At 34.8% G+C, this 72089-nt stretch overlaps 1 protein-coding gene across 4 annotated transcripts; it reads right to left on the reverse strand.

Annotated features, from left to right (window-relative positions):
• Positions 1-12766: 12766 nt before the first annotated feature.
• On the reverse strand, positions 12767-33904 carry CD36 (CD36 molecule (CD36 blood group); the record flags this gene model as incomplete). 4 transcript variants are annotated; one of them, XM_084229486.1, is made up of 12 exons in its annotated part: positions 12767-12931; positions 13766-13820; positions 14082-14155; positions 15216-15334; positions 16374-16561; positions 17920-17989; positions 21675-21721; positions 23538-23629; positions 24691-24870; positions 25322-25469; positions 29444-29502; positions 33785-33904. In XM_084229486.1, 12 exons carry the CDS (start codon positions 33902-33904, stop codon positions 12767-12769), a joined length of 1317 nt encoding a protein of 438 aa, XP_084085612.1. The 4 variants fall into 4 exon arrangements, with proteins under 4 accessions (XP_084085612.1, XP_084085611.1, XP_084085614.1 ...); XM_084229485.1 differs by having other exon boundaries at positions 29444-29604; XM_084229488.1 differs by lacking the exon at positions 24691-24870 and having other exon boundaries at positions 29444-29604.
• Between the last annotated feature and the right edge of the window lie 38185 nt (positions 33905-72089).

A 72089-nucleotide genomic window follows, 5' to 3' on the forward strand; every position in this document is an offset into this window, starting at 1 on the left:
ATTTCTTCTGATGCAGTCTCAGACCATTGTTTATTTCTAAGAATTTGTTCATCTTTCCAGGTTATTCAACTTACTAGTATACAAATGTTTACCGTAATCTCTTCTGATCCACTGAACTTCTAAGGTGTCTCTTGTAACTTCTCTTTCATTTCTGATTTTATTTCTGAGATTTCTGCATTTTCCCCCCTTGTGAACCTAACTAGAAGTTTCTCTATTTCCTTGATCAATTTTTTGTGGCTGTTTTTCTCTTTGATTTCGATACTAGACTTTCTTTCAACATTTTTTGTAAGGGAGGTCTTGTGCTTACAAACTCCGTTAGCTTCTGTTTGAAAAGACCTTTATTTCTCATATCTAAAGGAGAATACTACCCAACAGAGGATTCTTAGCTGGGTATTTTTATCTTTAAATATATTGATGATATCATTCCTTGTCTATAGTGTTTTCTAAGAGAAGTTAGATATATGCCTGGTCAAGTTTCCTGCTTCTTTCCCCGAGGACGCTTCAGTATTCTTTGTCTTGAACTCTTGGAAGTTTCACTGTATATCTTGTTGTAGGTCTCATTACCTTTAGGTAACCAGGTATTTTTTTTCAATCTTCAGGATTTGCTTATTTGGTTCCTTCTCCAGGATTAGGAAGTTTTCCTGGTATTTCTTTGATTAAGTTCTATAATCCTGTCCTCTCTCTTCCCCTTCTGAAATATCCGTTATTCCTACATTGCCCTTTCTCAGAGTCCAATTTTCTTGAAGTGTCTTTTTTTTTTTTTGTATTTCTCCTACCTGTATTCTTTTTCCATTACCATTTCAAAATCACTGATTCAACCTTACATTTGATATATTCTACTTTCGTAGCAGGCCCCAGAATTTTTCACCCCTTTGTTGATCTTTTTATGTCTCATCTGTCATTTTCTTATTTAAAGCTTTAATTTCTATCTTTGGTTTGCATTAATTTTTACTTTTCAATGCATTCATTTGTTTTTGTGTTTTCTTGTATGTCTTTAATCTGTTTTCCTATGTTTTTCCCATTTCTTTGAATTTATTATGGCAACTTTGAATTTTATATCTTTGAATTTTTAACTTTGAATTTTTATATCTTATAGGAAGTAAAGTTCTTCTGTGTCTTTGTCGTTGGATCTAGAATTTGTTTTCTCTGTGTAGTAAAAGATTCCTTAAGGACACAAGGTGCCTTGTATTGTATTTTTAGTCTGCCCTTATTACTATTTTAAGGATGCAAAACTTCCATTTTTACAGCAGCTGGCTCATTAGCATTTCCTACAATGGGCTTGGAGTATGCTGAGTGAAGTTGTATGTTGGGGAGAACTGATGTGTAACTGCTTTGCCAGGAGTAGGTGAGGGGCTTGTTGGGGGGGTTCCAGGCACTGGTGAAATGGTGTGCCAGGGCAGTGCATGCTTGCAGTGCTGCTGATAGCCCTCCTCTCTGGGGTCCCAGCCCCATCTCCTCAGTGCGTGAGCAGGGCTCCCAGTGCCAGCTCTCAGGATCAGTTCCTGGGCATGGGGGAGGGGCTGCCATCACTTGGCACACTGCTGCCTTGTTTTGCAAGCATCTTCCCTCAGCTGAGGATGTGCCTCCGCACCAGTCAGTTCTCCCCTCCCTAGAGCCAGCAGCCAAGCGCAGGAGCACAGATGTGCCCTGAGTGTCTCCTCTTGCCTCAGTCTCTAGGCACCTTCCTGCACTGCATTTTGCTGCATAGAGATGAATTTCCTCAGTGTCTCTTCCATCATGGTCAGTGCTGGTCTCTGGTGTATGGAGTTGCTCTAGCTTCTCCCCAAATCCTGAGATCTCTCTCTGGGCCCACTGCCCCTCTGGACTGCTTTCACCCTACTCCTAGGAGCAAAGCAGGGAATCTCCTCCACCACAGCTATCTTCCTTGAATCTCTGGATTACACTTTATTTATTTTTAAGATTTTATTTATTTTTGCATAGAACTGGGGTACAGGCTAGAGGTATAGGGGGTGAGAGGATTCAACAGAGACAGAGCGGGGAGCAGAACAGGTGGATTTACTAAAAGACACTGCTGAGGGGAGCAGTGGACAAAACAGGAGAGGTCTGCTGCACCATGTGGGTAGCTCCCTGGCTGCGGATTGAACTCAGTCTGTGTGGTGAACCTTTGTGATGGTAGCACTGAGACTTAACCCCTAAGCAACTGAGGAGATTCCTCTGGATTACATTTTAAATAGGGTGATTATGCTGGGTGATTTTATTTTTAAGCAAAAAAAAAAAAAAAAGTCAATGTGTTAGGGAAAAAGCTATTGCCCCATGAATTACTCATAGCCCCATGAAGAAAGAGCAACATAGATGTGTTGTGGAGTGTGCCTCACAGGCTGGTCAAGCTGGTCAGTGAGTCTAGAACTGAGTGGTGCAGGGAGAGTGGAATAGGGACTAAGGTCAGAGTTAGTGGTTGTCCCAGTCACCTGGAATCTTGAGAGGTCTTTTATGAACTTCGGCTTCTATTCTGAACCAAGGTTTTACTCAGAGGAGTGACACTGATGAACATGTGAACAGGGACTACTGAGTTGGGAATAGAGTGGGGAAATAGATAGGAGATTGGCAACAATGAAAGCATTCTTTCCCTTTAGGAAGGGCTATGGTTGTGTTGCCCACTTACTATAATACTGCAATTGCAACAGCAAATCGATTTTTAAAAATTTTTTTAACATTTTTTTTAAAGATTGATTTATTTATACAAGAACTGGGGGATAGGCCAGAGTTGTGGGAGGGTGAGAGAATTCACCAGTGACAGAGCAGGGAGCAGATCAGGCAGACATACTGAAGACACTCTGAGGGGAGCAGTGGGCGAGGCAGGAGAGATCTGTCCCGCCATGTGGGTTTCTCCCTGGCTGGCCAGGAATCGAACCCAGGCTGCAGAAGCTGCGGGCAGCTTCACAGCACAGCGCTCAACCCGCTGCGCCACTGGGAAGGCCCAGCAAATGAATTTTTGACACTTGTTTCAATTTATCTAAAGACAAGAAATATTTTAGCATAGTTATATGCTCAGGTGGAAGACTTAGCCTTAGATAAAATAATCACAGTTCCTATACTGATATGGAAATAAAGAGTTTAAATGGATGTACATAAAAAATAACCATTTTGGGTAACTAAAAAGCAACTGAGAAACTTTTGACAAGGGGCTGATTTGTGAGTTAGAGAGTGACGATATGGCTGGCTGCCTAAGCAAGACTTGGTAGAATAAAAACTGTCCCTCAGTCTCCAACCAACAAATAATAGGGATGTGATCAGCATAGCCAAGGTTGGCAACTTTTCAGAAACCCACTTTACATGTCTTTACACTTTGCTATGGATACTCTCAATATTGAGAAGTCTTTTCCTTACTTGATCTTGATATTTGCATTGTAATAAAGTTACTAACACCTGTTCCTATAAATTACCTTCCCTTCTTTAACTTGCTAAGTCTATGTAAAGTATTCTACCACTTATTCTGAAGTTGCTCAATTGAATAACTGCCTAAAAATATTAGTACCCAGGTTTTGATGATCTTGCCACTTTTAGTTTGGGGGCTTTCATTTTAAATCACTTTGCCTGTATGGAATATCATAATTTGTATGAGATTCTGTGTCCACTCGGAGGTTACATGGGCTTTTATTTGTACCCTAGTTTGCGTGGGCTCTGGATGCCCTGCATTTATATTTGAGATTTATATTTGAGATGTCGACTTTAGGTGGCAGCGAGTACCTATGTAGAGTGAAAGGAAGATTCAAAATAAACAAGCTGCCTACAGCTCCATTTTTAGTCACCTACTAGGTGATCATCTAATTTAAGATAACCTTGTTCTTTTCCAGGGAAGCACTAATGTTAATGATAAAAGTAGAATGCTAAGAGTGCCTCTGGAAGAAGGAAAATGATCTAGAAATTTGAAAGCAGTTTCAAGTCTGTAAATGTGTTTTCCTTCTACTTACCCAGCTTTTTCTAATCTAAATAGAGATCCTAAATTTTGATACTACTGATGCAACCTGTCCTAAAAGATATATACCTTATACTGAGACACTAGGAAAGATAGTCAATATTCCATAATCTTTCAGTCCACTTCAATTCATTTTAAAAAACAATCTCCCAGTTTGTTGCAACTCTTGGTAGCATTTAGTAACAAAAGACAAAATTAATTTCTATAGATAAATGAAAGATAGGAGATATCACTGGTAGAGGGGAGATCTTAGGGTCTTCAGAAGCCAGTTTAAAAAAATCAGTGACTCTTCCTGCTTCATTCTGTTTTGATCCTTTGAAATGTTAAAAGTTTTAGAAGGAGTAATTAATTTATTATGAACTTAATCAGGTGTTTTTCAGTGTAAATGCAAATCTGGAAGTGGGATTTGATGCAAAGGAAAGAGAGGACGCTTAAATATATGGGACACTACTAGAAATTGGGAGTGGGGTATTACTGGAGAGAATTCATAGGGGTACATATTCACCTCCTTCAAAATGAGGATTCCTTCAAAATGCAGCCTTCTGTGCATTACCTTGTGTCATACTTTCCAGCAAATAGACTAGGTCACAACCTTTGTTGAGGAATATGCTACAAACTTTTGTTTCAACCAGCTACCAATCTGACAGTCCCCTTGTATTTCCTTTTCACATATGGATATCATGAATGTGTTCATGTGGTGCCTGCTGTAACTGGAGATTTGAATCCTTTTCCATGTAAACTCTAACTGTAGTGATTAATTTGCATCTTAAAATAAGTTTTATTGTTGGGAAACACTTTGCAGGTATGAATCTATGCCCTTGCTGGGAATATAAAGGGTCTATTAGGTTGTTGCTGAGTCTGAACCACTGGTGCTGTGGCAGTTCCAAGAAAGTAGGAAAAAATCTACAGACAGGATCCTAGAAGGGTGGAGGGAAGTGTAAGAGGACAAATGTGACACTATCTGCCTTCTGTCACGGGGATTTTAAATGTGACTTCAACGTTTCCTGTTTTTCTCTCATGAGAGCCAAGTGAGCTTTAATTCAGAGGGAGTAAGAGACTTTGTGATACCCAGTATAAAATCAGTTAAATGTTTTATTTGAAGTAGAGAAATTTGCACTTGCCCAGAGAAGCCAAATATGGATGTTAGCAAGTATCAGTGAGAAGTGAAGATTCCTGCAGCTTCAGGGCCCTGAGGGGAACTACCAGAAAGGATTAATTAAGGATGGCCTGCGAAATGTGAGGTCTCCAGCACCCTCAGTCAGTCAAATGGGGAGGGGGAAGACTTTGAAATGATAACAGTAATCAAAAAGCACTTGTGTAGTGTTTTATAGTTTACAAAGCAATTTTCTATTCAACCTTACAGACCTCCAATTTAGATAGTCTTACCCATAAATTATAGATGATAATAAAGTACTATGAGATTCAGAGAGGTTAGATAACTTAATTTTGAACATAGAGGAATTATATTAAAACTAGGATCCAAATCTTTTTATCCTTTCTCATGGTAAATACCTTTGCTTGTTTAACCATTGGTATACTGTTAAACTAACTGTAGGAAGAATTTCATATGAAATATATCTATGCATGTTATATTAGTGATAGGGCATGTATTAATAAATTGAAAATCATGTCAAAACTTGAGGCCCAGTCTTTCAGTAATGAAGTAATTGCTTTCCATTTAATTTTCCATAATTAAGCCTATATTTAGGATTAAAAGGTTTTGTCTGCCATCTAGTGGAATTATGACAAACCACATGCAGAAACAAATTCTTCCCTGGAGTAGGTTATCTAATCCATTTGTTTCTGAAATTTTAATCAATGTCTTCATTATCACCTCATACTTCAAAAGCTTTTTTATGTGCAGATTATTTCTTATCTCAAAAAGCAGTATTATGTCATCTTGATTATTGAACAACCTAGTTCTGGACGGCCATATTTGACTTCCTAAACAATTATATTTTTCTTCTGAATCTCCATGTATTCCTCCACTAACTGAAGTAAAATTCTTTTGGCTATAAATTTCCATGGCTCTCTATTACATCTTAATGGTAAAAATCTTTAGCTTATTAATGGTACTTTTCTCATACCTAACTTCTCCCTACTCTTACTCAGATCCTTGCTTTACTGTTGAGAGAATCATTGCATCTACATAATTACTTATTTGGAGAGACTATTTTAAAATTGAGTTATTATAGACAATCTCATCTTCAAGACATCACTGTGAGACCTTTAGACAGGTGTGATCCTATTTGCCAATGATTAAGCAGGAACAGAAATAGCTGATCTCACAAAGGCAGGCAGATTAGGAAATGAATTAAAATTCAAGTCTGTGTGACTTTCCACAGAGAAGCTGCACTAGGATCAGCTGGGAGCTTTTGAGGAATGCAGAACCTCAGGCTCCATCTACTTTATTCTATCATGCTGATTCTTTATACAGGTCCTTGAAAAACTTATAATTTGCTATAATATAAAATTTTAATGAGAAACAATCTTATGATTTGGAATGTTCGGCACATAATAGATGCTTACTAAGTATTTGCTGATGAAATTTTGCTGGGGCCACTAGTTTTTCAAAATGTATTGTTCACAAAATTCAGTTATGTTTGAACAGTTGTTATTTGAAGAACCTAATAGATTTTATTAATGACTGCACCTGATTGTAGGGACTGAGATACAGGGAGAGGAAAAAATGCTTAGGGCCACCACTATCTTTTTCCACAGTGAATAATGTATTTTTAAGAGCAAAATTTCATGCTATTAAGATTGATATCTCTCAATTATCATGATAAAGTAGTATAAATACTGTGGGAAGGTGAATAGTTTGCCAGAGAATAATAAAGTATTGAATATAACGGAAGATTAAATCATTAGTAAGATATCTGACATGTAAGACAGATTTTCAGGAAAAGTTAGGGCAGGGAATTAAAGGAACATTCAGTATTCACTGAAAATGATAATAGTTCAGGAATGTGCAATATGGTCTAGAAAGTTAAAATTATGGCCATTATAGTGATCAGATGATTACGGAAAGCAGGTCAATGAAAATCAAAGAATAGGACAGATAACTATTTCAAATATTGAGTCTTTAATGTGTACCTCTTTTAGTCCTAGACACTATATTCATGCATAGATTAAATGGGTGGTGATCTTAGTGATTAGTATTCCAAATCATAAGATTGTTTCTCAGCAAAATGGCAGCATCCAACATTGCTTCTTAAAAAAAAAAAAAAAAGTGTGCTTTGCATTCATTAGTAATTATTCCTAAGGAAAAGGAATCATGGTCGTAAAACATGGGAAAACACTGAAGAGTAATTTTTCCTCTTGGAGATTTATAGCGCATAAAAGTCTTGAGAAGCCTTCCAAGAAGAAAGCAATTGAATAAACATTAAAATTATCCAATAGTTTGCTTTTTGAATTACTTTAAATAGAAATTTGTTTTTCATCTCAATATAAGGCTATATTGGTATATAGGAAATGGCCTTGATGCAATAGTATCTTCCAAGCATACTACCAGGTGCTATCCCAGAGAATTTCAGAGAACTTTAGATCAAATAACATACTTCAATTATCACTAAAAACTCGAGAAGTTAGGGGAAATAGATGGGAGCAGTTTACAAACTTTGTGCAAAATGGAAGCCCCACACTCCCTGAATCTCGAGGTTTATAATTTTCATATGTCCTGTCTCTCTGTGTTGCATTGGCCTGCCTTCTTGATGGTGAGGTGGTAAGGGCATTAAAGCCAGAGTAAAACTAGAGTGGGGTCTGAGTATATAGGACCATTATTTTAAAATGTTTGGTCAGATTTCTATGGGGAAATATGTACCATAACATACATTGATATTTCAAACAAGTTCTAGAAAATAGAACATTTTCAGAAGCCTGCTACATGGTCTGACAAAAGGTGAAGATATCTAAGACTTTTGCATAATTTATTTCTATTTATAAAATGGTTCCTCAGAAGCTGCAAATAACTAAATTCTCTAATAGTTAGGAGTTGGAATTTATCAAAAAAACTCACCATTTATTCCCTATCTTTCTCTGTCATTGTAGGCCCGTATTTCCATAAAGTCCACAGTTCTCAATCTTGTAGACGGAAGATAGGGTAAGACCAGGGCACAGGTGTCGAATTGGCATTTAGAACCTAGACAGTTCCAAGCAGCACAGCTCTCAATTGTACACTCACCTTATTCACTCATCAATTATGAAGACACTCATTGTCCACTACAAATAAAATTTCAGGTTTATAATCAATTCCCTTGTTCCTGCTCCCTATTCAAATTCAGATATCCAGCAAGCAAGCAATCTAACCTGGTATTGTTCCCAGAGTAAAGGTCTGTAACTATTACAGCTAATATTATATTCCTTATGATATAATTTATGTAATATATAATTCTGGATTCTGAGCAAGCTCTTTTTTCTGGTGGATTATTTCCATTTCAGGTAAATTTTAGGGAATATTTCCAATTTTAAATATCTTCAGTTTTAAATATGTTCCCTTCCCTTGACCTATCTGCTACTTTGTCATGAACATTGCCAAGCAGATAAAATCACACACTCTAGAAAATCCAGCGGGTATAAAGTTAGTACCACTTCTCTCTTTATGCTGATGTAGCTTTATTACTGTCAGAAAAAAAAATTTGTAAGCTCGATAGGACAAATACAAAAAACTTCATGGGCTATTTATAGTAGTATTTTAAAGTCTGGTGGGTCTCATCTTCGTATACTTGTAATATCTTTTATTTCTTAAGGTTTTCTGTTAGTAAATCAAACCAACCAGCAATAGGTCAGATGGAACAGTTAGTTACACAGTCCAATTTGAATGACTGATCAGGACTTTTCAAATTTGTGTTTATGAAGTACTTAGGGATCTTGGTAATCTGAAGATTCTGGTTCAGTAGCTTTGGGACAGGAACCTGGACTCTGCATGTTTAGTAAGTTCCCAGGTGACACTGAAGTTACTGGTTCAGGTTTTAAACAACTAAAGAAACAAGATTTTAAGATACTTGTTTGTCTTAGCTGTGTCAGTTCTCCTTCATGTATGTGTAGAATGGAACATTTGTGAAATATATGAGAAAAGTTGACCAGCATCTGAGAACTGGGAAAATAATAGGAATAAGTAACCCATGAATAGACAATAATAACTAATGTAAAATTTCAGTAGCAACATCAAACAACAACGAAGTCACATGCATTCAAAAATTAAACAAATACAAAGTGATTTGTCTAATAATGGAAGCATTTATTTTCACAAATATTTAAAAATGCAGTTAACTTTGAATCACAAAGGAAGGGGAAAGCAGTGTTCCTCCATGTATTTGATAGAATTATAAAACACTCATTTTCAATTCATTAGGTCAGCTCAATGCAAATACAGAAAAAACAATCATAGAAAATCTCTAGGCATATGCAAAATAAAAAAATATTGATCATTTAAGTTAAAAATCCATTTAGAATGACAGGCCAGAAAAGGGTAAAGAGAGCACAACTACAATTTCACATTGGACTTCAGAGACTCAGAACTGTCATTTGAAACACTCCTAAAACTCCAGTAGAAAGGTGCTTATAATACAATGGGGTTAAAAGATTGATACAAATATCCAGCACTTTACAAATCATCAGCACTTTGATAGAGTAAATTATCAGGGATAACCAATCTGTCCATAGCTGCATATTTTCCTGAAATGATTGTCCTTTGCCATTTTTTTTCCTGAAAACTAGAAACTACATAAATTGTTTTTTCTGCATTCACTTATCAGCAACAATAAACATTACTCCATGTTCAAATTTCTGTAGATGCTCTAACTTATATTAACCTCTTTCAGATGCTATAGTTCTCAACCTGAAGTTAGAGACAAGTACTATAGTTTTTTGGTGGTTAAACATTTTGGAATGAAAAATGTGCTTCCATCAAAGACTGCAGCTTCTCTATGGAACAAAGCATACAAAATGAGCCATGTACCAATAAATATATTTAAACATTCACCCTCTAGGAATACCATACAATTTCTCTGGGGCTAAGTAGCAAGTTACACATATAATACATTCCCAGAGATGTCTCTCACACTCTCATCCTATGTGTGCACATACACTATCCAAATGCAATTTCCATATTTAAAAAATCTACCGTTCTTTAAAGAATATAGTTTTCCTAGTGGGTATTTAAAATTATAATCCACTCTTCTTTGTGTAGTATTTTTTCATCTTGTACATATTTTATAGAATTTAGAGTAAGAAAATGCTGAAGATTAGAATGTACATGCATTATTTAAACAATACTAAAGACAACTTTTCCCTGACCTAGATACTATGAGATGCATTTCTGTACGGAGATTGAAAATCTAAGCCATTAGCTAGATACATAAATCTTATGGGAGTTCAACATGTATTTTCTCATCTAATTCTTCAAAACAACTTTGAGTTCAGCACTAATTAGCTAAAAAATTAAAGAAATTTCTATTATAATTCTTGAATACATGTCAAAAATACCCTAATGCAAAGAGTAGACAGTTCTCTTAATTTTCAGGAAAGAATGTCTAGAATCTCATTTACATGTCAATATTGTAGAGGGATAGTTTGCTCCTCAATTGACTAGAAAGATATTAAATCAGTGTATTTTGAGAATTTTCAAACTTTAAAAAAATCCAAACTGGCAAGGTCTCATTTGAGATTTTCAATATTTACCCTATTTACTCTTAATAACACTTTGTCCTACAAATATGTGTTTAAATCACAAGAATGTGGACCATCTTCCCTTTCTAGAAGGAGGTGTTTAGGAAAAGTTCTGTTCTCCAAAACAAATGAATCCTGCTAAAGAAAGCAGGATTACATGTGTCTCCTAATGCAAAGGGAAGATCTTTTATAGTCGAGTACTTAGGTCTTAATGTAATGAAGCAAATCTCTATTTTTTCCCTTTTCCTCCAACTTATTTGAAAAATTAGTTCAAGAAAGTAGTTAAGACTGAATTCAGAAAGACTATTTTAGAAGGAAAAATGGATTGTTACAGAACACCTTACAGGTTTTTGTGACATAATAAGAACTAGACAAAGCACAGGAATTGAAGACAGAACATCTTTTAATGCTTGAAACTAGTCTTTCTGAGGTGACCATCAAAGCAAGGATTGTTACAGCTCATAATTACTTATGCACATAATATTCTCTGTAGTTTTCCATACAATAATCCTTTTATTATCATTTACATCTCAGTACTAGCACAGCATTATGAAGTTGACAAGCATTAGATTATAACTGAGCAGAAAAATAAAATCTGAGTTCCAGAAGAGCTCACGAGGAAAATGATAAGGTCCACCTGTATACCCAGTGACACAAAATATAAGCCCATGGTGTTGTAAAGAAAATGGCTATATTGCTTGCTCTTGTTGTACGAAGAGTCCATGGAGAAAGAAACTTACGATATAATAAATGGCTCATAACTATCATTTTTCAATTCTCAAATGTCTTTCAAAATATTGTTTATGAAATGTAATGAACTGACACTCCTAACTAAACAGGGAGCTACCAAGGATACGATAGTGGGAGTGTGTTCCTCTCGATAAGGAAGACCAGAGTTTAGTGTCCAGGATTTTTCTAGAACATCCACGCCTCTGCTGAATTTGCCACCAGGGAACCAATTAGTGAATCCGTACCAAATAAAAATAATTGGTTCGTGTGTGAGCCAGTTCCTCAGAAACTGAACTCATTTCATTTGGGTAAATGATATGTCTTAAATCGTGCTGGGTTTTTTTGTTCAAAGTATGGATTTTAATGACCTTACTCTTGTTGCTTAGAAAAAGAGTGCCACCATTTCTTCAGCTAAAAGATGGGTTTGGTAAAAAGAAACCACATTAAATCTTCATTTTTGTAGGTCAACATTGGCAAAGTCCTGATGTAGCTGTACATAACTGTAGACTCATTTGCTGCCTGAAAAGCAGAAGAAACATTGCAAATTGTCAGGAAGCAGTGGACAAACAAAACAGTAATACACACATTCTTTATATCCAAGTTACAATATTTTCCTATTTACCTGAATTTCTCAAGCTGCAGAGAAAATTTCTCTTATGGACTCCAAGGGTAAGTCAGTTATCTTCCTATTCAAAAGGCTATGTGGAAGGCTACTCCCAACAGCTCAAAGAGACAGGTAAGGAGTCCTAACTCAATCTGCCCTGAAGGAGCATTTGTACTATGCCTGCCTTATAGAGGTATATACACTTCTATATATCAATGCCTGTGGCATTGATATCTAAAACACAGAGGCCTAACTCACCTTTGTGATTTTTTTGTCTGAAGTGCAGATGATTTGGTTGCACTGTGCTGAACTCTATTTTCTTATATTGTTACATTCAAAATATAGCTCATGAATTGTAATCATTCATTGGGGCTTCCACAGAAAACAACCATGGTTCATAACTTGATTTTGAAAATGCAATAATCCTGTTTTTTAATATGCTATCTTCACTTTGCTAATGTTAATACTTTATTTCAGTTAGTTCTCTAATTGATTTTCCCTCATTTTCTTTTCTCTTAAATAATCAAGAAATGTAAAGTCAGAATTCTGCACAAAAACTCTAGTTTTTCAAAGGTGAAAATTTCATCTTTAATCCTCTTCTCCCAAGATTTAAAAATGTAACATAGTGATCTGACTTATAGACCTTATTTACTCATTCAGTCTTCCTTTATGTCTTAATTTATAATTAAGCATTTTGAATTTCGGAAGATATATTAAAAATATTTTGGTAGACATGTCCAGAAATATTTGCAGCCTAATTATAACCCCTCTTTGATAAAATGAAAAGAAGTAATCACTAACACAACACATTTATGATATATACTTACTTATTTTACTTTCTTCGATCTGCAGGCACAATATGCAATCATAAAAGCAACAAACATCACCACACCAACACTGAGTAAGATCATTTCTACCAGGCCAAGAAGGTGTATATTTCCAGTCACTTTCTTTCTGAACATTTCTGCCTTCTCATCACCAATGGTAGCAGTCTGTAATCAAGTTGTTAATTAACATTATTTGAGTGAATTGTGTGGATCAGCGAAGCAAAAATATTCTTAAGTATCCCTTTAGTATCTCTTTGGTCTAAACGCCTGTATGGGTGTTAGCTGCGCACACAAGACAAGCTAGTGGAATCCCTTTGCATGTCAAGGAACGGAATAAGTCAAAGTGGAGTAATTGGAGTAAAATATAATCCCATCCCTTTAAACACATTTACATAGCACCCCTCAATACACTAGGAGTCATTTGATTTTCAGAATGGTCTTAAATAGTTCATGATTTTCTAAAGGATGTTTCCCAGTGACAGAGTGGGGATATCAAGTGTCAAAAGCTTCAATCCCTCTAAAGACATTTAGCAAGCAACAGGCTAGCCTGCCAGTGCCTCCTCTAACCTGGCCCAGTCTGTCTGTGTTAGCACTGTAATATCAGTGAATCTTGAGTTATTTACAGTTACATGTATGCATGAGTCCTTCCTCAGACAAGTACTACAAAAAACAAAACAAAACCGTATTTTATAGATATATTTTGAAAATAATCTTGCTGAAAGAAAAACACTGAAAACTAGCACAGACTTGATACTGCTGTGTGGCTTGTATCTCTCTGGGCACTGGAAACATCTGCAACTTCAAATGCTATGTATACTTAGTCAATTTTGAAATAGTAAAAAGTTATTTATTGAGGTTAACATTGGTTTACAACACTGTATGTGATTCAGAGGCACAGGGTCACACCTCCTCAGATGTATGTGACCACACCACACCCACTACCTTGTAATATAGATGGAAGTTGACTATGTTTAAAGACTAATAGATAAAAATACTAACCTCATTAAGCCAAAGAATAGGCACAATATAGTCATGCTTTAGATTCTTCATTGTCCTGCAATGTACATTTGAAAATGAAAATATATACTAATATTAAACACATATATCCTAGAAATTTTAGTAATTACTAGTGTAAATGTTCAGAAATTGCACTTGAAACTTGGTTAAATTTCTTGATTTTTGTTCCCCATAATGAAATTTGCAATTTTAATGAGCTGTTTCTCAGACACCTTTTCACTCTTAGCAATCTTTCTAATACAAATTTCTAATTAGATTGCTGTATTCTAATAATAATAACCTTTTTCAAGAGACTCACTCAATTTTTTTTGCTGGTCTGACCAATATGTTGACTTGCAGCCGTTTTGCAAATTGTAAAGTGAACCCAGTTATCTAAAAAAAAAAAAAAAAATGATTTTTAGTTTTTCATTTTTTTTTTGAAGATTTATTTATCTATGCATACAAGAACAGGGGTGTAGGCCAGAGTGCAGGGGGGTGAGAGGATTCACCAGAGACAGAGTGGGGAGCAGAACAGGTGAATCTACTGGAAGCTGAGGGGAGCAGCAGATGACAGGAGAGGTCTGCCATGCCATGTGGGCCAGCTGCCCGGATGGGGATAGATAGAACTCATGCTGTAGTAGCTGGCAATAGCTTGATATAGCACTTATAGCGTTGAAACTCTAACCCCTGCGCCACCAGCAAAGGCCCTTTTTAGCTTTTTAAAAACACCCTTCTAACATAACTTTCACTGTTATATATAATTAAGAATAAAATACAGTATACATACATGCATACACACCACACGATTTCTTTGCCTAAACTAATGTCAAGGTTTTAGTTTGATTTAAGACCTTTATCTGAAATGATTATGGGTAATCAACGACAATGAAACAGATGAGTTCACATAGTTAAGTTCTTGAACTGTATACACATGGTCAAGTATACTTATTCAGAATCCATGTATCACCAGTTTGTCTATCATTATTTAAACAGAAACATTACTAGTAAAATGCTAGCATTTCATTTTGAAAGGGAGAATATTTAAATAATTGCTTTGCTGTAGGAATTCTATAGATTATTCTTGAAACTAATAGATCTTGCCCCAAATTTGCACATACATATAAAATATTGAGTCCCTCGTAATATACAACAGTACTTGTAGTTAAGTAAAACAGCCTTAATAGTAATTTATACCAAAAAGTTTTCAGTTAATTATAGGCATTTCCATCATCAGTAGTTCTGAGCTATAGACAATAAAAAAAGTTTATAAAAGTTCCTATGCCAACAAGCAGCAATAGGAAGAAATCAATGCAATTTTCACTGAAATGGAAAAAAAAAGGAATTTATCAAGTTTGTGATTCAATAAATGTGGATAACCAGTAGAAAATTTACTTTCTTTCAATTTTGTTTAAAAAAGAACTAAATAAATCAGGTCAATAATATATTTACTTACAGGTTCCACATCTAAGAATGTCCTATGTTCTTCTTCATTTGGATGTAAGCCTTCAAGAGGGATTAAAATTTCAGGAGACGCATGTAGAAAATGAGGAAGTGAAATGTACACAGGTTTTCCTGAAAACAAGTTTTAAGAGACAATTGGGACAGTCATTTCCTCATTTCATATCACTCAGAGTAGAATTCCTTAAAAATAAAAAGGGGAAGAGAACCCAATGTCTATGGTAGAGAAATCTGGATGCCTTGATTGGTAGGTGTGGTGTGGTAACATTCATGAGAGAGGTGAGATCCTATACTGCTGAACTATACATAGCATTATTAAAGAAAAGTTATAAAATGAAAAAAATGCATGGTTGGATTTAACATTCATGTGAAAAGGAGTTGGAGATCGATAGAACCACTGATCACTATTGTAAAATAAAATTCTGTATCATCCTAATAACCACTTGATTGGCATTTACAGTTCATTTCTTAGGTGTTAATTTTCAATATGTAAAGTTTAGCTTATGAACACAAAGCTTTAACCATATATATTTGTTTCAGACAGTAATCTGTCAATGGACTAAGAATATCTTTGAGAGCTTCTACTTCCTTTACCCACATCTAATCCAGAATAAAAGGAATGAGCAAAACAAGACCAAAATTACATATTTAACTTAATTCTTCTACTGAAATACATATTTCCAGTTTTGTCAGGAGAAAAAGCTAGAAAATTGCAGATGGATAGATAGGGATGCTCAGTCTAAGAGGAACTCATGGATTCCACATAGCATTGGAAACCATCAACAAAATATAAAGGCTATATGTGGAATGGGGTAAAATATTTGCAAGCCTTTTGTCTAATGTCCAAAACATAAAAGGAACTGACACATGGAAAATTGAAAAAAAAAAAACCCAAAAACCTAAAGAATGGGCAGAAACCCCCAAATCAACATTTTCCATAGTAGCACAGGAAAATATCAGTGTACTTTTACCTAATAACCAAGTTTTACAAAACTGATACACCTCTGGAACCTCATGAACAAGGACAGAAAGTAAGGACTGTATTTTCTCATTTTAATTTTAAATTTTTGAGGAAAGGAATCCTGGGTAAAGGCTATATTTTAAAGAATAATGCAAATTGTCAGGGGATGTGATATTGAGAATATTTACTCACCTTCTCTGCATTTGCTGATGTCTAGTACACCATACAATGTACAATTTTTTGAGATAACTTTTTCTGTGCAGAAGCAATGGTTGTCTGGATTTTGAACTGGAGATGCAAAGGCCTTGGGTGGAAGAACGAATCTAAACACAGGAATTCCTTTCAGATCAATCTCACCTCCAAACACAGCATAGATTGACCTAAAACACAGATGAGTAAAAGCTATTTAAGTTACCTGAACTCTACGCTAGGGATTTTTTCCCCCTTAGTTTTATATTTTTGCTTAACATTTCATGACAACTTTTTTCCTAAGAATTAAGTCATACTAGAACTCAGAACCCAAGTAAGCTATTCTTACATTTGTTCTCAAATACTTTTGGGACCAATTTTTGCCTGCGAGCTACAAAGAACACAAAATCTATACATATACTCAAATGTCCTCCTTATGGACATTTCTTGTTAATTTCTTCCATAAATTTGTATATGAGCCTCAAATCTTTCATCTGTGCCAAGTTTAAGTGAAATTTTGGTTTTCAAAATTTACCCTGTAGAGAAAGGCCATCTCCTCCAGGGAGGTGTGCATATAAGTGCTGATGAAGCTCTCATATGCTTCCACCTTTTACTAGCATCCAGCAGAATCTAGGCAATGTATGGGGCTGTTTCTTCTAATCCCAGATAACCCTATAAGAAACTTGCCTCTTCAGTTTTACAGATCACTAGAAGATTCAGAGATGTTAAGTGCTTGTTCCCAAACACACAGAATTTAGGAACAGGGCTAGGATTCAAGTGTTTGGTGTGATTTCAATGCCCGTATGGTATCTACTGGGCCCCATCAATTTGTAAAGATGGCATGGATTGTGCTAAGAGAAATAAGTTAACAGGAGAAAGACAAATACCAGATGTTATTTACATGTGGACTATAGAGAAACCAAAACGTCAGTAGAAGTCAAACCAAGGACTCTAGTTGCTGACTGTAGAATTGAGGTTACCAGAGGGATAAAGGCGAAGGGAGAAGAACAAAATGGGGAGTGAGCACAATGGAACAAGGTGGTGGGTGGACTGTGGGTGCCTTGGTGTTGGGTGCAGTATGCTAGCAACTCTGGAGGGGGAGATCCAATACTTCTAAAACATACTGATCTAAATCAATGTTACCTCAGTAACAATAATAATAGTGGTAGTGGCACACACTAACAATCTCATGCATCATCTTCTGTAGACATTAGAAAAACTGGGCATACCATTCTAGACTTGACTTATTAAATAGACTGATAGTGGAGTAAAAGAAGGGAAAAATCCTTCTTGTTTAGACAAGTAACACAACCAACGCTTCTGTGCTATCTGACATAACCTAAGTCCTTGATTTTTTTTTTGATTTAATAAACATTAATTACACATCATTGTATTCATTGTCACTAAAACAAGAAAAATTTCCTGAACTATATTTTCTTTTTCTCAAATACCATGATAATTAACTATTAAGTATGAACTTTTTGGTCTGCATTTTGTCACTTGGGGGAAAAGTTTTAGCTCACAGAAATACATTGTTGTCTTTTCTTACCTGCAAATGTCAGAGGAAAAGAATTGCAACACCCGGCTCTTCTCAACAAAAGGTGGAAATGAGGCTCCATCTGTTTAAAAGTCAAGTCAGTGGCAAGGAATTAGATGCGATGTGTGTCCTAGAAAAATCTATAAATCTCTATCTCAGCATGGTTAGCGGAAATTTAGTGCAAACTGCATATGTAATTTTTTTCTTTTAGGTTTAGTTTTATGCTTTGTTGTTGGAAAGAAGTTTTCCTAAGACCCTCTATTCTTTTATTTTCCCACCACTATCTCTTACTCCCTTTGACCATTCCTTCCTCAGAAACCTCACATTGTTTATGTGTCCACTAGTCTTTTTTTTAAAGATTTTTTTTATTTATGCATACAATAGCTGGGGTACAGGCCAGAGGTGCGGGGGGCGGGGGGGTGAGAGGATTCACCAGAGACAGAATGGATAACAGAACAGGCAGATTGGCCAAAGTACACTGCTGAGGGGAGCAGCAGGAGAGGTCTGCTGCGCCATGTGGGTTGCTCGCTGGCCAGCTGGAGATGGAACTCGTGCTGCAGAGGTTGGGTCATAACCCCTTGAGCCACCAGGGAGGCCCCAGTGTCCACTAGTCTTTATAAGTATTTTGCTTTGTTGAATCATATGCTATGTAAATGTGCAACATTTGTGTTTGTCATTCTGACTTGCTTTACTAGATGCAATTCCCTCAAAGTCCTTCCCATTTGCTGTTTCAATGGCAACATTTTATTTTTCCTTGTAGCTAAATACTATTTCATTGTGTGGATATATACTACATCTTCTTGATTTAATATTATAAGTGAGAATTTAGATTGTTTTCATGTATCAATAGATAATGCTCTCATAGATAATGCTGTAATAAACATTGCAGAATATTTTTTTTTAACTTGACAGGTTCATGTTCTTCAGATGGATGCCCCAAAGTGGGACTGTCAGGTCATAGAATACTTTCATTTTTAGTTTCATGTAAATTAGATCCCTTCCCAAAATGGTTGTACCAGTTCATATTCTCATCAACAATATAATAGGGTTTGCGTTTTGACTGATATATATATATATATATATATACACACACACACGCACAGTTTATAATTATCTATCAACTACATTAAAAAGTTAGATGTATTTTACTCAACTCAATATATCCAAAAATATCCCAATTATCTTAGTTTCAACATGTCATCAGTATAAAAATTAACAAAATCTCAAACTACATAATTTTCCACTACAGTGAATTTTGGTCACATTTCATGTGTTTAAAAGGGACATTGGAATAAAGCCACATGGTAGAGACAGCTACCATATTCAACAAATCTGTATACTATAGACATTCATTGGTATGCAAGTTAAATTTCCTCACTCTTTAACAATAAGTTTTAAAAATAATGACAAAATCTTATGTTGTTGAAATGGTAACACTTTTCTTGCCATTTAGAATTCCTATTCAAGTTCTTACTTTTGATAATGATTCACTAATCTGTCCTAATGGCTGCTGAATAATTTTTAAATCACTTATGAAATTTCCTTATTAGACAGAATTTCCTGAAAATTGTGTGAAAATCTATGACACTGAAAGGCTGTTGGTTGAGTTTACTGAATTTCTACTTGGCATATACTGGAAATGTGAAGAAACAGCTAGATAATTCATCCTTTTGCTCCTCAAATCAATATCACCAAATGAGTAAACACTGAATTTCTTTGTTCAAAAGGGTACCACCCTTCTTCAATTATGCACTACAGGTTTTCTTTTCTCCTCCAGGAAATGTATCAACCTTCTGATCCTATTATATTTCACTTATGATCTTGTGATAAGTGAAATATAATGAAAGATCAGAGAATTTGACCCTGACATTGAGAGAACTGGGTATTACAATTTAGCTTAAACTCTCCAGAGAGGTCCTGAATGGGCACTGCTACAACTGCTTCCCAATCCCTAACCCCTGAAATGAATACAACACATTGAAAGCTTTAAAAATAATTTTCTGAAATATTATTGAAGATTATGTCACGATTATGTCTAGTAATTATTATGGGCAAAAGAGAAAGAGCAAATATGAACAGATCTTTAAAAATATTCAAACATAAATTGAAAATATGTTCATATTTACTGAAGAAAGTAGAGGAAACACTTAAATCATAATGAAAACACACTGGAAACTTTTGTTTCATTAGTCCCTTTTCCCTAGTGCCGTAACTAAGAATATCTCTCACAGGGATCACATCAGAGTTTGCTGTTCTGCTCAATCTACCTCTGTTCTTAAGTTGTTTTCCTTCTACTTTTCTCCCAATTTTAACTTCATACCTAATGCTCCTGTGTTTATACTAATGTTGTAAGTGAATGCTCAGCTCCTCCTGTGAAACTTCCCTACTGCTTAACTTTAGACAGAATTCAACTTTTTTCAACCCATAAAAAAATCCTATTTTATGGCAGCACTGTATAGTCTCTCTGTATCTAAGGACTGAAGTATTACGCTTACACAATTATTGGGAACTTGCACAGTTTATTTGCAGAAATGCTTTAATTAGAATGGAATTTCTTCAAGTCCCATGGTTCAAAGTGCTACAAAGCAAACTCAACAGTTTTTGATATTTTTCCTACAAGTACATGACAACAAAGTTAAACATACAAAACTCAATAATACCTTTGGAAAAGCAAACATTCCCTGTTTTTTAATTCCCTTTTATGTAACTTTGAATTTAAACTTTCTTCATCTTAATTATATAATTTACCTGCAGGGTATTGCCTAACCAACTTTGTAAACATCAGGCTTCTGCTTCTTAGTAATTGAAAACTCACCTCTGAGTTTAATTACCTTGTGGTATTTGATTCCCACTGCTTTTTAAAAATCTTCATTCTTAAACTAATTTGCTTTTCTTCAAGGAGAATAAGTCAAGCCTAACCACACTTTTTCTTTTTTTTTGAAAGATTTACTTATTTATGCATTCAAGAATGGGGGTACAGGCCAGAGGTGCAAGGCGTGAGAGGATTCACCAGAGACAGAGTAGAACAGAACAGGCAGACTGACTGAAATACACTGCTGAGGAGAGCAGCGGGTGAGTCAGGAGGTCTGCTGTGCCAAGCCTAACCACACTCTAAATCTCAGTTCATAGTACTCTGTAGCCCCCATCCAAAATGTTCACTTTTACATATATTTTTCATGATTAATAAGCATCTGATTTTGACCCCTCCAAACATATCAGCTAATGAGATGTCAATGCAATCCATTGCTTTTATAAACACAATTTGTCATTGATGATTTCTACTCTTAACTCTGATCATCTTACTCAACATAGATGACAGTCTTGTAACTCTACTGATTCTATCTCAGCAACCTCATTAGTAGTAGGCTTTACGTTTTGTAATCATCTATCTTGTATTTCTATTATTTTAACTTAAATGGTCTCTATAGTCTATACAAAAATGTGAACAGGAACTACTTCTAAGGTTTTTTAATGTCTTCTTAATGATGACAAGTCATTAAGTTAAGCTTTTACAAAGCAAATCATCCCCCTAGAAATGCAGTAAAAGCTAGTCCTTGATGGTTCATTTTCAGAAATCCCATCACAGTAGTTAGATATACCCTTAGATATAGATATAGTCTGTATAAGAACAGAGATTCTGAATGATGTTTGGGGGATATCAAAATAGGTAAACTTATTCCCACAACACAACACTCTAGATGTGACTGCATTTCTGAGAGAGCAAGTCAGCTGACCGGTGATTATTATCATAAAACAAATGCTCTTACCTGTACCATTAACCATGTCACAATAACTTGGCCAATAGGAGAGAGTTCTTAGGAATAAAAAGAAAGAAAAATGAACAAACATTCTCATTTTAACAGTACCTTTTTCACATTACTTCGTCTATCATGATTCAACACTTTACCTAGAACAATGACTAGATGTGACAAAGGCTAACAGCTAAATTTCAGAAATGTTCTAATAATTAGGTCCTATTTTTGGTCTGATGCTTTATTTTGCTGAGATCATTTAAGTGGCTAATATCATGAAGTGGACAGATTCTAACAAAAACTGCCAAATGTTTTTAATTAGAAGTTATATAATACTCAATTCTGAAAGAAGAAACTTGAGAAACGTTTATCAGAAATTAGGTCTCTACTTAAGGGAAGATTATTTTTCCAAAGGGAGTAGTGAATTATTTGGTAGCTTGTTGAATGTTCACACTGAATAGGAAGAAAAGATAAACTGGGTCACATATAAATGGTATGAGGGAATAGAAGGTGGGGAGAAAGAGCAGCAGGTGTTTGATCACAGATTGAAAATGTAAAAGTCAATTATACTTCCCCCTCCGTTAACCCTTGTATGAGAACTAGCATTAAAGTATAACAGTTTATTTATTTATACTTTGGTATGTAGGTTTTTATATATAATAATAAAATATAGCAATAATATAGCAATAAAATAGTTTCTCTGAATCTTCAGAATATTTTGATCATGGGAAACTGATTTTTCTTAGTCCTGACCTATCAGCCAATGACATGCTAAGTGCTTCATTTGTAAACACAAAAAGCTGTTAACTTATCATGTCAAAAATGATCATGATTAAGTTAACCCTATCATAATGCTGAATTGATGTGAAATTCTACCTCTAGTTAGGCGCACTTAGCAACTCACCTCTAAAGCTCTCTATAGTGTTGAAATGGAGAAAATGTTCCTCAGCATAAAAACAGGGCTGTGACGTCTCATGAAATGAGCATTTTGAATTGCTTGTTTTCCTCCACTAGACTTTTCTATGAAAACATGTTGACTATGGAAGGAAATTTTACACCAGTGAATATTTAACTGTTGTATATAATATTTAGTTAGGGACTCTGAGACTAAGGTTATTTAATTATAACATTTTCTCTTTTGCTTTTTATTCCTTTTTCCGTTTAATATTGGTCTGATACACATTTTTGAGGTTTTTTTTTTGATGCTTGTCAGAGTTCTTCCTATTTTATATATATATATATATATATATATATATATATATATATATATAAAAGTTGTGTATATTCCAGATGAATAGGTAGGAGCTAGGAAAACAGGATACATGGAGATACCTCATATTTGAGTTCTATGTAAATTTTAAAATTGTACTAAAATACTAATTCCACTTATAAACTGATTAAGGTTTTAAAAAGCTGAGTATTTCAGGAGAGTTTTGTAGAGCCTAAGAAATGAAAGTGTTGATTCACTAAGCTTCCTTTATAAAGTCATGCCACTGGAGCTAAAAATTTGAGATTAACTTCAATATTTAAAAACAGTCAGTATATTTTTCTACCTGCTAAAAGATCAATTGATACACTGATTTTCTTCCTTTTACCTGTGATTATCTAGTTGTATGGGAGCAGAGATATGTATCCCTTTGGATTTTTTTTTTTTATATAAAAAACCTGTGCATAAAGGTAAACCTGAAAGTGGGAACAATATTCAGTTACTAGTTGTCACAAGAGAAGGGTTAAAATCTGGAAGAACAGGAAAATCCAGGGCTGAGATCCAGGTAGGCCTGTCCCACAGGTCAGTAGCTGTACTGTACTGGTTGTTAAACATATACCCTCCTTCCTGCGAGTGACCTAGTAACACACACATTTCACCTGGATACTTACTTTTTACCTTTATACGTGTCGATTATGGCAACTTTGCTTATGTCGTCTTTTCCATTGAAAACTTTATAAACTCCATCCACTGTATCATTGTACTGAAAAGATACACAAACAATATTTTGCAAATTATAAAAACAATTCACTTTGCATTTCTCATTCTGGTCATTTGCAATTATTTTAAATGATTTGAAATATATATCCAATAAGGCCTTAATGTTTTAAAAATATAATATATGAAAGATGCTTAGAAACAAGTGCTAGATGCAAAGACAAGGGAAGAAAACAAGTTTCAGAAGTTGACATCATCCAAACTCTGGTACTCTGTATACCAGGAAGGTAGTTTTGATCATTACTCCTATTACATTGAGGTGACAAGATATTGAACAAAACCGATGAATGACAGTTTTCTAGAAATATTCTAAATGTTATGCTTAATAAGTGGTTATTGAAAATTAGGTTTGTAAAATTAAGAGAATTAGCCAAGGGAAGAGCTATGAGTATTTGAGTTTGAAAAATAACCGAATCTGTGAGTACTTAGAGTATTTACATTCATATTTAATTGACATATAATGTTTCAGTTCTAAAGATTATCTGAAAGTAAAATAATAAACTGGAGGATTTTACAAATATCACATAGTGCCAAATGAAATCATACTACAAGCAGATAATTAAATTGGAATTTGACTATTTATATTTCAGAACTATATCACCAACTTCACATTTTCCTGTATCTCCAAGCTTCCATTTCATGACATTAGTGACCTGCTATATGTTCTTATAGACAAACTGATGATAATTTGATATATATGAATACATTTAATTTAAAAATGATGTATTAATCTGATTTTTTTGAGGAATAATATCAAAGTTGAAATTACTACTTAATGCCTTTCAGGCTTAAAAACTAATTTTAGACAAACTGTGTATCCAAATCTGGAGGCCTGATTAAATCGTAATTTAAAATTTAACTGCTCCATTCAAATCAATAGACTTTCCAAACATGAAAGTTTCAGCCATGTAAAAGAGGGACTTTTAAAAAAATAGGTATGCATTCCCAAATCAGAAATAGGATTAACACACTGTTACAAATTTATTAATTGCATTTGTTATTAATTCATTCACTTTAAAATAGACCCTTCCCACATTTGCCACTCACCGGATAAAACACACCAACTGTGGTAGGGATAGGGTAAGGAACCAAACTCAAGAAAGGATCTGTATAGCCCCACAAGAACTCTCTCACAGTTCTGTTTTGAAACAGGGAAGACTTTGACTTTTTGATAAGTGAATTAAGTAGCACTTGAACAAATGCATTCGGATAGAGATGAGGTGCAGCCTACAAAACACACAAACAAAAAATAAAACACTGTTGATGTTTTTTTTTTAATTAAATCCCAATATGATTTTCAGCAAACAGATGAAATCCTAGATGTGAAGTTTAATAAAAATTTCTATTAACTGTCTCTTTACAGTTGGACCTAGAAATATTCTGCACTAGTTTTAATTTGACCAATATCTAATGATTTCCTTTCTCTGCCTCAGAGTTGGCTACAAGAAAACATCCCATGTGAACTTGTTTTTTTTAAAGATACACTTCAGGTGTCTTCTAATTCAGTTGATTATTATGACTGTCATCTTTACAAATGATCGTATCTGCATTCCGAATAACATCATGGGAACACATATGTCATTCTTATAAAAATAAATAAGATGTAAGAATGGTTCTAACCATGAAATTATAGTGGGTCCTAGAGTACGTCAAAACAAATGATTGTGTGTCTACTTACTGCTACAGCCAGATTGAGAACAGTGAGAGTGTCATTTTCTGTTCCTACTGACATTGAAGGTTCGAAGATGGCCTCATTAGGCTGCACAAAAGAGACTGTGTGGTTCTCAGTATCTTGGGTTATATTTTCTTTGGCTAAATAACGAACTCTGAAAAACAAAAGCAAATATTTTAAAATTACCATCTCAAGTACACGTTAGGCCTCAAATACTTATTCATTCATGCAACTCATGGTTTTTTAGTACCTAGAAGAAAATGTCAGAAAGTATGGCAACCAGTTAGTTTAAAATGATAAATAAGCCAATGCTAGTGCTCTAACAAACTAATCCTAAGTGGTTTAAATTTGCAAACAGGAAATTAGTATAGCAGGAGAAATGCATTACAGAAGTTTACACAATGTCCATGGGAGAACCCAGAACAGATACAAATCTAGGTTTAGGATGAGTGTCAGGTCCCATTTTGATAGCAATTCCATGTAAGTTGTCTGAATGATGAATAAAAGGAAAAGGGTTGAACCTATCCCATATGATGCTAGCTTTTCCAAAACCTTTGTTAAAGATAACAAATGGGAAAATAATAGCCATTTTTAAAGGCTATAGACCAATTCTCCTCCCCTACCCCCCATATATGGGATATTTATTATAAGTTCCTAGCTATAACATCTTGATGCTGCAGGGTACCAACTAATTTTTAGGGAGGGGTAAAATATGACTACTATGGAGAAAAGTATTTCAAAATATTCACTGATGTGAAGTAAGATATATAGCATTAATTGTACTATCACATATTTGAATGTGTAGGTAAGATAAATTTTGACATTTCACCTCCAATTTTTTTCAGGCTTAATATAAATTCCTGTAGGGCAGGATTAAGAGTATTTTGTATCGGGCCTTCCTGGTGGAGCAAAGGGTTAAGCACCGCACTATGAAGCAATCTGCAGCCTCTGTAGCACGAGTTCAAACCCCAGACGGCCAGGGAGCAACCCACATGGCACAGCAGACCTCTCCTGATTAGCCCACTGCTTCCCTCAGCAGTGTATTTCAGTCAGTCTGCCTGTTCTGTGTCTGGTGACTCCTCTCACCCCCCATATCTCTAGCCTGTACACCAGCTCTTGTATGTATAAAAAAAAAAAAAAAAGTATTCTGTATCACCAAGCAGGTGCCTGGTACACAGAAAGCCCCTAATAATTTTTTTAATGAGTTTTATAATTTATTAATTACAAAATAATTATATAATTAAATTATATATAATTTACTATAATTTCACTAAAGCTTTACTACTTGATTACTTGGATTACTATAAAAATATCTAAAAATCTGAAACAGTACCCAGGAAGTATATTGCTAGTCAATTACTGTTTTCTCTCGGATAACTGCATTTTAAAATTAGATTAAAGGTCATTAACATTTCAAACTGTGGAACTTTAATTTTTCAGGAACATCTATGCCTATATAATGATTGAAAATGTAGCAAAATAATTGTGACCCAAATTCTAGAGCTTACCTAAACTGTACTTAAATATTTTACCAGCAGATGGCACTCACTAAGAGAAAAAGCCTTAAAACTGATGGGTGTACTTTTAAAAAGAGACCTTAGTCATTCATTTTAATTCTAAATGAGGGGATATACAGGTTTTGAAAAGTATAGATGAATTAAGTCAAAGGGAGGCATTTTCTCTAGGATTTTTGGTCCCAAGATTGTTTTTTTGTTGTCGTTTTGCACTGCTGTAAAAGCAAAGTTAAGTACAGAAAAGCTTATGTTGGACGTGAGAATATTCTGAAAGAATTATCTAGCCTTCAGAGAGATAATATAATGTCTCAATCTAGGCAATTTCATTCTCTGACCCATGTCCTTTTCTTGTTGATCAAAGTTTCATCAACCTCACTTCAACATGCATCAGCTAAATAAGCCTGTGGTCCTGTCTGGGGAGGGACATTCTCCCAAACACAATTTCAAATGGATTCAGGGTGTAATTTATGAAGGCAATTTTACCTGAATACCTAGAAGACTCTCAAACTACTAACATTTTCTGAAAGGTCACTAGCTGCCTCCCCTTGTTAAGGCATCAAAGCAGACATTAGTTATTTTTCTTGGTGATAGCACATAAAAAGATGACCCCCTAGCTGATCAGAAATCACTTTATAATTATCATATAAATAGGAGTTAATTTTTTTTTTAATTTTCTAGAGGCATGTCTTATTTATCTATTTGTTTGTTTGTTTGTTTGGTTTATACACGCACTGGGTATAGTCAGAAGCCGGGAGGGTGAGAGAATTCACCAGAGCCAGAGCAGGGAGCAGAGCAGGCAGAAGGACCGAAGTACACTGCTGAGGGGAGCAGCGGGCGGCAGGAGAGGTCTGCGCGCCATGTGGGACCCTCCTCCGGTGGCCGGGGAGCAGCCGGGGATCGAACCGGCGCCTCAGAGGCCGCGGGCAGCTTCGCAACCCAGTGCTCAACCGCTGCGCCACCTGGGAGGCCCAGGAGTTAATTGTTTATAAACTTTAGCTTCAAATTCATCTTCTCTATGTCAACTCTACCCGCAATGCTTCTCTACATAAAGCAAGTGTATTTACCCCATTCACCTTATGTTTCTTAGATAAGCTTCAGGATAAAATATATCTTAACTGTTACCTAGCAGAGATGGATTAGAGTCAATGTTTTTGTTTCTGTAACCAAGTACTATTCTTAAAGCTAAAAAGGTAAAAAACCTTACCCTCTTCCCACAAATAATAAAACAGAAAATGAGTTCTCAAATTATAGTCATTATTCTCTTTACTCACACTCTTGTTATGATTTAAAAAAATTATGCTTGGATTCTCATTAAACCACAAGTGCAATCTAGATTTTCACACCATAGCTACAATATTTTTGGGAACAAAGATATTGATAATGGGCTTTTGCTAATAACAAAAACTAAAAGACCATGAAAAAATTTTCCAAGGTAAGAATTTTTTGTAATAATGGAGACCATATCTTCTTGACAAAGTTGTAAATAAGTATAGACGTGATAAAAACAGAAGATGGTGAAAATTGCAAACCGGAATAGACACCAAGGCAATTTATGTAGCGTGTGCTAAGGCAGTGGCCACTCCCCTTACACTTACTGCAAATGTTGACGGTGAGTTAATCGATGGAAAAGAGAGAAAATTATATAATTGTAGAATATCTGCCTAGGCATATAACTATAAAACTATGAATTTTAAGAAATAATCACAAATACGAAGTTTTATGGTAAGAATTGATCACTGTGTATTCTAGTTGTAATTATCCTTGAAGAAAATCACATACTTGTTTAACACATAATAACAGTTCCTGGGGCTGTGTGAACACAGACCAATAACTAAACATCCACTAGTGTCAGTTGTTTTAATTTACAAAGTGAAAAGTTCTGCTAATCATTTCTCCCTAGTTCTAATTGTCTAAGATTCTATTCAAAAGTGTGTTAAGCTATAAGGGAAAGCATGATAAAAATTATAGCATATTCAGTCCCAGTACTTGGGAAGATAAAAGAATGAAATTATTAGATATACATAAGCACCTAAATGATCTGGAATTGAGTTGGAATAGAAATATTTAGCAAGTACTGCTGTTATGGGATATCAGTTTAATTTCATGGTTCTCAAAATTGAATCACCCAAAAGGTTTGTAAAGCTCCCTGCTGGGCTCCAAACTAAGTCACTGACTTACTTGGCCGGGGTGGGGCCTGAGAAGATGTACTTCTGCCCAGCTCTCAGGTGATGCTAACACTGGGTCTAGGAACCACATCTTAAGAACCATTGATATAACATTTTAGAATTTTAAAATACTTTGGTTTTTTTAAACTTGACATACTTTTTTCTATTCAGCATGCATATTTCAGAGTTGCTAAGAATATATGCTACAGGAATAAAATATCTGAAATTTCTTAAAGGTAATGCAGCTATTTGATGTTGCTAAATTTATTATAATAATCTTTTATTTCTTACAATTATTAAACTAGGATTCTATATAGACACAGATTATTATGTTTATTTCTGAACAGAAAATAAGTACATGTCAACTCAATGGCTTTTGTCAAGTAAAAGTTTTTGGACACACATATGGTCAAGGAAAGAGTGAGGCTTATCTGTGTGGACGTGCTCACCTGTATGTGTAAGGACCTCTTTGCTTAAGCTTAATTTTGCTACCATTCTTCACCACTTCATCTGGATTTTGCACATGAAAGATCCAAAACTGTCTGTATACATCTGAGCCTGCTTTAACCCAATTTTGAAAAGCAATTGTACCATCTTCAAGAACAGATTCCTAGTTAAAAAGAAAACAAGTCTGAGTTATATTTGTAGTAATTAATGGGTACTACTGGGAGTTTATAACCTTTACTTAGCTAGTGATGGTATCAAGCTCGAGTATCTTGTTCATGAGAACCTTGGAAACTTTGCCACATACTTTCAACAGAAATGGTTTTTTTGAACAAATTATAGCAACCTCTTAAGTTTTTACAAAATAATCAGTGTGTAATACTTCAGAAATGTCTGTTGATTCTACACTTAATCTTAGCCAAAAGGCAGAGAAGCAATTGAAATGTGCATTGATTTTTAAGGTCAGCAATTGACAAACTTCACAGTGACCCTATGGCAATATTGCAAAAGCAGAATTTATTAAGCAAACTTCATTAAATATTTCAAAAAGTCCTTATTAGTTGAACGTTAACTTTTCTTCTTCCTTCAGTGAGACAGATTGATGAGGCAAAAGAGAAAAACAAAAATCAAGTGGTATTGGAGGCTTTTTACTTTTCTTCACCAGCTGGACACTTCAGGGCATGATTACAATTATTTCAAGAAAACAAATACTTCTGGATGAAAAATGCAAATTTCTGCTCTTTTTAAGATCCTGCACAATATGGCTTTCCTAACTCTACATATATTTGTTGCAATCCAATTTACATGTTTCCAAAAAGAACACTAGTCTAATTCATTATTATTAGGCTACTAATTTTTTATTTTATTTTTTATTGAGGCAGTGATGATTTGCAACACTGTATATAACTGAGGGGTGCAGATACATACCACTTCAGATATATGTATCATCCCTCACTCTAAGAGTTGTGGGATCCAGTGGAAATTTACCAACCCCCTGAGGATCAATTTCACGTGTATAAAAGGAGGGTATTATCATAGATGCTCTCTCAGTTACCTTCCCAGTCTCTATGCCAAAAGTCCGTGAAGCTATAGCAACTAATAGCAAACAATGGTGATTTTGTAGCAGGTAGTATTTCCAACTCACTGGGAAACATGCCCAGGATGGAAAACTCCAACATACTTTATTGTGCTAGAGGAAGAGGAAGAGAAATATTTCACAGAAAGGGAGCCTAATGTATAGGAACAAACTGACCTATTTGCTTCCTTCACCTGGAAGTGTTATTCACAGAATGATGGATCAGAAAAGGGTATAAACATTGTCACATTTTGTAGCAGAGCTGAGGCTCCAAGAAACCAGGTGTCTGGCCCAGGAGTAACCTAGGCATACTGGAATATGAGAGCCCTATTCTCTGACCCTTACTCTAGTTTTCTTTCATACCATGCTATTGCTGTCTTGTTTTCCTGTCACCCTCTACACTTAGTTGGTAGAAGTAAAATTAAGTTTCATACCTTCAGGATATTTTACTAATTGCTTAATGCAAGAGAATAAGAGAATTCCTTAGAGAACAGGGCAAGTAAAAGTCATTTCAAAATTCTGTGCTGTTGCAACCCATGTCATTGGGTATACTGGAGTTGCTAAATTGATGAAAAAATTTTTTTATACCCATTGTCCCTGAAAAACTTTATTTGCCCCTAAAATTACTTTTCTACAGAAACGAGCCCAATAGTAAGACAAAATTAGATATAGATAGTTGAAGTGTTGTTGCTATTCTTTTATTTTATTTATTTTTTTTTTTATAGAGGCATGCTTTATTTATTTATTTATTTGTTTGTTTTTTGTTTATACATGCACTGGGTACAGTCAGAAGCGCGGGAGGGTGAGAGAATTCACCAGAGCCAGAGCGGGGAGCAGAGCAGGCAGAAGGACGGAAGTACACTGCTGAGGGGAGCAGCGGGCGGCAGGAGAGGTCTGCGCTCCATGTGGGACCCTCCTCCAGTGGCCGGGGAGCAGCCGGGGATCGAACTGGCGCCGCAGAGGCTGCGGGCAGCTTCGCAACCCAGCGCTCAACCACTGCGCCACCGGGGAGGCCCTGCTATTCTTTTAAATGTAAAGGTGCTTGATGAAGGTGTTGAGGCTGAAATATATGCAGGAGTGTAATGCTATATTAATTTACGCATTCCAAGAGACTTTGTGAGGGAAAAATTAACATACACATTCTTACTCTCACACTGTAAGAATATTAAGGACTAATACAAGACAATTTATTAAGTACCTTTCAAGGCACCTATATTAACTCAGATCTTAATGAACTCTAATAGAATATACTTGGGAGAACAAAACCTCTCCCTAACTCTAAAGTGTGTGCAAAAGACATTGTAAGTGTATCGTGTTTTTCTTTTAAAAATCATGAATCACTTTATCTGTTGATCTTGATATTTTTAAAAATGAGAAAATTGAACCACATATAGTTGAAATGAATTGCTGAGTTAGCAACTACCTGATGCCATCCTTTTTTTTCCTGAAGAAATGAGCCTTAAATATATATATAAATAATTTTTAAAAAATGGGCCATATAGTTAAGCAGATAATGGAGAAATCATTCTTTTTGCACCAATGTTGTATAGTTTCCATAACTTCATGATTAGTTGAGTGACAAAGAAAAATACTGAAATATTCAATAATTGAAAACTTTCTTCTTAAACCTGACACTACTACAGAAAGAAAAAAATTCCTTGAGACAAATATCTTGAAAGTTCCTATACTTTTAAAAGGCGCAAAAGATTTTATGCCCAAGTGAATTTAAGAGCTTGATTTTAAATTGAATTTGGGCTACCTATAGATTTGTCTTTCGCTAAATTTGAAGTACAAGACTGATAATAAAATAATTTAAGATCTTCTCACTTGGTTGATTTCACTAGTGTGACTCACGTTAAGTAGATAATCTATCCAGTGACTGGATTTCAACTTGGTGACTTTCTTCTGGCATGTCTCCACCTGGGTCATTGACCTTGAAACTTCAATTCTGTTACTGCCCTGATATACTTTCAAATTGAAGTAACATCTTCTATCTAGTCAAATGCTCACTTGATCATTGCTATTACCCCAACCAAGTATAGTGTCATCTTCCCTCAAAGCATAGAGTGAAGTGATTAACAATGAAACTAGATTTATTAGTTTAATCACCGTTTTGGTCATATGCAAATCATTTAAACTTCATCTGTCAATTGGGATAGTAATAGTAATAACATTAGGTTAAACAACGTGAAATTAGCATCTTTAAAAGTCAAAATAAATTGAATATAATTAAAATACTTATCCTCGTGTTATTTTAAGGATTAATGAATGTGCACTTAAAACAGTATTAGCACATATTAGCATTCAATAAATGCTAGCTATAACACATAAACCGATTGCCCTCTAGAGGGAGAATTCTATCATTTACTACTAGACTGCTCTGTTTTGTTTATGTTTACTCTCTACACCAGTCATGTGGCAATGCCTCATGTGACATTTCTTTTTCTGCTATTTAATCATTTAATGTTTTCTCTCCTGTGAAATGAAAACATCCTTACAAAGAAGAAACATCTGAAAATCTTTATCCTCCTTAATCACTACAACAACTTCTTCACTAGTAGGAAAAAGACTATTTCCCTTCATGGTGTCTAATAGTTAATGTCATAAGAAAATTAAAATTTATTTAAAATTACCTGTGCTATACAATATTCACTACACACTTATGAAGCATATTAGTGTCATGTGATAAATTATCTTTTATAAATAATGTTCACTTTTTTTCAGAGTGCACTGGTAGTTTCTGCATTCACAGCAGCTCATGCCATTGACTTTAATCTAACAAGATTGCATAAACCTAATGGCTTCACACAAATCAATAAGAAATCATAAGGGAAAAATACTGTTAAGAAACTTTTAGCTATAATTTATAGAAAGCATGAAGTCACTAGAAAAAAAAATCCCTTGGGAAAAGATACACACACACACACACACACACACACAACTAAATCTACTTTTTATTAATTGAATTGCAACTGCTTTAATAAATATACTTCTCGTGCAAAATATACTCATTAGACTAACTAAAATAGATTATGTCTACTAATGGGTATACCACTGAATAGCTTTTATCAGAATTTGGATATTTATAGTTGTTAAATTTATTTATTTATAGCAATTCAGTCATGTTAAACATTATATTTGCAATATTTCTCTAACATATAGAATTCCTTCATTTTGAAGACACAAAATAACTAGTTACCATGCAATACAAACAAGGTACTCAAAGCAAAAAGGGACAGAATATAGAATGAAATAGAATAACTATGTGTACCTTTTTAATCGTCTTCTCAATAAGCATGTCTCCAACTGGCATCAGAATACCTCCAAACACAGCCAGAACGGCACCAATGACAGCACCAGCAATAAGTCCACAGTTTCTATCACAGCCCATTTTTCTTCCTCCAGTGCCTACTTCTTTCAGACTCCCAAGTCTGGCTCAGGTGATTTCTAAGAAGTCTGCTTTTATCATTAGGAAAGACCATAAAACAGCAACTTAAATATCAGTAGGAAAAGATCAAAGTACAAAGAAAACACGTAGTTTAGACAGATCATGTTGTCAGTTATAAATGCACTGTTTTTGTTTTACAAAATGGATTTTCTAGGGCCCTTTCTTGCTTTTAATTACTTACCAGAAGTAGAAATAATAAGTATTATCATATGGAACATTTTAAAATAGTTTTCAATGTTTTTCCTATAGAAAATTAATGTTGAAATCTTATTTAAGATCCATATGCTTACTGTGCTCTACCCTGATTCACCCTCCCTCAGCCTAGAACACTTAGTTACATCCTCATGTTTCTATGAAGTCTCCACCTAGCAGTATCCACACTCTTCCTGGAGCTGCGCAAACTGAATGCGGGTGGTCTGATGTCTCCATTTAAATGCTGAGCAAGTAAGGTAATGGGTAAGGTCGGCTGTGCCATCTGTCTCGCCTGCTGCTCCCCTCAGCAGTGTATTTCTAGTCAATCTGCCTGTTCTGCTCCCCACTCGGTCTCTGGTGAATCCTCTCAACCTCCTGCACCTCTGGCCTGTGCCCCAGTTCTTGTGTGCATAAATAAATAAATCTTTTTTTTTTTTAAAAAAAGTAAGGTAACGGGTGTTATCTTAACCATACCTTATTCACAAGTAAACAGCAGATATCTGTGTCACAGGAAATAATTTGATTAGACTCAGAGAGAATCAATTCTTCTAATCATTTGTAAACTACCTGTTAAGACAATAAAGTATGGGGTAAATTGGAAAAATAGGTCAGAAAATCAATACCAGAACACTATCCAATATCACTATAATTATCATCACTAATAGAAGAAAATGTTCATGAATACTGAGTTCACGCTTGAATTGTTTGTCTTATAAAAGTTTCAAAAAATAAAACAATAGATATTTTTAATGTCATTGCTAGTAACTGATTTTGGGTAGATGAAAGGTAAATAGGATTTGATGAAAATATATAATGAAGATATGTAGTTTTAATGATGGGTATTGTTCTCTTGCTAGTCACAAAGATTTTAAAATTTTTTTTACATGTACAATATTGCAATATTTTACATTTTGTCCTGGGCAACTGAGTCATGCCAATTCAATTAAAATCAACTGGTTTGGCTACTAAGTATTTCAACTAGTCAGTTTTGGTTTTGGTATCTCTATATAGCATGTGGTCATTTCATAAAGATTAGGAGAACATGATTTGTAGAATCATTTTATCCTGTTGTGATAAAATAAGAATATATTACTTCTCATAGTTGAAAACCTGTTTGGGTTTTATTGGGTATAAAAGCATTTTAAAAAAAATTAGGTTTGGATTGACATTGACATATAGTCAGAATGTGTTTTGTAGCTATAAACAAATATTCCCTACTTTACGATGCTAAGGAAAACAAATACTGAAAGAATGGAGGAGATTCCAGACAAAAAGTTTGTTTTTTGTTAATGTTGTATCTATAATACTAAAAATTGTATTTTGTTATGGTCTCAGATATTCCCACCAATTTTGTTCTACCATAAGTACTACTCAGGGTTTTATTACTACTTATTTCCAGTTGAGGAACCATTTAGTTTTTCAAAAATATTACTTACAAACTAAGAAAGTAATGATAATGATATATGGAAAAGATAATTATAAATTTTTTCCATAACCAATTTTTTTTACCCTTTCTTGTTTATGTTTTCCATCCACCAATGCTCATACCCAGGATACATCCACTGTAAATTAGGGTGCACCAAATGCACTCACATTGAAGTCCTAGCTAAGAAGCTTTATTAGTCACTGGTGTTACATGCTCTGTTTTCTTTTTTTTTTCCCCAACATAAACAGCATGTGCCTGAACAAGTGATTTACTTTTCCTGTGGATTTTATTCAACCCCAGCAAGTGGGGTTGAATTTGATTGTTTGGGGGTGGAGTGTGAAGAGTAACCTTCCTTGCCCTATAAATTAATATAATATGCTACTTCCTATGCTCTGGCTAGCATTTTCTGTGCAATGAAACACAACACTTAAGCTGCAAATAAGATTGGACATTAAGAATTTTCTTTTGTGGGCCTCCCCAGTGGCTCAGGTGGTTGAGCACAGCACTGTGAAGCTGTCCACGGCCTCTGCAGTGCAGGTTCAATCCCAGCCGGCCAGGGAAATTCCCACATGGCAAGTAGACCTCTCCTGTCTTGCCCGCTGCTCCCCTCAGCAGTGTATTTCAGTCATTCTGCCTGTCTCTGGTGAATCCTCTCACCCTCCCTCACATCTGGCCTGTACCCTGGTTCTTATATAAATAAATCTTAAAAGAATTTTCTTTTGTGAAATATAATTATTCAGTGCTTTAAAGTTTTCTTGAAACAAAATAGTTAAGACATCATAGAAATTGTCAAGTAGAAAATATCCTGGGGTTCTGTTTACTCTGAACAAATAAACATATTGAGGGTAGCTTATAAAATAAAATTAAACTGAATGCCCGTTTCATAGAATCATACCAGCTTTCATTTGCAAGTTGTATATATCTAATGTAGCAATCAAAACCAGGAATCCAACCTGGTGTAATTGATACTAGTAGGCTAAAGATTAAACTCACAGCTCTCTTGCTAGGTGACCAAGATTAATTCAGTTTATGTCTCTATACTTCAATTTCCTCATATGTAAAATAAGATGCAAAGAGGAGGTCCATGGTTTTTACTTTAAATAGCTGAACAGGTTCTTCACTTAGATTCTTACATGAGAGACCAATAAGAATAGAGTCTCCCCGGTGATGCAGTGGGTCTCCCCATGGCATGAGCGCCACACTGTGAAGCTGCCCACAGCCTCTCAGCGAGGGTTCGATTCCTGGCAGGCCTGGGAGAATCCCATGTGGTGCAGTAGACCTCTCCTGCCTCATCTGCTGTTCCCCTCATCAGTGCTTTCGGTCTGTCTGCCTGTTCTGCTCCCCACTCTGTCTCTGGTGAATTCCCTCACCCTCCTGTGCCTCTGACTATACCCTAGTTCTTATAAACAAATAAATCTTTAAAAAAAATAACTACAATTACAACTATGAGAGCCCAGAGAATCTGAATCCTACCTTGATATTTCCACACCCACTTATCACTATGCTTTTCCATCTTAAGGAAGCCCTAGGAGAACCTCTATGGAAACCAATGGCTTTGAAAACCCATTAAAAAAATGGTACATGGAACCCCCAGCATCAAATTCCATTGTTTATTATATCATGAATCTATTTTTAAAAGTACAACTTAAAGATTGTCTTATCCAAAAAATACTCAATATCACTTAGATTGTAAAATGATTTACAAGTTACATCTGTCAATGTTGTATCTATTTTAGCAGCAATAAAATTATATTTCCTATATTTGCCTCCTTCCAGATTGTATGGTTTATCTTAGTCACAAATCTAATTTTTTCCAGTAGCCCCCATACACTCCAGGGAGAGTTCCTGTAAGAATTCCAAGAAGGTTCACTGGGGAACTGAGAGGCATTATGTATTCTCCAGGTCTCTCAAACTGAAAATTCACTATTAAGACTTCTATGTACCCTAAGTCCATATATGTTAAATAATGGACAGACTTGGGCTTTGAACTTAAAAGTTAAGTGAGAGAGAACCCATATCCCGCTGCTATTGAGTCAAGTTCATCAGAAAATAGAAGTGGTGAGTAAAACACTGGGTTGGATGATTTATAAATACCTAACATTAACTACTTCATGTATTAATATTTAAGAGAAAACATACACATGTCAGTAAGAGACAGATTGTTTACTCTTTAAAAATTCAACTGATTGATTCACTTTTGTTCCCTTAATGTACGTTTTTGGTTTTTTGTTTGTTTTTCTCCTAGGAATAAGCAAGAGAGTTGACATTCTTGGGTTCATGTATTATCCTGAAGTGTTTTTTATACCATGAGTAATTAAGAATTGCTATTATAATTAAACTTTAAATTAGGCTATCTTTTACAAAATTGCATTAGTTTTATTCATCTGAGGCATAGGACAGTAAAACACATTATGCAAGATAAGCACCGAGTCCATAATAGTAAGGATCAGGTTACATAACTACACTTTTTCTCTTCTCAAGCTTAGCTCTTCAGAGCATGTAAAAGTACCTAACTTTGAAAAGTAAAAAAAAATTATTACAGGTGCTGGGAAAAAAAAAAAAAACAACAAAAAACAAAAACCAAAACCTAATTATTGAGTCTTGTGAAAAGGAAGAGAAAAAGAAGGCATGTTTCAAAATATCACTAATTATGTGCCTTCCCTACATGATTTAGGGGCATGAGTTCACACCTCTTCAAATGTATATTATACCATTCCTACCACAAAGCACCAGTGATACTTTAATTCTTGAGGGAGACCCTCTGTATCCTATCAGTTTATAGATTATAAATCCAATTGCCTTTGTCACATCAGTAGTTTATTTCATGGGACTTTTTTTTCTTCCCATCAACACATGGTAAGTTTGTTAAGGAAAAGAGAAAGGAAAGAGACACCTGCATAGCCACAGGTGGGCAGAAAACTACCTCCCTGGGGATGGTTTGCTTTTTTCCTGCTGTCAAGTGGATGGAGTATTTCTAGGATGAACCTTCTATCAATGTTGCATATCTGGTAGAAATTGAGGGACTCAGCATTTTGCAAAGCCTGCAATTGACTGAATTCTAAGAAATCCACCAATAAGTAAATCAGGACATCAGAGCAAATTCCTAGAGAATTAGTAGTTATTCCCATGTGTGCATAAAGCTGTGTTCCCTGGGAAAGTACATGCAGAAAAAGGATGGCCCACAGGGAAAATTTCTTGGGATCTGAACTAAAAATGTTTCAGATTATAAGAATGCCTGTGCCATAGATGAACACTAGGACCTCGCTTACATTTTCCTACCCATAAATTAGTATCTAAAATTTTGTCTATAAATCTTTTTACTTTTTCTTAGAATAGAAAATCAGAACTTATACCCCTTCTTCACACACTCATTTTTGTATGTCTTCCTTATCTAACATCTGCCCCCAAAGCCCATTTTTTTAAATTTAGGGGGATTATTAATTCAATAGTTAATGAATGATAAGAAGTTAACTTGAGAAATAAGTAACTTTCCAAACCTTTACTTTTATATCCCATCTATGTGAGTTCCCAAAGCCAATATTCCCTGAACGTGAGTAAATGCAGGCTCAAATCCAAATTAGTTGAACTGGGAAGGCCATTAAATCAGTACACACCATATAAAGTCAGTTAAAAGAACAGCTATTTGTAAAAGAGTGAAGGAACTATGACTCTTCCTCTTCCAAACACAACTCACTTGTGCTCGAGTTGGTTTCACCACAGAAACCAAGGATTCTGAAGAAAATTTTAAGTGACACATTAAGAGATCTCTAATGCCTTTCTGATTGAGGCACTACAATCTTTGATAAAAGCATATAAAAATTATCAAAGACATTCATAACAAAACAATGCAGTTCACTAAATTATACTTGTTAGATATTACAATTGAAAACTTGAATAGAAGTCTTAAAACGAGTACACTAGACTCACATATTAATACTTCTAGAAACAAGGCTATCATTAGAGGCTTATGAGAGAGTGATAACTATTTTTCATGTGACTCTTAAAGTCATCAGTTTAAGTAAAATCTCTAGATCTAGTCTTCATCTTTGAATCCCAAATAGAAATACCATTATATTTCCTCTCCAAATTCTACTATTGACATAAGACACTATAAAATTTGCAATGATTAAAATTCTGGGCTTTGAAGTTTGTCAGTTTAGGTTCAATTGTGGGTCTTCTTATAGTTCCTCAATGGTTCAGTTTTCTATAAAATGTGCACATCATACATCAAATAAGGTTGAAACAAATAAAGTGAAATGAAAATATGTATAAAGATTTGCATCACAGCAAATGTTAGTTATTTTACAATGTTATTAATAGTAAAATGTTATTTCATATCAGTCAGATAAATAGGAATGATTAGCTAAATAGCAATGATTACTTATAAAATATTACAATAAAATCTATTAAGATCATTTATTCTTGTTATATACAGGAAATCAGAAAAGCATTCTAACCAATGGAAAGTTATTAGAACACTAACTTGATACAGTCATCTGTAACTTCATATGCATATTAAATTCAAGATGCATATTAAAACAAATTGTCATTAAATCAGAAAATAATTCCCAAGATTCAAATGTGTGAATTCATGGCCAAAAATGTTCATTAAAAAAATAAAGATGGCAGCTGTAGTTCTTGAGATAAATTCCAAAACTTTTGGTACACACTGTTCAAGTACCATTCAATTATACTGATGATTTCCCTCCCAGACAAACCTGTTTTCTGATGATTGTGTGTTTATTGTTCTGGATAATAATGACAGGAACTATAAGTTTTGCAATGGTTAAAATTCTGGATAATTATGGTAGCTGAAAATAATTTTTCATATGTTCTTAAAATCCCATGGGCAGTGTACTCACTATATAATAAAGTTTTTCTTTTTTTTTTTAAAACTTCATTTTGGTTACTTTGTGAATCAGTATTAAAAACAATGTTTCCTTTAAGTTCAAAACATATTGCTAACTTAAAGCCACATTAAAAAAAATGGGAAAAAAGCTAATATTAAAAACATTTCAGTGTTGATAATTCTAAAAACTGAGATTTGTCTAGAAAATTTATGCCATTTACAGTTATATATGAATTCACTTACTATAACTAAATTGGAACTTTTCCAGAATGATTTTAACTTGGTATAATTAAGGAAAATAACATGATGATACTTATAATGAGCTTTTAAAGTGGCCCAAAACATTAATTTTAGCTTATTTTTATCCTGCTATCAAAGTTTAATATAAATTACACTAGTTAATTAAAATTAGGATTATTATTTGCAATTACTATAATTGACTATTTCCAATAACAATTATCTTTGTTCATTTTAAAACATGCTTAATAAGAACACAACCAAAATAGACACAGTATTAAACATCTAAAGTTACTTTCACCGATAATTGTGCAACTCATTTAGAAAATTAATGACTCTAAAGTAATAAGCAGTTAACAATTGCATGTTGACATGAGTAGCAAGTCATATACAACTCAGATTATATTGGTTTTCATTTATCTTCATTCATAAATTTAAATTAAAAAATCATGCATAAATAGCCTAAGCATACAAGGAAAGTTAATCTAAATTGGATTGTAAATTGTTTAAAATTAACAAAGAAATGTTTATAGATAAAAAAGGCTATAAACATCAAAAAGTGAAATATCATTGGCCTTTGAAGAAGATTTTAATTTAAAATAAAATGTAGGGAGGGTGATAACTTGGAAAATGATACAAACTTAATTTTTAAATAAAGCAAGTGATTTTAAGAAAATAGCTTGGTTTTTTGCTGTCACATAAGTTCTTAAGTGTTTGTTAGAAAATCTCCTAATCCTTTTATTAAAAAAACAAAATCATGACTTACCTTTGAAAAATCCTTCTTAGCCTTTTTAATCAAATGCTCCAACATTTCAACAGACAATTTATAGTAGGAACAAATGGTATTCTGCACAAAACCCCTACACTGAAATCCTTATTACATAAAGTGTGTGTTTAAATATGCTTTTTTTTTTAAAAAAAAAAAAGTACGTCAGATCCCAGTGAGTGTTTTTTTGCCAAAGGAATTAAAAAAAAAAAAAAAAGAGGAAAAGAAACACACATGTCACACTGCTGATAGGGCTCACAGGGGTCTATTTTTATATCTGCTGAGGACCCATCACCTATATCTGAGATACTCAGCAGTACTTTGTGTTGGCCATTTTCCCATCCAAGTAAGTCAGAGGCCAGCAAGACAAAAGGAACTGACTTGCTGAGCTGCCTCTAATATATTCTGGTTTACTACACAATCATTATTCAAGATAATGGAGTCTAGGGGTATAAAGTATAAATTGAGAATAATCAGTTCTTGTCAAAAATTAGCTTTCAAACTCATTTCAGAGAGGTTAAATAAAATGTACTTTTCTATAAAGCATTAATATAAAGTGCTTTAAGACTAATACATTGAAAACAATTGAGACTGTCAATCAACAGGGATGACAAACAGACTTACAAAAAGGAAATGGCCTATTGTTCTAACTGGAAGTTCTTAACTGTTTATCATATTCTGTTAGCTTTACAGAAGTTTTATGAACATAGAAGTTCAAAAGATAAATTTAATATGAAAAATGTGTATACATAAGTTACTTTAAAGTCATTTTAAATCTAATCAAAATAAGACCTTACTCTCTGGGGGAAATATTAAGACTCCATTCTTATAAGAAATTCACCAAATCATACAGACAAAAATCAAATCTTTAGAAGGTTAAACTGTCATCTCTCAAGCTGGCCAGCTGGATAAATGTCTCCAAGTTAACCTTGAAATAAAGCAACCTAACTATAACAGGCAGGGATATATTTAGTTCATTAGATCATATTTAATCCGGTCTTTATCATTACACTGTTCCTTCTGGGCATATATGAATTCTTTAATTTGTTAGCAGGGCAATACAATTGGAAAGGAACCCAAAACACTCCTCTTTTGTCTCAAGAGCATTATTTCTTTTCCAGAGTATTTTACTGACATTTAAGTAAGTTATAGCAGTTTAGGTATATTTGGAGGTTGTTTTTTGTTCCCCCAAAACCTTAGACCATTTATTTAGGATAAAATAGAAATGCCTTTGGCAATTATTCCTTGTGATTTATTCTTTTCATGGTAAAAATAACTTGGAGATATTTCAAGTAACTTAGAGAATGATTCCCTCATAACTGACATTTTATCATTACAGTATCATTAGAAAGATATAGAAAAGCTAAGTTCTAAATGTTTTAAGAATATCTATTTTATTTGTTTTGCTACATTTTCTTCACAACACACAAATACATGCACCAATATGACCTTTCAGAAATAGCTCAACAACACTGGAGTTTAGAAGGCACCTATTTCTAAAGAACATAGTTAAAATATGAAAGAGTAACCAATAGTGAAAATAGGAACACTATTAGAGACATAGTTTTAGAAAAAAATACATGCAAATTTGTTAACTAAGTCAACACTGAACTTACTTGATCACTATTTAATCAGTAGCCTAATGACATCCAAATCCTCTGACTGTCTCTGGAGAGGAAAATGTCACACACTCCCATGAGCAGTCCAAAGAATCAAATTTACACTCCCAGAGGCAGCTGTTAAGTGTTCAGACCCATAGACAAGAGTTCCTTAGCACACTAGACTCAGAAAGCACACAGCTGAATAAAATCTACAACCAAGTACATTTTGATCTTGAGCACAATATACACCTTCAAAAAAAGACAGAAATGCTGCACCCATTTCAGAGTAAAGAATAGGTTTTCATTTTCAAAAGATTAGGTACCACAAAATGTTTTGAAGGGATGTGTTTCATAAGAGGGTATATCTTGCTTTATGTAAATCCACTATAGTACTAGTAGAATGAGGATAAAATTTCCAATGTACTAAAGTCATCATAAGCACAGTTCTTTGGGAACTTTACGTGTGTGGTGTGGGTGTGTGTGTGAGAGAGAGAGAGAGAGAGAGAGAGACAGAGACAGAGACAAAGACAGAAGGTTTGGAATTTTTTTTTAAGATTTAGTTATTCGTGCATATAAGAACCATGGTACAGGCCAAAGGTGGGGGGCGGGGGCGGTGAGAAGATTCACCAGAGACAGAGAGGGAGCAAAACAGGCAGACTGACCGAAATACACTGCTGAGGGAAGCAGTGGGCAAGACAGGAGAGGTCTGCTGCACCATGTGCGTATCTGCAGCCAGCAGGATCGAACCCGCTGTAGAGGCTGCGGACAGCTTTGAAGCACTGCGCTCAAGTGCCTGTGCCACTAGGGAGACCCGGGTTTGGAATTAGACACAAGTAAAACCTGATGTCACCAGGCACTACTTATATTTTCTGGAATTAGGAGTTAAATAACTTGTATTTTCTTAATCAAACAATAGAAAAAACTAAAAACAGATAACAAGTACTAAATGAGGTAAGTTGAATGCAACACCTACCAGACATGATGATTACCAAGCAACTTAAATGTGCTTCTTTTCCCTTAGGATACTGTCCCCTTCTCTCTTCTTTATTTTCCACAGGTTTCATAGTACTGTCAGACATACATTTGACTTGTGTCTTTGTCCTGCTAGAATGCTGGTTCTATAAGGACAGGCGTTTAGTTCACCTTCAATCCCCACAATACAGTCCAGACTCATAGCTGCTTATGAGTTGAATGGATACACACAATGGATATTATAATGAAAATAATATTGAATATATTGAGAATGACCAAGAATCTGAGGCTATTATGCTGTTGTTCATATCTCAAATATGCAATTGTTTGACTGGGATAAAGAATATCTTATGAGAGTGAATGGCTGTGAGTTTGATTTTGGAATTCACGACTTTTAAGACTTGTTGCTAAAAACTTTAATTTATAAGTCACAGTGAAAATATCTCCCTCACAGAATTATTGTGAAGATGAGAGTAGTAATAGGAAAAGCTTTGTATAGAGCCTAGCATATAGTATGTTTGCTAGATAATTGCTATGGTGGTCCGTGGCTGTTGAACAAATTTTTATTTGGGAGAAGTTGTTAAAATAAAATGAATAAAGGAGAAATACTGAAAATTATAGGAGGGTATAAAGTGAAAAATCTCCTTTAACCACAATGCCATTTTTTGGCAGCAATCACTGTTAGGTATGTGTACCTCCCCAGTAATTTTATGAAATTTAAACTTATGTGTGTATGTACACGGGATCACACTGGACTACAGCGTCCTTTTCGTATATGCCTTGGAGATATTCTCATACCATGCATAGAGAGTGTTAATTTTTTTCTATTATCGAAAAATACTTCACAGTAAATTAAATATTATCTTTTAAATGACCAGTCCCCCTATTTAGTTGACATTTTTATTGTCTCTTGTTCTCTGATACAAAGACAATGCTAAAAATTCAAGTACCCTATAGTTTTATTTACCTGTGCTGGGATACCAGTCAACAGCACAAAATGGAATTTCTAGGTCAAAAATTTGTACCTTTTTTTTTTTTTTTTTTTTTTTGGTGCCCTGCCTCTATACAGCACTCACAGGGGTTTATACTGAACTTAGTAAATACTTTTTAGGAGTAGCCATGTGAAGTTTAACCTGTTTTATTATTAGTCATTTATATTTTCAATCATTTGTAGTAATATCTTGTTCATCCTTTACCTATGGATTTGTCTTTTACTTAGAGGAATCAGTCAATCTTCTGGCATTTGGCAATTTTTTTTTATAGTTGACTTTTAAACAATTTGTATTGTGTTTTTAAATGACAGAGATTTTCACTTTTTATGCCATTAATTTTCATAGTCATTTCCTTTGAAGTACTCTGTCATACTTTGAAAAGCTTTATCTACTATAAGAATATAAATAATAAACTTTCTTTTACATTTTTGTGGTATTTAAAAAGTCTTTGTAACTGGTTTGAGATAAGCTGATTCATGGAATTTAACATGTGAAATAAAAGAGGAAGATTAAAATCAGTTGAGTAACTTACATATTGCAACACTTGAGAAGCAGATGACAGATGCATTATAAGAAAAAAAAATCCAATTGCAAAGAAAAAAAAATTCTAAAATGGGATCACATGGCCCAAGTTGTCAGCACAGCATTACTGACAAAGATAGGCTTTGCAAACTGGGCAAGACATAGTGATCACACTTATGATTTCCTTTCTGTCACACAGGAAAACTACAGAGTCCACTGATACCCTCATATTGAAAATCAGCTCAGATAGATTTAAATTTAACCATGTAAATCTATATGTAACTTCTATGTAGCAGGTGATTTTTAAGTGATTCACTTATTTTTATAGCTCAGCAAATGACAAGAATTTCATTAGAAGACACATGGCAATACTAATTGTAGTTGCAAAAGCAAAAACACAAATTATGATGATCATATGACAGCGGTAACATAGGACTTACTACCTGGCTGGTGTTGAACTAATTATTTCACAAGATATCACCCTGTTGACTTATAACACCTTATAAGCTTTTTAAGACAATGGAGGTGACACAACTAACATAGGACAAAACAAGGGTTTAAACCTAGATAGACTGACTGAAAGGCCTATGTTCTTTTCCGGAAGAATTAACTCTTTTGAATAACTTGATATTCATTGACAGGAAAATGGTATCTAAACACAGCAAACAAGCAATGAACAGTGCAATTAAGAGAATTATTTTGAGAATTCTAAAACATATAAACTATCTTAAAACATTACCAGAGTAAAATCATAAGGAGATTTTGCTTTGTTGCTTTTATCTTTCAAAAAGTAACTAACCATGAGAATACACGCACACACATCCATACATCCACTTAATTTTCAATTGCTGCCTTGCTCATTTATAGAAGTATCGAACCAAAAGCATGTTCTCCCTGAATTATATGGTAAGGGGGCATTTCACATGTAGGGATAAGAATATACATGTGTATCACTAAAAAAAGAGTTAAAAACAGAGAACAAACAATATGATATAATACAATCAAAGCTGGAGAGACCATAAGAGAGATTTCTAATATAACCTTTGAAAGAAAATTTCAAGGGCGCTGTTAAAGATAATATGGAGATAATGAAGGCAATTAAAGCTGGACTTAAACCATGTGGTCTAATGAATCAAAACACAGGTTGAAAGCAAACATACTGCGCTTTGGAATATAAAGTAACTAAGTTAATAATCAAAGACAAGCTAAAAATCTAACCCTTAATAACTGATTACAAAACTGAAAAGCCAAAGGGGCAGGAAAGGGTTGGAACAAAGAGGCAAGGAAGCACAATGGTCTATGGTAATGAAATATTGGTGAGTGGGTGGTGAGTGCTCTATGGTGGTAATACCTGAAGGGGGTACCCCAATATGACCTCAGCTAAACTTTTTTAAAAGTAAGTGAATCAACTGAAAGTTCTGATGAAGCACAAAAAATTATAGTTTCAAAGTAACTTCCCACAAATACACACACACAGACACACATATATACATATAAAATAAACTTACCCAGATTAAGAGAAACCATGGTAGGAAATGTGTGTAAAAGAGAGATTAAAGAGAGAACGCCTCTGTGTATGTAGATAGTTCTCATGTGGGCAGGACCAGATCAAAACGTAAGTTTCATAGGCCAGCTAAAAATGTTGGCACACCTAACCTTTGCTCGAACAGTTTGAAAAACTGACAAACTCTAAGGAAAAGGAAGACAGAGTCAATATTTAAATGATACTAAGAAACATAAGGAAATGGTATGACCAGTATAGTTGTTAGGGTACAGGGGAAAACAAAAAATATTTAATTTGTATACTTTGAGTACACACACACACAGATACACACATACACACATCTATGTTAAAACTTCCAGAAGCAATTATTTTCCTGGAAAAAATGCATATCATTTAAATTGCTTTCTTTACATGTTTTCATGATTATATTCTAAAAATCATAAGCATTAAAATCCAGGCAGAATAAAAAGTATAAGATTAGTATTCTGTAATGTATACGAGATATACATTCAGAATAATTACAAGCTATCAAAACCAACTGTCCTACATGTGTCTTTGTGACAGCTTGTTATCTGCTTCCATAAAAGAAATAACCACTTGTTGGGGATAGAGTAAAACTTGCCTTTAGAATCTTGACACTTAAGGTTTGAATAATTAAGAAATTTGACTTACCCACTTCATTTTAGCCCTGACACTTTAGTAGCAGCATTACAGTTTTCTTCTTATCATGAGTCAGTGACAATGAACTTGAGAGCAATTTGCCTCTGGTTAAATGGGGGAAAAAATATCTCCCAACCTTCTAACTGTATTAAGTAGTTTTATGTGGTATCAATCCTGTTTAATTAAAAAAAAAAAGAAAGTCTTTCTTCCTCACTGGTCTCCAATAAACAACCAATGACTTAAATATATGTATTGTGACCATTCCCCTTCTGGCTCCCAAATGTCACTCTTTTGTCCTAGAGTTGTGGTTTAAATAAAGAGGTTATAGAATCTGAATTGCTATGGAATGTCACCCTTAAATGACTCTACTGGTCTTGCTGGTTTTGCACTGCTTGAGTATTCATCTACCCTCAGAGACTGCTAGGACACAACTGTTTTGTCTGCTTTGGACCTCAAGGTCACTCATCTGTGGTATTTAGGTAAGCAGAGTAGGCTACTCCATAAATGCCTCCAGTTCATGAGTAAAGATACAAATGTGAGTTGAGAAACTCATATAGTGTGGGTACACTGTAGTGTGCTCTGTAATACGCCTTCTGTTATAACACAGTGCTTTCCTGTTTAAAGTGAACATGCCTATGCCGAGAACATCATTGTTTTCCCAAGTTGCATGGACAAGGCTTGGAGAAGCATCCTCATGTATTTCAAGGACTAAAAACATTTTCTGGACATGATCCAAGATAGTTGCTAAGCCTGTTTTTCCTCTCATATTCTTTAACTCCTCAGGGAAAATTGAGTAATTGTAGTAGGTTGGAGGACAGTGGGTTACAATGAGTAAAATCTGGGCATGAAAGAAGTTCCATAATAACATGAAAATCACAGTACTTCATGCAAATCAAAATAAAAGAACTATTAAATATTTCCCATATTAAAAAGTACCATGTACCCAAATGTTTTAAAATAAGCTTGAGTATACTCTGTCACAAGATTCTCTGTTTAAAATTTTCCTTCTTTTCTTCCTTGTTTACCCTGAATTTATCTGTCTGATTTTCACTTGACTATTTGACATCTTTTAATATTCTTTGAAGATTATATATGGTTTTAGAAATGTAAATTTGGACTTGCATTCAAATTAACTATTGCAATTACACTTATAAAAACATAGCTATCCCCAAATTAGCAGATACCATGAATTCATTTGGTTCTTCACTCCTTTTATAAAAATACATTATCCACTTAACAGATAATTCTTTTTTTAAAGGTATCTAGCCTCCAAAGGCAACTCAATACAGAATAATAGGTTTCCAAATATTACCATAAGTATTTTAGCCACAACTGAATCTTGTTCTTCCTTTTCTTATGAGGAATTCTTCATGTTTATTATCTTAGGTAGTAGAAATCATTCACTCAAAATCTGAAATCCAATTAATGAAGATCAAACGAATCTAGTGTAGCACTAATACAAATTATGCTATATTCTCAACTTCCTCTGGATTATCTGCCATGTCATTTAGGTTAGAGAAAAATAATAACATAGTGGTTATTTTTTTTTTATTCTTTTGATGTAAACTACTTGGAAAACTATTTCTTTTTATGAAATAATGGCTGATGGAGGACAAGAATAGAAAGACTGGAAAGGCCTCACAAGACTAAAACCTGACTCACACAAAGAGGTGGGGGTGGAGGGGAATAACATGACCCTTAGGCACCAGTGCCTTATCACGAGGCATGAGACCCAAGCAGGATCTCTGCTATAGGGAATGGAGCACAGGCCTTAGGTTAAAGATATAGAGATTGGACCCACCCTGGAATTTCTGGTCCCTTTCTAGTTTTGCCTGTTACCCAACATCAGCAACAAGCAGGCCACTCCACAGAGGAGTGACCCCTCCCAAAGAGAAAAGGACTATATCAATGCAGTCTCTGCCCACCTGTGACTATGCAGGTGCCTCTTCTCACCAACTCTCTCTCCCTCTGCAGGGAAGCAGCTTTCTGGCTCCCTGTGACCTGTCAAGGCTGCCTGCCTGCCACCATGCAGGCCTCTCTTAGCAAAACCTGTCCCTTTTCCCTTTCCCTAATAAACCTTCTATTTAAATATAACTGATGTCTCTGTCTCATGGAGAAAAGTGCCTGGGGAACTCGCCTCATGCTGCTGAAATGGGAGCTCTGGTGAAACCTTTCCCAGAGTGAACCCAAGGACCCCACACTGCAAACCTACATCAATGGCTACTATTGAAGAGGTCACTTTCAATCATTACTTAACCCTAGGGAAATAAATTCAAACTGAGAATTGATGGTATTTGTTTTTAGAAAAGTCCAGTTAAGTGAATGTTAGGTTATGTTTTGGGAGTACTAGCTTCAGTTTTGAGTTAAAGAAGCAGCATAATGAATAAATTGAACTAAATTCCAGTTCAAATATAGCCATTTCCACTGACTAAATCATAATCTTTAAGGGATACTTCAATATGCTTTAGAAATTCTCAGAGGAAAGATGTAACATTTCTTTAAGGACTTAACAGCCTCAGATCCTTAGTGCCTCCTTTACATGAGGTATAGCCTGTGATCCTGAAGCCTTGATGACTGACCGCTTCATGTCCAGAGATGCCCCTTTAATACAATGTTCAGACCTCAAGTTCTCTCATTGGTGGCATTTAGGTAATTAGAGAAAATTCAAAAGCTGCCTACATATTTTGATTTATGAGACATATTTTCATGGCATGCCCCTGAAAATACCAATGTTCTGTTTAGTATTTTCCTTTACTAATTAAAAATGAAGTGTTATAAGAAGATACACCGCCCCTCAGGGTTACAAAAGCTGTACTCCCTAGTTTAACATTATTGTGAGTCCATCTTTCTACTATCATCTCTCCCCACCTCTATACTCTACAAATAAGAGTCAGGAAAACATATACTCAAGCAGCTGGGGTCATCTTACAAACTCAAGGAAAGTCAAACTGGTCAAAACCAGTACTCAAAGGGAAAAACTGAGAAAGTTTGAGAGAGCAAGGCAGCAATTTGATTCAACTGTGCCTGAAGAATACTCTGGTCTTTCAATTATGTGAGCCCATAAAATCCCAATAATAATTCAGTTACTTTGATTTGAAAGCATCTAAATTGATACCCTGAAAGTATATGCAAAATATGGCACATCTAACCAAAGTCACAGCTTATTGACTGTGGTAAAGAAACATGGTTTAACCAGTAGAGCCTTAAAGAAAGGGGGGAAGGAAGGAAAAACAATCCTCACAATATGGTTTCCTGTACCATATGCAATGAATACAAATATGAATGTAATGTTGTAAAGTACAGATAAAATACCCTGTTACTATAATTTATTCATCTATTAATAGGTCTCCACAATACTTCAGTGTCTACTCATAGAAAATGTTACCAAAAAAGCTCAGTCACACACAACAAAAATACTAACAACAATGCTAAAATGTCATAGAATCTAAAGAGACATTTCACCAAAGAACACATGCAGATGACTGACATACACATGAAAAAATGTTCATCATCACTTATCATTATGGAAATGCATATTGAAATCACAATATCATATCTGTTAGAGTATCATCAAAAAAATTAGGAACAACAAGTGATTGCAAGGATATGGAGAAAGGGAAACCTCATACATTATTGGTGGGAGTGTAAATTGGTACAGTCACTATGGATAATATGGAGATTTCTTTAAAAATTAATAGAAATGCCATATGATCCAACCATTCCACTTCTAGGTACCTCATTTGAAGAATAAAAAGGCAATAATTCAAAAAGATATATACTCTCCTACGTTCACTGCAACATTATTTACAATATCCAAGATATAGAAAAACCTACATTCCTATCAGATTTATAAAGATTTATATAAATATACACACACATACATATATACATATATGTGTTGTGTATATATATACATACATACATGCAATGGAATACTACTTAACTATAAAGAATGAGGAAATCTTGCCATTTTCAGCAACATGAATGTAACTGGAGATGATGCTACTGAAATATGTCACTTGGAGAAAGACAATACTTTATGATCTTTATGATGGAAATTAGACTTTTTGTTAGTTCACAGTGAATTACATAGAAATGTTGAAATATAAGCTGCATACCTGAAACTTATATAGAATTAGAAACTAATGTTACCCTGATTTGGGGGGGGGTGATGAAGAGAGAAAGATGTTAAATACTTTGGAAGAAGACCAGGCTCCTTTCTTTTCCAAGTTATCTGGCAGCTTTCTGGATGTGCATTTTTTATATGTAATAAACATCAGACATGTAATGAGTAAAGACTAGATGAGGTCTCTGTTAAGCAAAACTATTAAACAGTTTATTCTTCTATATTAGAAAATATACTTATGAAGTACTTTCATGCCACAGATATTTATTAAGTATAATTCAGAGACAAATGACAAGATTCTACTCAAAACAGTTTCCCCACACATTTTAAAGGGTGTCACATACCAATTGTTTTCATGTGTCCATTGTCAGGAATTGGCATCCTGGCTATAATAAAGTTTTCCAAAGTAAAATCAATTCAATCACATCAAAATTCATGATTAAATATGTAGGTCATTAATGAGTGGTTTTATTGGTTTTCCTTTTTCTTTTTGTCTTTTATTTTTAAAGATTTTATTTATTTATGCAAAGAAGAACTGAGGTGTAGGCCAGAGGTGCAGGGGGTGAGAGGATTCACCAGAGACAGAATGGGGAACAGAACAGGCGGATTGACTGAAATACACTGCTGATGGAAGCAGTGGGTGAGAGAGGATAGGTCTGATGTATCATGTGGGACAGCTCCCTCTCGGGGGATCAAACTCAGGACACAGAGGTGATAGCGCTGAGGCTTAACCCCTGGGTCACCAGGGAGGTCCCCTTCTTTTTGTCTATTAAAAGTGCTTTAGGGCCTTCCTGGTGGCACAGGGGTTAAGATACAATCTATGAAGCTAGCCGCAGCCACTGCAGCATGAGTTCAAACCCCAGCCAGGGAGCTACCCACATGGCACAGCAGACCTCTCCTGACTCACCCGCTGCTCCCTTCAGCAGTGTATTTCAGTCAATCTATCTATTCTGTTCCCCACACACTGTCTCTGGTGAACCCGCTCACCACCCCAATCTCTGGCCTGTACCCCAATTCTTGTATTCATAAATAAAAAAATCTTTGAAAAAAATTAAAGTTCTTTCGTGATGAGTGTGCTGTGGTAACATACATCTAAAGAGGTTGAATGTATACCTCTAAATCATATGCAATGTAAACCAATATTACCTCAATAAAAAATTGTTATTAAGTCTCCAGAATATTATATACTAATTATCCATGTCCCAATTTATTATTTCCTTATAGACCGACATGTGTTATTCATTGCTAATAGTTTGATTCTTCTGGGTTGTTTAGTAAATTTGCCCTGAATTGCTATTTTGTTAAAAAAAAATAGTGGCATTTATCTGAACACAAAATGCACCTCTGTCAAGGGTGCTGATCATTGGAGGGTTTAACCTAGTATTGGAGTCTGAAACAAGGACCCCTAGGAATTGGATTTTCTATTATGATGGCAGTTGATTCAAGAACAAATGTTTAAGTTCTGTCTTTGTTCCTATTTCCATCTGTGAGAGGAGACATATCATCATAATGAACATTGCCCAATAGAAGTGACATACTGGGGGACTCAAGTAATTGGTCAATTGAAGAATTCTGTAGAAATGAATAAATTATAATGAAATAATTGACATATCTGAATTGTTCATTGTTGCATGAACACTTGAATCAAACTGATTCTTTTACTCTCCAAAGAAATTTAACTATGATGAACTAATAAATATCAAAACAAAAATGCATAAATGCCAATACCCAGGAGAAAAGGACAATAAATAGAACCTGTAGTTGCCTTGTCTCAGGAGAGATAGCTAGTGCTACCTCTGCTATGGACTGTGATAAACATACAAAAACAGCAGGGAGATAAGTACAATTCCTACATACGAAGAGGTACAGAGATAATGGTTTATATATACCATGAATCTATACAAGAAATGTTATTGAAAATCTGAACACATAAAGTCAAAATAGTTGATAATTTATTATAAGGAACAGACACTCAATTGAGGATGAGAGTAGATCCCTAAAATATTTTTCATTAGCCAAAATGTGCTTTTCAAATAACTTTCTAATACATTTGTGTGTCAGATTTAATGATATATTACTTACGGTATAAAACCTATGAGAGCAATAATAATGTGGTATCACATTTATTTTATGTGAATAAGGAGTTAATGCAAATTTAAAAAATCATTAAAATGTACTAATTATACATAAATAGATACATTTAAAGATTTTTTTGATAGGACTACAGATATTAGTCAATTTTACAGAAACTTTTCATTATCAAAGATTATACACAATACTAAACTTGCTTTCCTATGCTTTTACTTCATATATATATAATAAACAGACATGATAAATTTGAAATAACTAAAATTACAGTGAATTTAAGCTTACTTTTCATACATTGCCATCTATTATAAATTACTATCTTTAGAATTGGAATCATTGTATTATTACTTAGTTCAATTATGCAAATAAAACAATATAGATAGATGGAGGAACTTATCTGAATATTCTTACCAGCAAAATATGGAGACTTGGCACAAGGCCAGCTAAGTTAGATTTGCATTCACTGATATATTGGGTTGCCATAGCAAGCTCATAGTCACTGAGTTTCCAAGCAACCAAGGACTCTACAGACTTCAGATACTTAGGAGTCCACTGATCTTTCATCATCCTTAAGGGAGAAATGTGAAAACTCCAAATTCAATGGAGGATTCCCCAATTACCCTGTAGAGATGTGGCCCTTAAAAAATGGCCCCCATCTTTATGCCCATTTAATATATCAAATAATATTTTTACAGAAAATTGATTACTCAAAGTGCTAAGTAAGTGAATTTAGGTAAAGAAAATGGTTAGTACTTAAAATGTTAGGCAGACAAATATTTGTCTAACAGCATAAAACACATAACTCTCTAAAGAAAATCATTTACATAATGCTGGCATAAAGTCCTCTTTTAATATGCTGCCATTTATAAAGTCCTCTTTTACTATATAGCGTGCCATTTCATCTTCTAGTTATATAGTTTATATTTAATTCTAAATTGTAACCTTGTGTTGAAATATTAAATTATGGCTAATATAGAAAGGTCAAATAACATTAACTACCCAAATATCAAATAGAATTATACGGGCTTGAGGTACAAGCAAGGTTATGAATTATTCCATGAATGAACAATGTATATTTACATTTCCTGTCTATGTGAACGCTTTCTTCAAGTCCATCTTCACAGAATGTCCCAAACATTGTGTTAGGGAATAAACATTGCCATCATTGCTATCTTTTAACCACAAGGTTCAGTTTCCAACTATTTGAGATAATTACAATGAAATAAAGTCATCAATGCAAATAGTTAGATGTGATTAGTAGAATGACTACGTCCGGAATTTGTAAAACATTACCAGTTCTAGAAAGTGGTTTTCTATGCTTCCCATTATCATTTTATGCAGCTAATTCTTACCATGAAAAATATCATAGGATCAATTTACAAATTGAAAAATGACTAATTTAATGGGTAATATTTTATTGCTATTTCCCACATCCTGTTAGTTGTTGCATCAAAGATTCAGTAAATAAAGGCAGTTATCCAGTACAATGACTTAGTTCTCTACACTACAGATAAAGTTGCAAAGTCACCTCTCAAACATATCATGGTAGCCACCTGTTGACTAAAGCAATGCCAGGAATGTCAGCAGTAGGAACTGCCTGTGTCCTCTATTGATCAGAAGTGGAGAGGGGTAGAATTTTTTTCTCCATATATTTTTCAATGCCTACTTTTTACTTAGTGTTTTAGTTATTACTAATAATAACTTAGCAAAGTTGCTGCAACTGACCAACATCTTCCATTTTTTATTTTAGATATAACTTATTAAAATCTTGGAACAGGATGTCTGATGGTCTATAATACTTCATATACTCCCTGAGAGAAGAGAGAAATACAAGTATAGATTTACCTGGACAAGAACAAAGTAAATTCAGATAGAATTGGCTAAAAGCATTGTAGTCCCCAGTCTTGAATCCTATATTGCTAGGCTAGATAAGTTTAGAGTGAACTATGTAGTTGTAATTACCAGTTAGAAGTCCAATGAAAAAAGTATAAGACCACGAGTATTACCTCACTTTCAAAATTCTAGTTAGAAGACCACGGAATTAACACTGATGATTCTGGTTGTATGTGCCCAAGCGCTGGGTCAAAGGACTGCTGCACATAAGTGAGCTCCACCTCCCAGCAACCAAGAGTGGCTGTGGAGTTTTGATTGACACTCCAATGAAGCAGTGGGTTTCCTAAACCAAAGTAAACCCTGCAGCCTGTGTTTGCCAGCCTCTCTAGCTTGAAAATGAGCTGCTCTTAACCCTGGTTCTTTCCTTTAAAAAAAAAAAAAAAACAATTACTCTGTGACATTTAAAAGAACACAACTCCCTCTCCAGGGATATCCCTACTTATTTTCTCATAGCAATTCCCTTGATGCTTTTCATCCTGTGTCTTTGTTATAGGACTTTATGATCCTCTTAGGAACCATATAACAACATGCATACTGGTCTTTATGATAATATACAAAGCATAGCATTGATGAATATTGTACTTTGAGGAGAGTTGCAGATGAGAGCAACATTAGGGAAGACCTTGCCAAACATGTTCAGGTATATAAATTATGACAGTTTGCTGTTAAATAAGATAGCATGCAAATGTAGAGGTGGGGGGCCTATATTTCTGAACCATATACAGAAATATATATACAGGGTTAAATAAAAAAATAAAACTTCAAAACAAATTTACTTATAAACCAATGAAAAAGTAAATCTGGTGGGAGGATATGGGCTTCCTTGAGGAGGGTATAAAGGAACTAAGATATTTGGTGGTTATACTATATTATATATGCAACCCATAATATTAAAATAATGAAGACACTGTAAAAACTAAAATTCATTATAATACATGCTAAATTGGACAAGAGAATGTACAATTTGCCCCACCTTATTTAAGGCAATAATTCTTTGGGTATTAATGTTAATGAGATGCACATACACACATACTCAAAGAAGATGGAATATGGCCAACATGTGCCCTGAACTCTGAAAGAGGAACAGAACACAGTCCCCACTTTGAGGTTTTATGTAATGTACTTTGAATACTTTGATATAAAACAGAATGTGTAAATGTAACGTGCTTTTTTAAAAGATTTATTTATTTATGCATACAAGAACTGGGGTATAGGCCAGATGTGTGGAGGGTGAGAGGATTCAGCAGAGACAGAGTGGAGAGTAGAACAGGCAGATTGACTGAAAACACTGCTAAAGGGAGCAGCGGGCGAGTCAGGAGAGGTCTGCTGCATCATGCGAGTATCTCCCTGGCCAGGGATCTAACTCATGCCGCAGTGGCTGTGGACAGCTTCATAGGTTGAATCTTAACCCCTTGCACCACCAGGGAGGCCCAAAGTTACGTACTTTTAATCTATCTTCTCTAATGTGCAGCTGCCCTACCTGTGACCATTCATTCCAGAGTTGTTTACATAGCATGTAAAGCCTACAGTTTATTCCTATTTTCTAAAATTAGAAAATAGGCACAATAAATGTTATCAATGAGGTCTTTTTGGTGAAATTAATAGTTTCAAAGACTTATGAATTGGCTAGAAATATTACTGGCCAACTTATCACATCACATGGTATAAAACCCCACCAAACCTAATTGCCAAAGATTCAGTGTGTAGAACTGGTTACCTTCTAGACCTTAATTTTAGAGCATACCTGGTTGCCTGCTTATGGCTGGTCAGTTGAATTCTATAGTTAACATGTTAACGGTGTGGCTGTGATGAATCTCCCTAGAAGAACTATGGGGACATCTGAAAGGACAGGGAATGAGGACTTCTTGGAGCTCATGGAACAGGTGGGATACCTGCTTTTATTCATTGTTCACCCAGAAGTCCGTTGGGAAGGAAATTCACTGTACCTGTTTTAGGGAGGAGATCTGTGGCTATGTCTGATGTTATTTACTAAAGGCTAAGGATATTTACTAAGTTAACCCAGTAATAGTGTGTGCCCAAATTGTCTTGGAGAGTTTAACAACATTTACCCTGAAGGAGTTCACACTCTAGAGATGGAGGGACAATTCTACAAAGATTCCAGGGCAGAAGACCACAATGTATTCTGTGCTGATAGGACAGTCACATTCCTTCAGATATAAATACCTGGGACTCTGGGTTCAAAGACCTATCACCTATTTGTATGTATGACACATTTCTTTTCCTCCCTCATTCATGATTTTCTTTACTGCAGAAATTGAATAGACCTTAGGAAGCATCTACTCCTAAATATTGAACAGATGAGATTTTAGAAACCCAGAGAAAAGGAAATACATTTTCTAAATTTCCCCAAATGGACATTAAAAAATGAAAACAAAAAAATCAGATATAAACAAAAGGAGAAAAAGAGAGCAATAGTCTATTTTCTCTGTTTTTCGTGCTTTTTTTTTTTTTTTTCATTTTTCTTCACATATTTTCTCCCAGGTTCTGGCCTGATAATTATTAAGTATTGCTTTAGCTTTCTGGGTATGCCATTATTTTATTTGTTCTTCATGAATACCAGTCAAATTAATGTTAAGTTCCTGGATAACTGGAACATCTTACACCTCTTTTTTGGTTTCCATCCATTACATCCTATTACTATTACTATTAAATATTAATATTAAAAAAATATTTGGGTTCCAGTGCTTTATTATTTTGTTTTTCAAATGTTATTTTATTATATAGTCTACTTCTGCCCCCTTATGAGAACAAGTTCTTCGAGGAAAGGATAAAGGAACGGCCACATTACCATGGACCAGGTGTCATGTTTAAATGTTTCCATGTGTTATTATTTAGCACTCCAAAAGATTCTATAAATTTAATATTGTTACCCTCATTTTCAGAGGAGGCAACTGACATAGATAAATGGTAAAATGTTCAGAATTATTGTGACTAGGTGAACTTAGGTGTATGTATCCAGATAACATGTGATATCAAAGATCAGTAAGAAGACAAACAATACATAGATAAGCACAGGCATTTTATCGCCCATATCTAAAATCTTTAACTTTTGTTAATATAATCCCTTAGCTGAGGTATTTTGCCATGCTGTATTGATATTTTAGAATTATCTTCATTACTTCTATATAGTTTATCATTAAATACACATTTGTTCACTAACTGTTTAATTAGATAAACCATTCCTCCATGGCATCAGATATTTCCTGGACTAGAGATAATGCAACAATAAATGAACCCCTAGCTTCGTGGGTGATAGTTAGACAGAAAAAAAATTATTATAAAGTAACACAACAGATCATTTAGTGAAAGGTTTATAATGCACAGTAGACATATACAGGGGAGAGGTTTATAAGAACAAATTTCATAAAGGAACTGATATTCCAACCTTTTCAAGCATGAGTCATAGGCTAATTACCATGTATTTGACAACACAGAGAAGGGTGGATGAAAATTGCCCACCTTTAAACCAATTTCTGCAGAAGCCAGGGTTTTCACAATGAAAATATAAAAAATTTTGTGACTTCAAAATAAATAAGATTAGAGAAAATGTACTGTGAATTGAGTGCCTGATGTGTTTATGTACTCTGAAGGGCAATAGTTTCACCTTAGAATTAAAAAAAAATATTTGTATTAACGTCCAAACTTATCACTTTGATTGTATAAAGCAGCAAAGTAAAACCTAAAATTCTGCTTCAAAGCTCAGAAATTTTACTTCATCCTCAAAAAGAAGTAAAACATGCTAGACATAATTTGTAAGCATCTTTGTTTTGTTATTTGGTGTCTTTATAAAGAAAGGCTCATTTAAATTCAGAAATAAGGGAATATATGTTGACTGTTATAGAATCTACCAATTTAATTTGAAAATAATAAAGACTACAATTAAAGAAATATATAAAATTATATATTATATAATATATAACATATATTAAGTGATATATACATATATATCACTTCAGTGATTTTGAAATCTAAAACTAGTAAGACTAAATATATCATAAAGTGTTGATGACACAGATTTCTTTACCATATTACTAAATAATGTACATTTTTAAAAGATCTTAGTGTATTTGTATGTCTCATACTGTGGATAAAGCATATCAGTTTACTATGACTGTTCTGGGGTTAGAGGAAGCAAACACTCATGTCCAGAGCTAAGAAAACAAGAAACCTGAGTGTGTATAAATATTAATTCACAATACAATGGAAACTTTAGTAATGTCCTTATTTAAAGAAATTAAATGGGGGGGGGTAGTGGTGAGATTTACTTCCATTTGAAAATAGAGGGGGAAAAATTTAAATAAAAACTCTTTTGCTCTATTTCTCAACATAAAACAGCTAAGGGATGAATAACCTACATTGTAGCAATATGTAAATTTGCTTTTTAAGTACTGATTGTCCTGTCATCTCCTTTATTCCCCTCACCTTAAAATTTATCTGGCAAATTCATGTCACTCATTTTAAAATCTCCTGTACAGGTGCCAAGCAAATATAATCCTTTCTGGTTATGTTTATGTCTAACGCCACACATTTCAATACAGGCAGAGGCAACATGAGGACAGCAAACTCTCTCCATGTGTAACCCTCATTCTGGCATGTCAGGCAATTTGTCCTGGACTCTTTTTCTTCTCTGTTACTCAACTGGATTAGGTAATAAGAAGCAGAGTCTATCAAAAAGGTAACTTCCAAAGTCCCTGGGGGCAGGGTTGGCTCCACTATCTCTGAACTTCGACATTTAAACCCAGGAACGAATGTCCAGATATATAGGCAACCTTCTACAATGACACAGCTGGGAAAATATTTAAGTCTAATTATAAATACCACATAAATGGTATCATATGCTCCTGCAGACAAAATACCACCAAAGTTATTTCTGGTGAGTACTTTTAAAAGAATCTGATTGGAAAGCAGGTAACATAATATTGTAGGTTGATTACTTTTTAATAACCAAGTACAGGGAAAAAATGCTGAGCTTCAGCTATTTTTCCTCTGAAGCAGCCATTTTAAAATACTAGAATGTCATATCATCTTGTTATCAGTTATTTGCTCAAATTGTATATACTTGTAAATGTATAGGAAACCAAAATAACCTCCATTGAAATGCTATAGGATCCCCTGTCACCAAGAAGTGTGTTTTTAAAGGGAGAAATTATAGGTGCTAAGATTTCAAAATCAAAGGTTAAAATAAAAACCATGTCCAAATTTCTAGCACTCTATGAAGCTGAATTGTTTAAAATAGATGACTGGATCAAGAAGATGTGGTATATATACACAATGGAATATTATTCAGCAATCAAAAAAGATAAACTCATTTTATTTGCAGCAATGTGGATGGAGCTAGAAGGAATTATGCTCAGTGAAATAAGCCAGAAGGAAAAGAAAAATATCAGATGGCTTCATTTATAGCAGGAAAATAAGGGAAACAAATAAGACATCAGTGTGAAAAAATAATAGTGCAAAACACAACAAAGCAAAAACGGACAATCATAAATCAGAGACATACTGCAGGGGAGGCGGGAGAGGGATCAGAGGGAGGGAGGGGTACAGGGGACTGAGGTGATGGTACACGGGTGCATTGGTGAAGGAAACTCTATAGGGACTATAACTAGGGTGGGGGGAAGCAAATATTGTTTAAAAATGAACAATGATGTAAAACATTAAAAAAATATTAAAAAAATAAAATACTGATATCTGAATAAAAAAAGAATTATTTTGATGATGAAATATAAATACAAAATAAATCTGAAAAGAAGAATATCTATCTGGAAAGAGGTTTCCAGTTGTTTTGGTAAGACAGAACTGTCACGACTGGAAACTTTGGAATCAGATGTATATTCCTTCAGTCACAATTTAGGACTGCAAAAGTACAGTTTTATTTTTCTAAAGTTCATTTTTTACCTCAAAATGATCCAGGATATTTTGTACAGTCATTTATATGAAATTTTAAATTTTCACTATTTCTCAGTCCTTTAAGATATATAACTCAATTATATTTTTTGATTGCTGAATAATATTCCATTGTGTCTATATACCACATCTTCTTGATCCAGTCATCTATTTTAAACAATTCAGCTTCATAGAGTGCTAGAAATTTGGACTTGGTTTTTATTTTAACCTTTTTTGATTTTGAAATCTTAGCACCTATATATAACTCAATTATATTTTTCTCAACAGGTGCTGTATTCAAAGGAGGTGGTAAGAACTGAAAGCATGCCCTCTTAAACTTGTGACTATGACTTTCTGGCCCTGGTCATGAGCACTTCGCAGAAGATGGCTCTCTTTTTCTCAGCTGACTGACAAAACCTGCCAGGGCCTTGTGTAGTTTTAGGGCCCAAGGGGGTATATGAATCTGCTTGTAAACATAGTTGCCTACACACCACAGCCAATGATCTGCCACTGCTCTGGTGCCATGGTCAATGTCGTGTTTATTGAGCTTTGTTCTCTGGGAAAGAACTTTGCTGAGATCCTCATACCTCTGTGCAGGGTGGGATGCTTTCAGAACTAGTCTAGGGCAGGGAAGTTTATGAACACTCACATTTGCATCTAAGATCTGCAATTCTTATTTCTACCCAAGGTTCTGTCTCTCGAATCTATTTGAGAATTACTGTTTTAGCTTATCGTAACTATTGCTCTTTCTCAGTCTTTGATAAAACCACATAGTAATATAAGTTTAGTTCCTTTCAAAACTAATAGTCCTTCCCCAATGTGCAGCTATCTTGTAGTCTGGAAAGGGAAAGAAGAGTGAGAGGAACACAACCAGGCAAATTAATATCTCAAGATGTAATTGGATTATAAATACTATAAATTGTGAGAAATAAATGTGAGAGAAATTTAGCTGAGAGAGCGATATGTGTGGGCTAAAATTCTAAGATGTTCACGGAAATCTTAGGTCCTGGCCTCCCTGGAGGTGCAGAGGGTTGAGCGCAGTGCTATGAAGCTGCCCGCAGCCTCTGCAGCACGGGTTCGATTCCCAGCCGGCCAGGAAGATACCCACATGGCACAGCAGACCTCTCCTGCCTTGCCTGCTGCTCCCCCCAGCAGTGTCTTTGGTTGGTCTGCCTGTTCTGCTCCCCACTCTGTCTCTGGTGAATTCTCTCACCCTCCCGCGCCTCTGGCCTGTACCCCAGTTCTTGTATAAATGTTAAAAAAAGAAAAAAAAGAAATTTAGTTCCTTAATCGTACCTAGAAGATTAGTTGAATACAAATAAATACAAGGAATTGGAATCAGTAAATTAGGTAATTACATAAGCATTTAGCACTACAATCCACATGGTTAAAAAGGCACGTAAACCATCTAACCCTGATATGACACAAAGGTTCATATATACAGGCAGCAAAGTTTATGTGAGTGTGTGTGTCTACACACACACACGCACATATACATACATACATCAGGTTATAGGGAACTTAAATGCCTAAGCATCATTTAGAAGAAAAGATTTAAGAAGAGAAAATTTCTAGATAATTTTAAGGTTTAAAATCATGAGAAGATATCTGGTTAAATTTGACAATTAAATACATTTTCTCTTACATATGATAGCTCATTAAAATGAAAGTAAACAAAAATTTTCAATCCAAATATTTAGATAAGAGTATAGAAAACCAAGTTACTTTTTTTTTTTTTGAAAAACAATAATTTCAGGAGACCAGACGTATGAATGTCAAAACAGGTAAACCTAGACCAGAAAGCTAATAAGAACAACAAGAATCTGTTTGGTAATCCCAGCATTGGCCATGGGTAAGAGCTGGAGCTCCAGGGAACTAAGAATCTAACTTGGTTTAATATATTTAGGAGAAGTCCTAAACCCTAGATTTTCTACTCATATTCTCCCACAGCTTGCCCACCTTCATTACTCTATCTAAAGATGGGTATTACATCTTTAAAATGCTGGGTCAGAGAGAATCTGGGACACAAGAACAGGAGGCTCAGCTTGAGAGATGAGGGAGATTATTGCTGAAACGATTTGAAGTGAAAGTTTACATGCTGATTTCTTTTCCCTTGCTACTTCTAGAACACCAGCAAGTAAGAGATTATTGTACTCCTTTCCAGGAGAACTAGTACATGAGAAAACACTGGTTGTTAATACTTTTCAGTGAAGGTGGGGGAAGGCAACGAGGTGGCCGGATCTCATCTGACTGCCCTATAACAGTCTCTCCAACAGGTTTAACATGACCCACACGTACTCTTTGGAAATGTCCAGTAGTAAGTTAAAAGTATAAACAAGTGAGATTGATTATATTATATATTGTCTCACCCCGTATCCAATATACTATCATTTTAATCAATATATATTAATGAAATTTTTGATACAAAGGCTTAGAAATTTTGTTTATTTTATTTACTGTTAAAGCACAGCTCAATTTGGACTAACTAGTTTTCAATAGCCAACGTAGATAGTGGCATGATACTGGACATGCAGCTAAAGAATGAGGTCCATTTTTATTGGTAATCAATTTAAGTCATCACCAGACATTTGAGGAACACTTCTGTCATACAAGATAGAAATTAAAAACAAATAACCAAACAGTAAGGTGAATATAGGAAAAGGGAATTAAAAAACACTTGATTTTTTTTTAAATCAATGTTTCTGTATAGATAATGTAAAGATAAGACATTTCACTCATGAAACAAAGCCATGAAATCATAAAAGTAGGGAAAGAAATGGTAGCAATCTGGAAAATATTAGACACTTATTGAGAAATAACAGTCACCAGAGCAGGTGGGATGTCAGAGCAGCAGATTAGATGAGACACAGACAGAGCAGCAGACTACTCTCTGCCTCCAAACAATGTGATTTCCAGAGAAAACTAACCCAGAAACAAAATGGGGATGGATTGCAAGAGCTTTTCCCAGAATAAAAGACAGAGGTCTCCAGAATGAAGGAAGCCACGATGGATTAAAAAGGCCCCGACCTTGTCTTTTCAATGTCACCAAGTATCAAGAAGAAACATCATACAAACCGGAAAGAAAACTAACTTCCTTAGTAACACTGGCAATTTAGAAGTGAAACAAGAAATTTCTTCAAAACTGAGAGAAAATGACTTCCAATTGCTAGCATTGGTGCAACTATATTTTCAGGAATAACATTTTATCATATAACAAATATGATAAAGAAAATTTAATATATACAAGTTTCCAAGTTTTACTTCTTTTACCTTAAAGAGCCCAAGGAACTGCCAGAATATAAATGCTACTAAAACAAGTAAACCAGGAAATCAGAATACTAAGGAAATAGCTGCTCTGTTAACAGAGAATCAAAAAGAATGTGCAGAAAGAAGTAAAAAGAAAATTCAGGGTAGGGCCTCCCTGGTGGCGCAAGGGGTTAAGACGCAACCTATCAAGCTAGCCACAGCCACTGCAGCATGAGTTCGATCCCCCTGCCAGCCAGGGAGCTACCCATAAAAAAAAAAGAAAATTCAGGGTAAAAAAATATTATCATCTTAGGAAAAATCAGTTACTGTTGGCTCAAGAGGACATAGAGTTTTAAGTAGGCAATTATTATCACCAGGAAAAAATAAATTGTACCAGATAGCAAGCACTCATTTAAAACATCTTGGCTATACTGTTAAGGAATTTTCTAATGCAATATAAACAGTCAATAATATCAAATAAGGAACTACACTGATTGAATTAAAAGAAGTAGGAATGAGGAGGTGGTGGATGTAGTGCAGGGAGGGTAGGTACTGTGTATGATACTACAAATGCTAACTTCTTCAATTCCACACGAGAAAATCAAAGTCTAGTGTGTAAAACTAAATAATTAAAAATAAATCAAGGAATCGCACTGTAAGTATGTCATCTAAATTTAGTTCAAAGTCTTCTGTAGAGACGTGGGGAATGGGAGAGGGTTGGGGAGTAGGGCAATTGTCTTTTTTTTTCCAAAGTTAAAAATAGTATGATTTTTTTTTAACTAACAGTCACTTGATAATCAAATACATTCTTAAACAATATCTATGAATGGAACTGTACTCAATAACTGCTTTCCAATCCCTTGCCTTTTCCCCCTATCTTCTGGCTTTTACCTTCACTCCCCTAGTTTTGCTGTGACATCTTTATTTTCTTAAAAAATTTCCCTGGAAACCCATTTTCTTGAGAAAAACTGTATTTCCTACTTTACTGAAAAGATTAAGGCCATCTTCGGTATAGTCTTAATGTCTATAGAAAAAATATGGCACCTGCATTTCCCAAGTGCTGTAATTCTTCCCTTGGAAATCTTAGCTCATGTGTGTGTAGTAGGTGTTTGTTCGTTGATGTTTTCTGGAGGGAGGGAGCACTAGAAATGTCTATAACTGCAATTTTGCTGACATAGTATCTGTTTAGTCTGAAAAGTTTATTGAAGTTTTGCAAATAGTTGCTACATAATTCTGTACATAAAATCTTCACACAAAAATTTATCTCTTTGGGTCTCCCTGGAGTTAAAGATAGCTCTCTCAAACTATCGCCTGCCACGGCAGCATGAGTTCGATCTCTAGCCAGCCAGGAAGCAACCCACATGGCGTAGCAGACCTCTCCTGACTCACCCGCTACTCCCCTCAGCAGTGTATTTCAGTAGATCTGCCAGTTCTGCTCCCCACTCTCTGGTGAATCCTCTCACCCCAGTTCTTGTATACATAAATAAATCTTTTAAAAAGATTGGCTCTTTGGAATCTGTCCAAGATATTATGTCCATTGTTTCCCAGCTCCCAGCCACCTTCCCTGTCAATCTAGAATACTTTCCCTGGTTGATATTATCTCCATTTGTGAGCAATTATAAAAACATTCTTGGGAAACTTTAATAGGATAGTGTATAGAAAAGGAAGGAAACAAGCATTGATTCAGATTACAGATGATCAAATAAATTTAGCATTGGAACTTTCTTTATAGATTATCTGGTACAACTTGCTTACTTTAGTTAAGAAACAGATATGACATAAGAAATTACTTTCTCAATTTCACAGTGAGAGAACAGGGACCAAGTTCATAGGTCCTGAGTCTGAAATTTGAAAGGGAAATTAAAAATCATTTAAGGTTAAATGATTTGTCAGATGAGGAAACAGTTTGATTGAGTTTTGAAATATTAGACATAACACAATTTTGTGTCTATTATCCAAATGGGGAAACTGAGACTCACAGGTTACGTGGTTTATTCATGGTCACAAACCTAATATTTAGCATAGTTAGCACTTGAACTCAGATCTATCCAAATCCATGTAGCCTATAATTTAAAATTTTTAAAGATTTACCCATTTATGCATACAAGAGCTGGGTTACAGGCCAGAGGTGCAGGGGTTTCGAGGATTCACCAGAGACTAAGTGGGGAACAGAACAGGCCGACTGACTGAAATACGCTGCTGAAGGGAGCAGCAGGTGATACAGGAGAGGCCTGCTGCACCATGTAGGCTGTTCCCCGGCCCCGGCTGCTCAGGGACTGAACTCCTGCAGCAGCCGAGGATTAAACTCTGCAGATTGCTTCACAGTGTTGTGCTTAACCCCTTGTGGCACCACAGAGGTCCAATATAGCCTATAATTTTAACACTTAGGAACTACTCTTGGAGAAATTCCAAGATTTTTTGACATCTGCTCTCTAAACTTGATTTGGATATATTATAAAGAGTAGTAAAGAAAAAACAAACAAACCACAATTTCAAGCTTCGGTTAAAAGGGGAGAAAGTTTTCAGAAATTCATTTATTCATTTAAACACATAAAGACCCTTGGCTATCTGTAGACTCTGGGCTTGACACTGGTATATAAAGATTACTAAAATAAGAACTTTATAGTAAATTGTGATTTTGTTGAGAGGAGATTAACTATAAAATAATGGAAGGTTTCAATGAATAAACAGACATTTTCTAATCACACAAGGTGAAAGTTCATTGCAAGCAGAAAGAACAGCAGGCATAAATTTAGAGTCACAGGGAATGATATATTTAGAAAGACACAGATTTGTTTAGAGCAGTAGTAAAAAGTGAGAGGAATGGGTAGCACCCAGACTTCACATATAAGAATAATACAATATAAAGAAATAATGCTTCAGAACTAAACGTATTCATTTAATGAGAAAATGGACTCATTTTAGACAGTTTGGATTAGCTGGATAGCACCTGCAGTTTATGGAGGCAGCTGAGACAAAAAGGGTTGTAAAACTGAGCTGCACACCCTAGTAGTCATTATCATGTGGGAGGAATACTCTGGCTAAGCTGTTCTGATGGCACTCTGGAGTAAACAGCAAAGATTGAAAGAGGTTAAAAACTGAAGCAACAGTCCTAATAAAAGCAGAGACAAAAAGTGAAGGCCAAAGGAACTAAGGGACTTAGCGCTTTCTTACTGGCTCTAATGGAAGTGACAAATATAAGATTAACACACAGCAGAGTAGATAAGGAAAGTCACAGACATCAATTGCTATAAGGAGTAGTAAGTCTCTCATTTTCCCCAGTTCACATTCCAAAAGTTAAGATATGCTCCTGAGGTAGTATAGAATCAGGGCAGTACTTCAGCATCATGGACTGGGAGAGAGCTATGGGGACCAGGGTGGGCAACAAGGCCAAGAAACAGAGGGTTCTACTTAAAAAGCCCAGAGACCAATCAGCAGGAGACACTGCTCATTTTTTTAAAAAAATCATTGTTCATTTTTAAACAATATTTGCTTCCCTCCACCCCAGGTATACTCCCCATAGTTTCCTTTACCAATGCACCTGTGCACCATCACCTCAGTCCCCTGTGCTCCTCCCTCCCTCCCTCTGATCCCTCTTCCACCTCCTCCCCTGCAGGATGTCTCTGATTAATAATAGAGACACTGCTCATTTGATTCACTTAGTCTAGAGTCAGTTACAGGACATCATTGTCAGAAAGCAGCAATGAATAAAATGGTTCTACGAACCTGCTTTCTAGTGAACATATATTTATCTTTTTTGGCCAGTGGGTATATTAAATATAAATGCATTATGACAGTTTAAATATAAAAAGAAAATCTAAGTATAAAGCCAGTGGAAGACAAGGAGACTATCAAAGAAATAACCAGAATAGCTTTTGCAATGAAAACGACACTATTTACCACAAAAGCTGATACACTCTGCAGAAGTATTGGTTAGGTTGTTAGATTATAGCAAAAAAAAAAAAAAGAGAGAGAGAGAGAGAAAACTGCCACTTTAATATGCATAAGTGATACAATAACCATTTTTAGGAATATCTGTGATTTGTAAAGAGTTTGCAGAAAAACATGCCAGATGAGATGAATGACCCTAACCTTCTCTGGTTTTTGTTTTTTTTTTTTTTAAAGATATGCATACAGGAGCTGGGGTATAGGCCAGAGCTGTGGGGGGTGAGAGAATCCACCAGAGACAGAGTGGGGAATAGAACAGGCAGATTGACTGAAGTAAACCGCCAAGGGGAGCATTGGGCGAGTCAGGAGAGGTCTACTGCGCCATGTGGGTTGCTCACTGGCTAGCCAGGGGATTGAACTCGTGCTGCAAAGGCTGCAGATAGCTTCATAGGTAGTGTCTTAACCCCTTGTGCCACCAGGGAGGCCCCAATATCTCTTTATTATTCTGACTTGATTTCCTACACAAAATTTCCTCAAACTCTTTCCATCTTGCTATAACTAGCAGTATTTAGTATTTCCTTATGGTTTAAATAAATTCAATTAGGTGGCTATCCCACATCTTCTCGATCCATTCCTCTATCAGTGGGGACTTAGTTTTTCCCCATGTCTTAACTATCATAAATAGTGTTTCAGTAAACATTACAGAGCATATCATCTTTTGAGTTGATGGTTTCACATTTCTTGCATGGATGCCCAAGGGATAGGTTGGGAAGCCATACAGTATTTGTCCACTTTAATTTTTGAAGGTAGATCTAGATTGTTTCCCAAAATGATTGTATCAATTTACATTCTCATTAAGAGGCCTATAGGGTTCCTCTTTCTCCACATCCTCTCAAAGGGAACTTGTTTTTGAGGTCTTTTCAATATGTGCCATTCTCATGGGTGTGATATCTCATTGAGGTTTTGACATGCATTCCCCCTATTAAAAGTGATGATGGACATTTTCCAGGTATCTTTTGGCCTTCTGGATATCCTTTTTGGTTAACTGACTATTCAGATCCACTGCCCATTTATTAATTGGATTGTTACTTTGCTGTTAAAAGTGAGTAAGTTTTCATATATCTTGGATATTAGCCTCCACTTGGTTTTGTAATGTGTGGATATTTCCTCCCATTCAGTGGGATTTCTTTTCAATCTATTTGTTTCACTGTGCAAATGCTTTTTAATATGGGATAATGACACCTATTTATTTTTACTTTTACTTCATTGCTACTGTGGTGGAGTCTTCAAGGACACTTTATCACCAATATCATGAAATGTTTTCTTTTATATGTTACATAGTTGCAGGTCTTAGATATTGATGAATAGCTATACACTAACGACCTTGCAGAAGTGGAAAAATTTTTCTAGAATAATATAGTTTTCCAAGACTAAACCAGGAAGATACAGAAGAGTTGAATAGTCAATCACAATCATGCAAATTGAAACAGTAATTAAAATCGCCCCCAGAACAGAAGCCCAGTGTCAGCTGACTTTACCAGTGGTTTTTCTCAAACCTTTAAAGAAGGATAGTGAGAATCAATATAACCAAAATGAGTACTCTACCAAAAGTGATATGTTGGTTTAATTTGCAGTCCCTATATAAAATACCAATAATTTGCTTCGAGGAAATAGAACTAAAGAAAATAGATCTAAAAATATTAAAATTCACATGGAACCATAACAGGCTCAAATAGCTAAAGCAATCCTGAGGAAAAAAAGAGAAATGGAATCATTATATTACCTGTTCTTAAAACAATATGGTATTGGAATAAAAACAGACATATGGATCAATAGAGGAGGATCAAAATCTCAGAAATAAATCCATGCATATGTCAATAATTAATTTATGATAAAGGAGCCACAGACACACATTGGAGAATGAGAGTCTCTCTTACAAGAGTGTTGTGAAAACTTGGTAGCCAAGTTTTTTATATTTTAAGGTGTAAAAGAAGAAAATGGAATCACTATGCACAAAAATAAATTTATGATAGATTAAAGACAAAATACTCCTTTGATGAAACATTAACAACAAAAAAAAATCAGCAAAAAAAAAAAAATCAGCAAAAATGTTCCTCTCCAGCAAGCTTCCAGACTGTGTTATTAAAGAATATACATATCCAAAAACACATAATATGAATTTGACCCTGCATAAAATAGGAAATAGATTATGAGAACATTATTTTTCTCTGTTATTCTCCCTTTCCTAGGGTTAATAAGAACTTAAGTCTGTTAAAAGGACTCTGCTGTAATTTACCTATTGAATCAGACATAAGGATGCAAAATGCTGCCACTGGTTGCATGAGACCTAAATGAACCTGTGTCTCCTGACCATTTGAAGGCATCAATGATCTTTAAAAAGACTCAAAACTTGTTACCTTTAATGATAAAATGCTTAACTGGAATTTTAACTTCTCAATTTTAGCTTTCATTCTGAAAGTTATTATTTCTGGCTCGCATAAAAACATAGCTACATGTTTTACTTGAAAACAGGAAAGATGAAATAGGATCATATGAAAGGTAAATCTAAGCAATTGAAAAAATGAGCTGCTTTGTTTCGATTGCATCTTCAAGGGTAATTAGAAGGCAAACCCAAAGTTCAATCAACATTGTTTTTCTTTTTTTTAATCAAGATAATATGTTACACAACACAGAAATAGAAAACAAGTCACTATTTCTTTTGTCTGGCTTTCATTATATTTTAAGAACAACCAAAACCACTTCAAGGATGGAGAAACCTAACTTAAAATATGGGACTGAAATTTATTATTCACCTCATGATTAAAAGGAGTATGTACATAAATAAAGTGGTATAATTAACACTAATCACTAATCTAAATGTTTTAATAAATTATGGGAATTTTTTTTCTATATGTAACTTATCGAGTCAAGCTTAGTTTATAGGATTATCTCATTTCTTCCCATCTCTCCTCATTATTTCCTCTACAGACATACCAAATTACAAGCAGGGGACATTTTTAAATGTTTCCACTCATTTAATCCACGTGTTACTAAACTATATGAATAGTATACAGTAATGTATTTGAACCCTTTATTAGATGTTTTTTAATCAGAACTTATGATAATGATGCTCTGCTCTGTGAAAGTATTTTTTTGAAAGCATTGAGATTATCTAATAGAAAGTTTTATGTATATATTTTAACTTCATTTATATAAGTACAACTTAGATATTTCCAATAATATGTTGATTTAAGATAATTCC

Source organism: Talpa europaea (assembly GCF_964194135.1).
Source record: "Talpa europaea genome assembly, chromosome: 3".
In the NCBI taxonomy this organism is placed as follows: domain Eukaryota; kingdom Metazoa; phylum Chordata; class Mammalia; order Eulipotyphla; family Talpidae; genus Talpa; species Talpa europaea.